The following is a 70,309-nucleotide window of genomic DNA, read 5'->3' as shown; positions in this document are numbered from 1 at the left end:
AAGATCAGTATTCCGCCCTGAGTTCATGAATCGTATAGATGAGTACATTGTTTTCAAGCCTCTTGAGAGAGAACAGATCAACAGCATCGTCAAATTACAGGTAAATTTTTGTACTTCTGCAGGGATCAATTTTACGACCTTTCAGAACATTTTGCATTTACAAACACCTTTGCGAGAATAAATAAGAAGTAAAATAACCTTATTCGAAGATTGATGGTACCATATGAGATGTCAATGACAATTTATACTTTCTGCTGATCATATGTTTTCTTAACCTTCTTTTCTTCTTCTTATGATTCAGCTGGCAAGAGTACAAAAGAGGATTGCAGATCGCAAGATCAAGCTTGAAGTCTCACCTGCAGCAATCGAATTCCTAGGAAGCCTTGGGTATGACCCGAACTACGGTGCAAGGCCAGTGAAGCGGGTGATTCAACAGTACGTGGAGAACGAACTTGCAAAAGGCATCCTCAGAGGTGATTTCAAGGACGAGGACAGCATCGTGGTAGACACCCAGGTCACAGTGCCATCTAATGGCCAGCTTCCGCAGCAAAAGCTTGTTTTCCGGAAGGTCAGTGAGGAATCAAAAGCAGCTGCTGAAGGCGAGAAGTTCTTGCCGGCCGTCTGATGGAGTATGATTTCAGTTCACAGATTGTTAGCAATAAAATGTACATATAAGGGTGACAAATTGTAGAGTTTTCCTTCTGGGCATAGAAGAGTAAGAATTCCTATTTGTCGTTCTACAGCACACTAAGTGAAAATTTATGCTGAGCAGCGAATTTTGTTATGGTTCTGCCAAGCTATTTCCCCAGTGATAGTGAAGTATATTCACTAGTCTGCGCTTTCTAGTGCACTCAATTTCTGCGCTCTCTCCGTGGCTTCTGCTCCACTATTGCGTGCGGTTTTCTTTTCTCTACATGAAAAAGTTTAATCTTTTTCGGTACTTTTTTCTTATACCGAAGCAGTTCGGAGTTCACAGGACGGAAATGGGAGTGGGTGGGCGGAATTAGTAGTCACCTAGGTAAAGCATGGGGGCAGCCATAGAAACGGCACCTCTTCTGCAGCCACAGCCCAGAGCCGCATGGGGGCAGAATCTCGGTCTGGTCGATGTTTAGTTCACTGGGTATGAAACGAGTTTGCGTTGTGAACCAATGGATTTTTATTCTCGATTTTTATAGTTCTAGCATGGAAATAAAACTGTAGTCCATTGGCTCTCTTGCCACAGATGCTGTAAAATAGCTCTCCTTCTTTTTCTTTGACTAATACCTAGCCAGGTTTTAGTTCATACAATACAATTTGACACCATATAATTTATATTTAAGAAAACCTCAATATGATATCAATTCATGGTCATGAACATTGTATTATATATTAATGGTGAAGATATGGCACTGCAGGCTGTACTGGATCAAACCTTGCTTTATAGTTGTCTATATAGAAAAAGAAAAAAAAGATGAGGACTATATAGTACTCCCTCAACTTTATTTACAAGACGTATTTTGTTTCATTAGGACAAATACTAATATATCATTTATCTTATAAAAGATATATTTTTGAGGAAGTGTATGAATCTAATGACTTCAAATTTGTGTTACAAAGTTATATGTAAATAAAGTTGTTGGCCAAAGACTTGTTTTAAAAAAGGAAATAAGACGTAGTTTTAAATGGAAGCAGTAGTAAAATAGTGTCTGCAAGCTGCAACGGCCAGTGGCGGACGCAGGTTTTTCATATTGGGTGTACATACTGTCAAAGAATCGTTCTAATCTAAAGGAAAACTAAGAAAGCAGCAGAGAAAAAATTAAAATTGCTTTGAAGTTTGATTTGCCCGGTTTGTACTTTTGGTATGGAGGTGATAGTTTTTTTATAAAAGAAAACATCGGTTCTATTATACTGGTACGTCATGTTAGATTGTTAGTAACCTTGCTTTAGTTGACTGAGGTACTAAAACTGGACAAATTTTCTTTGCCGCTGGCCAATTGCCACCAACTACGTAGCATATGCATCATATACACAAATTAAAGACAAAAGAACCAGAATGATTAAATTAAAAGTCGCACAAACATTTTTGTGGTGGTGAAATGAAGAATAGCGCTGTGACCAGAGGCCCATCCATCTCCCTCCATGTCGCCGCTCGCCGGAACTACGCTGCCATGGTCCGCGTAGCCTCCTGCCCTCTTCACACCTGCGGACGGCATGGGCACAGAGTCGAGAAGAATGGTGAACGTCTCTTCATTGGTCGTTGTTCTTACTTTTGGGCCAGCTGACAACGGGAAGATAAAAGGCCGACCCAAAACCAGAAGGTTTGTTGATGGACAGCAGGACTATTTGACCAAATAAACAGCATGTACTGGACTAGCTGCGATTTTTCTACCAAAATTATTGGGTGTACATCTGTGCACCCATGCCCCTTAACTGCGTCCGCCCCTGGCAACGGCAAAGGGTCCGAAAATCAAAGAGAGGATATTACATGAATGACACATAAATCATGATGCTGCAATCGACAGTAAATTCTGCTTTTTTTTTAAACGAACGCTTATGAGATTATGTAAATTTCATTGATAAAGAAGAAAAATTACAATTCGGCCAGCCGAAGCTATTCTCGTGCTATTAAATTCTGCTTGTGGTCTTACATTTTTTTAGATAAAGATATTGCGTGCGGGCACAATCAAATTCCATAAATGTAGACAACTTTTATTTTTTTTTCTTTATCGTAATTTGTAAACGGCGATTTGGGCCTGGCGGTCTGATCTTATTTCCTCTCTCTCGAGTCTTGACAAGGTGCCTGGAACTGGAATCAGAACAGCTCCAGCTCTATGAGGAGACCCTTCTTGAATTCCACGTACTGGTGCAGCATGGGAACGTCCTCTCCATCCATCCTCCACCTACATGCGTATACTTGTCGAATGAGTAAATAATAAAGAAAGAACGAACGAAAAGAAAGAAAATCTTACTAAATTGGTTGAGCCCCTGTTGCCAAGTCGGACAGATATGATGGATCAATCAGATTAAGACCCCTCCCTTTCTCTCTATTCCTGTCGTACGTGCAGCAAACTAAAAAGAAGAAAGATACGGAACAACACAGATAGACGTGATGCGAAGGGTCCAGAATAGGCAGGACCTTCCAACCAGCCGGGATATGATCACGTACCCTGCCAATCATGAACAGGAAGCAGGTCAAATCAAAGCCCCTATGTTTTTCTAGTGTGCTTCCAAAGGGCATTTATTCTCTATCCCAATGTATTCAATATAACTCCTGTGGATTGAATGATGCCAAATCAAATCCCATGTTTTTCCTGTACCTCTATTTTTTCTGTATCACGTTTCAGAGGAGGGCCTAGCCATATAATTTGTAGGTGGAACCGAAACTAAGAAACAATAAGAGACCTCTACTGATTTGTTTAGCCGCCTGAATTTTGAATTACATAATGATTCCTACATATATGTCCATTGAAGATCTTTCTGGGAAAAAAAGATTTAGCTTTGGAACGTTCGTATCCAACTGAAACATCATACAAGCTAACTTAATAGGAGTATATGTTGTACTCCCCCGTTCTAAATTGTTTCGTAGGTTTTAGCTTTGCCTTAAGTCAAACTTCTCTAAATTTATCAAAGTTCATAGAAAATATATTAACATCTGCAATACCAAATAAATATGCATATTTATGAAGATATATTCACTAATTTGAGGTTGTAGAAGTCGGCACATTTTATGTAAACTTGGTTAAAATTAGAGAAGCTGTACTCATAAAACAAAACTAAAACCTCTTAAATTTTGGAATGGAGGGAGTAAATAATATGTTTTCGCTGCTAGTAAAAATTCATATTGGAGATCATATTGACATCAAATTGTGACTTATACCCTGGATGGGAGACAGTATCACCTACTGACAAGTAGGAAATAAACAAGGAAAATAAAATATTGTTAATAGTTGGCACTCAGCTATCATGGCATTGTGCACGGACAAAACCAAATATAATAGTTATGTTAGTTGCGTAAAGATCAATGGTTCGAAGAGCCGCCAAAATTAAAAGAAATACACATGAATAATCATTGAATGAAAAAACTAAAAAATGTCAACTTGCTTGTACTACCTCGGCTCAATAATCATATACGTTTGGTGATAGGGTTTATACTGTTGAAACGTAGGCAAGAGAGGATAACCACTGGTTCAATAATATACGCCTTGAATTCAGATTGAAAATCTTCGCTTACTCTAAGCAACTACTATATATAAATGAGTTGTTTGTCTATCCAAAAGTGTAATCTAGGAAAAAGTCCATTTTACTCCCCTCAGCTATCCACTTTATCCGCTTAATCCCCTGAACAAAATTTTAGCTTACTTTACTCCCCTGAACTATTCCAATCTACCCCTAATTAGATTTCTCTTTTTTTTCTCTGTATAAGCTAAATTTTGAGTTCAAATTTTGTGAGCAGATACAAAACTTGATGCTTTATATTAAAAAAATATACTATGAATTTTTTATGGTTATTTTCATAGGTTAGGAATATTTAATACGAAATTGATGTTAGATATATAAAATTGTCTAATATATTTTTCTAATATAGAGCATTATGTTATAAGTCAAATGACAAAATCTGAAATTAAAACTCAACTTGTACATGAAGAAACAGAAAAGAGAAACCTAATTAGATTGAACCAAATGAAATAGTTCGGGGAAGTAAAGTGAGCCTAAATTTTGTTCAGGGGTTAAACGGACAAAGTAAATAGGTGAGAGGAGTAAAATAGATTTTTTTCCATCAATAAATGAACTAACTAAAATCACTTAATCTCAAGCACTCGGCAAGGCATTCAGAGCCAAATCGAAATGCAACTGTCCCTGGACTCATGGCCTCACCTTCTCGCCCTGCTCCTACCCCTCATCATCTCCCTGCTGTACCTGAAGAAGAAGCAGCCTACTCGCGCAGGTGACTTCAAGGCCTACCCACTCCTCGGCAGGTTCCCTCACTTTGTCAGGAACCAGCACCGCCTGGTCGAATGGTCGGTCGACGTCGCGAAGCGAAGCCCAACGCATACCACGCCTTTCAAAGCCCCCGGCCTGCCCGGCGTCGTCATCACCGCCAACCCGGACAACGTCGAGCACATAGCCAAGACGAGCTTCGCCAACTACCCCAAGGGCGACCACATGGCGGCCACGATCAGGGACTTCCTCGGCCACGGCATCTTCAACTCCAACGGCGAGCAGTGGCTGTGGCAGCGCAAGGCCGCCAGCTACGAGTTCAGCAAGCGCTCGCTAAGGAAGTTCATCGTCGAAACCGTCCGGTCCGAGGTCGACGAGCGGCTCCTGCCGCTGCTCGAGGAGGCCGCCGCCGGGCGGCGCGCCCTGGACATGCAGCACGTGCTCGAGAGCTTCGCGTTCGACAACATCTGCCACGTGACCTTCGGCGACGACCCGGGGTGCCTCGCCAAGGAGGGCAGGGCGGCGCCCCAGGCCGTCGAGTTCGCGCGCGCCTACGACTACGTCGAGAACGCCGTCCTGCTCCGGTTCAGGCCGCCGGAGATCTTCCTGTGGCGCATCAAGAGGATGCTCAACGTGCAAGTGACGAAGCGGCAGGGACCAGAAGACAGTCTAGGCTAGTGTGATAGTACTATTGATCATATTGCAATACTTGTAATCCTGTCGCACTTTACCATTTCCCATTGTCGCGTATGCTTAATTTGAATGTCATCTTCACGGCCTCAGGTGACGTCTTCGGTTGTTTTGAATTGAGCTTGAGATCACCAAACTTGTCTTGTACGAGCAAACAGGTAACCGTTCTCTAAAAATTCGATTGATCTGTCACCAAACTTTCTAAGGCCTTGTTTAGTTGGCCAAATTGGGAGATGCAAAATTACTGTGCTGGCATTGTAGCACACTGTAGCGTTTCGTTTGTATTTGTGAATTATTGTCCAAATATTGACTAATTAGGCTCAAAAGATTCGTCTCGCAAAGTACAACAAAACTGTGCAATTAGTTTTTAATTTCATCTACATTTAGTACTTCATGCATGTACCGTAAGTTTGATGTGATGGGGAATCTTCTTTTTGCATAGTGGCAAAGTTGGGAGTTGGGGGTGAAGTAAACAAGGGCTAAGTAGATCGGTCACCACTGTTCATCTATATTCTGTACTGGGTTACAGCGGCACAATAGGACGGGCCAGGTTGAATAATTAGGTAATTTTTTGAAAAAGAATTGCAGTCTTGAATTCAAAATATAAAACACGACTAATAAAAAACTAGCATGTAATAATCAAACATATTAGACAGAAAAAACACCATCATCATGATCTCAAAAACATAATTATTAGACAGTGGATCAGGACACAGCGCACACACTAAGCGTTTGCAAATGAGGAAGTCCTGCATGGTGCATATGTGTTGATGTTGCTGAAGAGTAGTCGCAATAGCCAGCGGTAGAGATACAGAATGATGCAACGGTCGACGTAGAGGGAAGACGAATCGTGGTGATGTGCTGTGCGGAGCGTCTCTCAAAAACCTTATTCGTCCTATCCCAGTATATGTTGTAAAGTTTGCAAGCCTTTCAGAATTTAATACCCAATTCGCGTGCCTTCCAAAATTCTCTCCCATTTTCTTCATTTTTCTTTTCCTTTTCCTTTTTCCAAGACAGCTTTGCCACCTAATATCTTTCACCACAATGGATCGAGCGTCCGGTCGTGCATCTCTTTCTTTCGCGTGAAGAATAGCGTCACCGCCGCCGGTGCCGAGACTCGCCGCTGCTCAAGACTCGCTGGGACAGATGGAGCTGATCAAGGTTGTCCGCGCCTCACCCAAAATCATGACGTCGGCTTGAAGAACGGAAGCAACCAAGCTCGGCCGCTCCGCCCGCAAAAACCGTTCTGCTATGCCGGCAGAGAAGTGACTTGCATTGCCTGGAGCCTACCGCTAGGCATCGCTGCAGGGCAAAGGTGCTCCCTCCGGACGCCTACCATCCCACCCGCTAGCACCGGCGCATGCCCTTCCCCTGCTCACTGCTGTGTCGCGCGTGGGCCGGAGTTGGCCGCTTGCCTGTATGCTCGCGTGAGGATGCAGTGCTTGAAGTGCAGCTGCTTCCCTGCTTTTGGTTGCTGCTTTGCTAATTGCGTGAGGATGGATGGAGCAGGGAAAAGTATTAATGGGAGTTGAGCTTGGCTTTTGGTGCTAGCTCGGTGAAGAAAGGAGCAGCGGGCAGCGGAGGGGCTTTGGATTTTCCTAGGCCAACATACACGCACCGCTGGGCTGCTCCGCTGTCGAGGGCTCGCAGTGCGGGCGAAGCAGTCCATCTCTCGTGCGCGACCAGCCGGCCACAGCAGCCCACTGGACCTTTGCCGGGGCGGCACAGTGGAGGAGAAGAAGCATCTAAGGATAAGATAGGGGCATTATCAACTTTTTGCATGGGCTGGAAATTAAACAGAATAGAGAAAAGATCAAAAGAAGGAAAATGAAGAAAATGGGAGAGAAACACCTAAACTGAAACAATTCGCAAGCCCAACGTCAAATTTTGAAAGGCATACGAATTGGATGTTAAATTCTAAAAGGTCTGCGAATTGAGACCCAAATACTGAAATCTCTCTCGCAAAGGTGAACGGTTGTGGAGAGCTGCTAACCCATTCATCAGCGCACATTGCTCGACATAGGGTAGACTACAGAGGCGGTACCGCAGTGAGAAGAGGCAAAATCCTAACTCAAATAATAGTGATATTTCTGATGACCGCCAACAAGTCACGTATACATCCAAAGTTTACTAATGAACTATAATGTTTAGTGCAATGAATAAACCCATGTATCCACCCAAAGTTTGTGCTGGCGTGGAAGTAGATAGAGAGGCGACTTCAGAAGTAGCAGCGACGCTAGGTGTTTGCCCAGATTAGCCTACGCTGACGAGGGAGGGTTACTGAGGCCGTCAATTCTTCCATAGGACAGAACCATGGAGATATGGGACACCGTCTTACTATATATTACTAATTAATACTTATATATTAGACTGTTCACGTTAATAGTCATTAAAATTCTCCTACTTATTTATTTTATTATGTGGATGATAACAATCAATCAATATACACTTTTGTGTATTCAACTATATTTACATAAAAAAGTTATATATTAGACTGTTCACATTAATTCTCGTATCAGATGTGCTACAAAGTACTTCCTCAGTTCCAAAATGTAAGGTTCGTTATAGAGAAGTTTGACTTGTATCAATAGTTATTAAGATTCTCCTACTTATTTATTATATTATGTGGATGACAACAATCAATCAATATACACTTTTTTATGTTAACACAATCATTTATAGTTTATTTATTTCCATTGCTTGTACAAACGCTATCATCACTATAAAAGGGGAGAAGCCCATCGCCAGTAGAATAGACTCTATTGGAGCCTTAAAAAAGTGAAGAAAGTGGAAATACAAAGAGCACAGAAAAGAAGGACGTAGGGTCTTTCACCTTCCGGCAGCCCGAAGCTGCCCGGCCTAAACCAGCGTCTCTAAAGCCTGATGCAGCAACGGTTAAGTTCACTATTACTTCCTATCAATCGTCGATGCGAACGGGCATAAGGAGGAGGGAGGTGGTGATGGTGGTGCCGACAGAGGAGGAAGAAAATAGAAATGGAGGTGGTCGTAGAGACATTATTAGTGCCGAGTTATTTTGAAAGATGACACCAATAGTTAGCATGCGGGCTAGTCCTTATTAGTCCCATATCCGTCATCACCCCAACATGTGCTAATACATGTTAATGGGTCGGTGCGGTTCTCCTCGATACTAATACACTAGTGCATATTGGACAGGCATATATAGGTATATGGATGATGTATTATGTACTAGTGAAGGCAATTATGACTTCACCCATCTATCTCAAAATCTAACGGGCTAGTCTCTTAAAGATGTTCATAGAGGTAGGTGTACGTGCATGCACTTATATAGCTAAATATGTGCACGTACGAGCCTCAGCGTAATGTGAAAAAGAAAATGACAGCTCAGAAGCAGGTACGGTTGATTTCCTTAGTGACACGTTTAAACAAGCACTTGAGTTAGTGTGATCGCGAAATAATGGAACAGAGGCAAACATTTCAGATTTAATTTACTGACACCAACAATTGTACAAGTGAGATATTTATCTGATGCTGGCACACGCAACCCCGGACCGTTAAGGCGTTAACCAAGCGGGCCGCGCTAAAAGTTGTCAGTTGTCACGCGGCTCGAAACGCTTGACCAGGTCCAGCAGGTTGGCGTGCGACGACCCGCCCTCCTGCACGGCCGCCCTCGCCTTCGCGGCGAGCGCGCGCACCCGCCGCCGCCTCCGCTCCGCCTCCTCCCCGCCGCCCATAACGCTCCTCACGGCCGCCTCCACCACGTCCCGCCCAACCACTATCTCCTTCTTCACGGCCTGGTAGGTCAAGGGCTCCTTCACCCCGACGCTGACCCCGATCCCGAGCACCTCCACGGCCATCTTCTCGTTCAGGAACTGGTCCGCGAAGTGCGGCCACGTCACCACCGGCAGCCCGGCCACGATCGCCTCCAGCATCGAGTTCCACCCGCAGTGCGTCACGAAGCCGCCCGCCGCGGCGTGGGACAGGATCGCCAACTGGGGCGCCCACCCCCTCACGATCAGGCCGCGCCCGGCGACGCGCGCCTCGAGCTCGTCCAGGAAGCCGCGCACCGCCTCGTCGTACCCGCCGGCGTTCCTGACCACCCAGACGAACGGGTGCCCCGACGCCTCCAGCCCGAGGCCGAGCTCGACGACCTGCTTCGGCTCCGGCTGCGCGATGCTCCCGAAGCAGACGTACAGGACGGAGCCGGGGTCCCTGCCGTCGAGCCACCGGAGGCACCCCGCGGCGTCGACGGCGGGGGTGTCGTTGTTCCCCTTCCCCCTCGACGCTAGCGTAGCGGCGGCGCCGGCCTGCTGGTGGTACAGCGACACCGGGCCGACTGTCCAGACCTTCATCCCCCTCGCCGCCGCGTAGCCGGCGGCGTACTCCGGCTCCAGCTCCAGGAACGTGTTGAAGATGACGCCGTCGGCCTCGGCCCGCGCGCGCTCAATGTAGTCCGCCAGCACCTCCCACTCCGGGATCGGGATGCCCCGGAGGAAGCCCGGCGCCTGCGCCCTCGTCACCACGACCCTCCTCGTCTCCAGGCCCGGCACGACGACCGGCTCGTTGCTGTCCTCCACGCCGGCGAACGCGTGGAACCTCTCGAGGTTGTGCTGGCAGAGGATGGAGAAAGCGCACATGCAGAAGAAGCTGAGCCGGGGGACGCCGAGGCCGGCGGCGAGCTCCGTGGTCCAGGGGTTGAAGAAGTCGGAGACGACGCAGGTCGGGTACGGCGCACGCGCGCGGAGGTAGCGCTCGATGGGCGCGCGAAGGAGCGCCACGGCGCGGTAGTAGCTCATCATGTACCTTGGCTCGATGCGGTCGGCGTGGTCCGCCCCCTCCGGCAGGCCGGCCGCGGCGTAGTCGAGGGGGAACTCGACGAGCCGGACCGGCAGCCCGGAGTGCCGGGCGGCGTCGACGGTGTGGCGCACCCGCGCAGCCGTGGACGGGGGCGCGACGATGGTGCAGAGCGCGCCGTGGGTGGCCAGCAGCAGCGCGGTGTCGACGGCCGGGATCAGGTGGCCTTGCTCGTTAAGCGGGACGAACACGAAGTGCGCCGCCGCCTTCGTGCTGCCGGCGTCTCCCCGGCCGAGGGTGGCAGGTTGTTCTTGGCTAGTCATCCTGACGTCGTCGAGAGGCCAATCTCTGCTAGCGTAAGGACAGGGGAGCTAATAACGTTCTTGGGTTGCAGTAGCTGTGCGCGTGTCGTCTTTTATAGGTGGTGGGGCGCTACCCGACAGAACAATACTGATACCCCTCTCCACGATTAGGATCCTGTACGGGAGTGTTTGGCGTATAGTGAGCTTAAACATACTGTATGACGTTATGGCAAGCAATACTTAGTTTAAAAATAAAGTAATTTTCGGTTTTCACCACATCGAAGATTTTCGTAAATAGAAAGATATTGCTTTTCTTTTGACGGAGGGAAAAGTGATCCAATGTTGTTTTTGTAGACGCTACTATATGCTAAAAACAGCATACCTTTAAGATCCCAAGGTACTATACTACTCCACGGCAAAAAAAAAAATATTAACCAACGACTGGGATTCTAGCTCAAGATCGGGAAAGAGCTTCATTAGTTCCGTGATTCCGTCGGCCAAGGCTAGAGTCACTAGCCTCCTCTTCTTTTTGCGAGAGCAACCCTAGGTTCGTTCCTAAGAGGCTAAAACTACACTCAGAGCTTTCTCTATTCATGTTTCGGCAGAGGGGACAAAGCCTTGGTGCAGCAGTAAACCTCGTATGCGCGAGGCTCATCATAAGATCTTAGCTTGATGTCCTACCCAAAGACTTCAAAAGTCGTCACACGATAATCTTTCCTAGTTCTAACTTCCAAACCTTGGTTTGCTTGCCTGCTTCCTAAGCGGCCTATCAATCAACGAAATGTTCTAGTTCCGCAGTAGCTTAATTTGCTGCCGCTCTGAGATAGTAGATTTATCGTTTCCTTTCCTTGTAGGTAACTGCTACTAGTGGCAGTTCGGGGCTCCCTACTCTAATATTATAGATAATCTGCATTCAACTATGAACGGTTCAAGCTTTCTTCACATTATTAAATAGAAGAAAATCACTCCGCATCATAGAATTAAAAGGGCGGGTTGCAGATATGGGATTCTTAGATGAAGGGTTTGGTCTACGGGCGCTGAGTATGCATTTGTGAGTAGTACGTAGCTTACAAGTAGCAGTTGGTAGCTTGACAAGGGATAGGCATCAGATATTTTACAATACGGAGAAAGAATTCGCCTTTGAATTGATTGCAAAATGGTAGCTGCTGCTAGCACGAGTGTGAGCCGGCAGCGATTGGCTTGACTTTCCTTTGCTTAATCTCCCACCCGATGAAGGAATTGAAAGATTACCCCGGGCCACGTAGACTATTCCCTTCCACGGACATTCTTTTCTACTCCCTCCGTTCCAATCCAATTTTCTTGAAGAGTCAAACCATTTTATATTTGATCAAAATTATAGAGAGGATTATAAAGGTTTGTAGTACCGAATAGATATACTATGAAAATATGTTTAACGACGAAACTAATGGTACTTATTTAGTATCATATATATTAGTATTTTATTGTATAAATTTGGTCATACTATGCTTTAACTCTCTAAAAAATTGAAATGACTTATAATTGGAACAGAGGGAGTAGTCTATAAGGTAACTAGCAAGCCGCTGTCGCAATCTATACTCGACGGCACTAATGATCTCAGTCTCTTGATTCCAAATTAATCAATACAGAAAGCAATGGAGTAGATGATTGAAAGGCGTGATGTACTTAATTAGTTAACGAAGCAAGAAAGATGTTAGTCGGCACGCGTGAAGCACGCGGCGTGATCAGCCATGCGAAATGAAGCTGATCGATGCACCTCAGCAGTTCAGCGTCTCGGAATCTCTTACCACTTTCAAGAAGAAATCCACGCATCACTGGAAAAATTTAGCACAGTGGAGTTTAACAATGAAAGCTTCCACGACATCTCCCTACAATTCAGGTTGTTAAGGCAAGAGCGGCACTACATATCTTGTGGTAACGCACCCTCCCCACGTGCTTCTAATAAGCAATTAACAGTATAACGGCCAAGAACTACAATAGCCTCGATCACAAACGATAGAGCTCATGTGTCTAATCTAATACAAGCTGTTGTTAGATCCTTAGCTTCAAGAAGCTATAAAACTTGAACAATAACCAGACCTGGTGATAAATTCTCACTTGCTTGATTCACAATTAAATTAAATTGTCAGTCATATGTATGCTTGGTGAATATACAATTTGTGCGGGCAGAAATACTAGATGTCTCCATGGCATCAACATAGTGTGCATCCCCTTTGCATATTCTCTTCCCCTAATTTAGGACTAATAACATCTTAATAGGTAACCTGTATTCTGATACTACCATATCACCTTATCCGTGCCGGCGCGAAAACCTCATTCGTACCAGGGTGCCGGTGATCTGACCGGCACCATGAAGCTGATGCGAATCGGGATGATTGGGATTATGCCTGCCGGTGGGAAATGACACCGACAAGGATAATGCATTATTCGAATCGGTGCTACTCTGTCGGCAAGGATAGTTAGAATAGGAATTTGTAAATGAAAATAAAAAAAATTAGACCTAGAGGGCCACGTTTATTCACAAGTTAGAATAACGGATTATCCTTGCTGGCTCAAACTTTAGTCAAACTTGAGCTTGCACGAGCCGGTGCAATTTCGAGCCAGCGCGCATAATGAATTATCTGCGTGGGCTAAAAATTGCACGTGACAAATGTCTGTGATTTTATATTGTCCAGCGTCCATCAGTGAAGTGGCGATAATATTAAACTTGCCAAAACTCTTAAAGTTTAACTTACTAGCAGAAAGACTTTGTGAAAGCAACATGTGATAGTGTATCATTTTACGAGCCGTCTAGAATGCTTTGACTAATATTTGATATCTCAATGTGTATTACACCATCATATCTTCTGCTACGTTTCATATCTTACCAAATGATTAGTCAGAGGACTATGCCCACTTTATCTCCAGTACAATGGTTGAAATCGAGAATGCAGTTCCAGAAGACACAGCAAAGGAGAAATGTTGATACCATCAGAGATATTGTAGCGTTCAACTCTCCTTAGTCACTTTGCATTTTTCATAAATTTTATTTCCTTGCATGCATTTGTTTAATTTTGTGTTCAAATAAATCTATTTGTGGTTCTATCTTACTCAACTAGCTTATTTGTGTGATGAAGTTAAGAACTATAATATTAACTGAAATAATTGCCAATATTAAAGGTTTTCTACCATATATGTTTGCTAGTTCATTATCTAAATTGTGATCAGATAAACTGCCATAGTAATGTGGAGCAGTTTTGCAGATTATAGGTGCTAAAAAATCTTGCATGCATAACCAAATATAATTGATTGATATGGCTTCAAATTTTATTAAAAAAATCCAAAGACAGAGTTGAAAAATGTAAATCAAGTAAGTCCACTGCTTTCTCATAACAGATTTAGTTATGCCGTATTCCTCATCTAGCAAATTTCATTACGTTGACTCTAGAACAAAACCTTAGAAAGAAAAGTGTTTACTTATTGTGACAAAACACTTAAAAAGAAATTACATTGCATTTTTTCTTACCATGCTTTAATCTGTTTTTAGCAGATCAATGAAGTATGCAAGGGTTTGTTATTGAAATACGTGTGAGAGATAACAAATGCATTCCTTCTTTAGAGGAGCGTCTAAATACTATTTGACCTCAATACCATCTACACTGCTTATTCGTGTGATTAACCTTGCACAAACGATGGAGACAACGTACAAGAACATTGATGGATACACGGATTCAAAATAATTAAAAAAATGGATACACATGCTGCTCCATGAACCAATTCTCTTCTAACTAGCTAGGGTGCAATCTTAAGAAATTAGTCAGCTAGCCTTGAACAACAGTGAAATTTGTTATCTGGTTCAAGTGTCAACCCTTAGTAAATACTAGCTAATTTCACTATTCTTCAAGTCTTACGGCTGTTGTTAAGGCTTGATGCTATGGCTATGGTTCTTGCTCTTAGATTTGTGTGCTAGTTGTTACAATATGTAAAACAGTTATGTATTAATGTACATCCTAACAATCAACTCTATTCTCTATTTGACAGTAAGACAATTGAGGGTGATTGTCAAATGTGCTGCTTGTCCTTCTCAACAAATACTATTTTATCACTAAGAGTACTTTTAAAAAGAAATGGTTGAAGATCGCTTTGATTCAAATTTAGAGATGAATGTTTTGATGGAGGCTGCTGATGACGGCGGGGTGGTTCCATGGACTTGGCGCACTTGATGATGTAAGCGTGGAGAAGCAGGGCCAACCAGCTGTCTAGAAAGGTAGCTAGCGTGTGCATCTTTAAACCCAACATGCGGCCCATGTACGTTTGTTAGCTTCCAACATTTTAAAATTTTGATTCAACAATCCATGAACGCTAATTCAACATTCTAGATAAACTGGTTCAACATTTGATATGAAGATGTTGAACTAGTTCGGTCAAAATGTTGAACTAGTTAATGTTAATTTTTAAAATAACAATAAAATATATTCATATTTGGTCTCATTACGCTGGACTAATTCGGCCTGTACTGGCCAGGGTACAACAGGCTGTATCGGTCGGATACAAGCAAAACATGTACAGCTGAACCTGAAGGTCACTTGCAAGCTACACACAGGCACGGGCGCACGGCCATAGCAGCAGCTATCTCTGTTCCATGCTGGTGCTGCGACCTCAAGCTGGGCGCACGTTGCAACACAATGGTCTACTACAACAGGCCTCTGTATGTGATGTCAATTTGAGCACAATCACATGTTCAGAGCAACACAGGCTGTATTGAACACAAGCAGAAAACTGTACATTTCTAGCCATATACCTGAACAAATACCGGTAACAACATGTAGGTGCATTGCAAAGCTACCTGTAATGGGGTATTCATTCATAAATAAAGCAAACACCACACAGCTACCTCTTCCTTTCTACTACTACAAAGCAACTAGGAGAACACCAGTGGCACTGCAGTTAAATACCATGGCGACAATGGGCCATGTCCTTTGTCGCTACTCATTACGCCCTAGCCAAAAGCATGGGATTCGGCACAGCAAACCTTGTCAGAAAAAAGAACCACAATTTAACATAGTTCAGTATCATGGAAAAATCTCATTCTAGATAAATACTCATATATATTAAAAAAAAACATATGTCTGTTCCAGTGGGCACTTTGCCAAGTTATATTAATCATTGCCAATAAGGATTATTTTGGTCTGAAGTGAAATTACAGCTACTTCTCTTGATTCTACAGGTTATTTTCTCTCAGCAGTCCACTTGACCCACGGCACTGATCATCTAATTAAATATTGTGCAAAGCATAAACACAGTTCTCCAATGCATGAACAACCACAATGAGGTATTGCAATAAACCATCTCAAATCATCATATTCCATAAGAACCTAAGAGGCTACGACTAACTGACAAACCCTTCGGTAGTAACTAGTGTGTTAACCCATTCAACCTGAGATTCTAAAGCAGAATTGAAGACGCTCAATGTGATCCACCATCAGATAAAATTCCCATAAATGTTGAGTACACTGGTAAAGAATAACTCGTTTAATTTGTTTATGGTTTGTGACACCTGTCAGATATTTCTCTTTCCTTTCTCTTAGCAGTGATTAGTTTCAACTAAAACCGGTATCTTCTCTATACTAACCTGAGTTCAAAAGAAGGCATTAGGGAGAGTCACACAATCCCATTTTTATCAAATCTGTTTAATCCAACGATAAATCAAACCTACCAAGAAGTTCTAAGGAATATTAAAATTTGAAACATCTAGGATGTGCGAAAGATACAATAACATTAAACTAGCAAAAAGCCAGCCATGTTTACGCACATGACACTACTTGACATTCCTAAGCATTTCACTTAATTACTATAACCAAACCCAAATTTATATGATAAGAACCCAAAACATATATGAGTGCAACCACTGTGATGCCAGTGCGATGCAACACATTATATTTACAACAGAAAGTATCAAAATGTGAGCATTTGATATACCTTTTACTGTACAACAGTAACTGGTAGATTTGGCCATTATATTCAGCATGGTGAAAGTAAGGGCAGAGTATAACACAAGGAACTAAAGATTGTCAATGTAACACCAGAAATTAACAACAAGGGATCAAGTCCTGACACAACACCTACTGCTAATCTATCTTTTTTAGATGATTACTGGCTAGTTTAACAGGGACTGAACAGTTCAAAGCACAAATGGCTGGTCACTGAAGGAAAGCTTGAGTGTCACTAATCTCCTAATAGAAACTTCAGAATCAAAAGTTTCAAGTACAAATTGTGAATAGAAAGGATAGTGCATGAATATTACAATCACAGACACCTGAAAAGAAAGCACTCTATCTGTCTGTCATGCATAGCAATAATTTCAGTGTGCCTCAGATGCTTTAATGAATATACTCAGGACAATATTTGACTCATTAGTTTAATCTATTAAACCATGAATATGTAAGGACAATATTATAACCTATAAGTATCTGCAAGTTTTATATATTGGTTTGCTTGAAGGTGAACTGACTTTGACCACATGAAATGTTTGATTGAAATTAATATCCTCTCAAATTACTTATCTATACACTAAAGGCATTTTTAGGCTCTACTATCCAGATTAACCAAAACTGACACCAACCTGGAGAGAATTACATATGTAGACAACAACTGAAATAATAAAACATGCACAAATCCTCAGAAACTAAAGGCATTTTAGGCACTACTATCCATATTAACTACTCCCTCCGTCCCGAATTATAGGTCGTTTTGGCTTTTTTAGATTCATGGATTTTGTTGTGCACTTAGATATACGCATGTCTAGATGCATAGCAATTTTATGAATCTAGAAAAGTCAAAACGACCATAATTTGGAACAGAGGGAGTAATACTGACACCAAGTCAACTGTGGCATTGGGCGTGTTCATAAAACGATGTTGGCTCCATAACGGGCAGAACAAAACTTGGGAGAGAATTAGGCCCCCTTTGGCAAGGCTTCACCGACAGCTTCTCCATGAGCTTCTGGTGAAGCCCTACCAAACGGTTCAAAGAGAAATGGCTTCTGTGGGGAAGCCGGAAGAAGCCCCCGCAAAATCCGTTCACAAATCTGGAGACGGAGCCGGAGCCCGAAAAACCAGCTCCCCGCGGCTCCCTCCCTGCCTATGCATGTGCTCGTACAAAATTACCCCTCAAGTTAGCGGAAACTACACCTGAAATTGCCACTCGACTCCACCGGCACCGGCGTGAGTGCACCACCCAGCGTCGCTCGGTCGTGGCCGCCAGCGTCTGAATCGGCGCCCCCGCCCTCACCTGGTGCATTGCGCCGTCCGCTTTCGTTCCCCACGATAGCCGCAGTCGTATACCGCGACGGCCCGGTGGAGATGCGGCGCGGCGGGCGCAAAGCAGCGCGCGGCACCGGAGCGGGACAGCACGCGAGGTCAGAGCGGTGCACATGGTCAGAGTGGTGGTGCGCAGGGCCGGCGCAAAGCAGTGTGGTGTGGCCGGATCAGGTGACATGCGCCCAAAGGAAAGAGACAGGAAGCCAGTGTGGATAAGGAATGAACGGGAAGGAAAGAGACGTTGTAAAGAAAGATAACTGAACCCGGTAATAACGAAGAAAAAAAATACTACGGTAAAAAAAGCAATGGAAACGAATGATGCGGGGAAAAAAGAAAAAAAAAGTAATGCGTGTGGTTAACCTATAATTCTTATTGGTCAAACAATAATCTAATTTCTATTCATTAATTTTTTTTCTTTTCATATGACAAATCACATTATAATTGAGGGCACATAGCCAAGGGTATATAGGACATTTGACCTCTTACATTCATTCATAAAAATATAGGAGAAGACATTTTGCTTTAGCTCCATCAGAGAAGCTGCTCCACCAGAGGAGCCACAGCCGGAGCCGTTTCAGCCACAGCCCTTATATCGGTTGACTACAGACTACAACTGAAAAAAGAAACATGAACATGTGTCCTAAAGAAAAGAAAGTATAAGAATGCAAATACCTGATCCAAGTCTTGATCACTCTTCCTTTGTATCCTCAGAATCTGAGTAGGGCATCAGAGTGCATGAACCAATGATGTGCCCATTAAGGCACACATAGTACTCAACAGAATCATCATCCGCATCCAACCTCACGGAAGCACTGCTTGGTATCATATTTGGTTGCATCAGGTGCCATAGCTTTGTTTTACAATAAGGACACACCTCATTCGGATGGAATGTTGCCTGCCTCTCAATCAACATCTTCTTCATATTCGACCCAGCAAACGACTTGAAGATACCCCGGAAGAGGCCCAAGTCACCTTCCTCGCCCTGGTCAAGATGTTCACAAGAATCCGAGACATACAAAACATCTGACTTGCACTGTGGCGGCACTAAGCTCTTCCCCAACGTCCTAGAAAAACGGGTCCTGTAGACAAAGTGCCCTGGGATTGGGACATGGATGTTACTGAACAGGTCTCCCCTAGGGCACGCAGAGCAATAGATAAGAAGCTTCCCTAGGGCCTTCCAGTTGCCATCAACAATATGGCTTCCATCAGAGTGCAAATCCGTCATCATCTTTGGTGCCCTGGCATGGCAGAATTCCTTCCAGAGCACCCTCTTCGCAAATTCATCAAACCATTTACATACGCTGGAGAAGATAGCAATCATCTTCGGGTTCCATTTCATGTGTTCAAACACGAGATACATTGCATCCTCACTGATGTGGCCCTTGAGGCAAACACAGGTCGCAGAGTGTGTACAGCGGTACCGCTTAACCACCAACTCCATTTCAGGCGATCAGGTCACTTGTGCCCAACTCTATGTAGCCCTTCAATCCTGCTCCTGCAGCATTTCAGTGCCACAATTTGATACTATTCATCATGGATTAACAAAACGTTGAAATTAACCATCACCCAGATAATTAAACTAGTATAAGTCAACTAGAGTGCCAAAATATTGGTTTCGGTGTTGTTCACTGTGCTGCCTACATTACGAGGCGAATTTTTCGAAACATAAAGAAATTCAGCAATATACGAGTAAAATTCCTGCCTCAAGCATCCACTCATTAATACCATCAGTAAACGAGGCAAAACAAAAAAGAAGTAATATCAGAACGGCAGAAGACAGACTAGTCCATGCTGATCCTCAACGCAGCCAACAAAGAAAATCCCCACCTCCCCCTAAATGCAGACAGGAAGGACCCCCCAAATACCAGAGGAAACACCAGAAACGCATCGAAAGATGCACATTTCCAGCCTGAATCGAGCCAAGAAAGCTACCTGACAGCTCGGACGACGCCAAGATCGCTGTTTCCTACCTCCCCGCCGCCGCCCCCAAACCTCCCGCCGGTGCTGCCGAAGCCGGACGCGAGAAATTAGATAAGCACCTCCGGGTGCTGGGCCCCCTGCGGTCTGCGCCGGCTGAAGTGGAGGAGGAGGGCAGTTTGGGTAGGAAGAGGGGCAGTTGGTTGATGGCTCGCTTGATTGACGATGACGCCACTCGCCTTCTTCCTGGCTCTCAGTTCTCAGAGGTCTCCCCTCCGCGGAAGGAAGAGAGGCTGAGAGGGGAGAGTGGAAAGCACGCGGAGATTTTTTTTTTTCTTTTTTGGGTTTTATATAGAGTAAGGCTATGTCTCGACTTGTTTTCGTCTATTCGTGCAATTTATTGTTTGAACTTGGAAGTAATTTTCTAGAGAGATATCTTAAAAAAGAAAAGAAACTATGAGAGCAAACTCTGTATTTATCATAGAAAAGGATATGATGTCAGCTATTAATCACATATAGAAGAGGTTCAACTCTTATCATCTGTCGTCGCATATTAACCTTTTTTACATGTGTGTTCGTTTGAAATCTCTCGTTATGTTCTTAATCAAAATATAAATGCACCATTATGTTTGTTTCAATAAAAGGTCCAAATTAAGGTTCCGTTTGGTAGAACTCCTAGAGCTAATTCTCCGTTGAATCCAACCGGAGCTCTGCCAAACAATTTTTCAGAGAGAACTAATTCTGTGAAGTGATTCCCTGAAATGAACTAAGAGGCTGGAGCTGAAAAAAATAGCTTCTCCTGATTCTGTGAAGTGATTCTCCATTCTAATTTCAAGAGTTACTAGAGAATAAAAGAGAATCACTTCCGGCCACAAAATCACATCTCTCAGAGAATCAGTTCTCATAGAGAATTAAAATCGGATGGACTAAGAACCCAATTGAGTACGTGAAGTTGGAGACTATGAGAAAAGTGGATCACCAATAGATCGATGAACAAAGAACTTACCTATACAAAGGTGTTCTTTCTCTAGCATTACATTATATGGAGTTTTTTTTCCAAAAAATGTTGCCTTGAATGGATCCGATTGTATTTCTTTTATAAAGTTCTCAATAAAAGCAAAAGAAAGAAAATACAGATTTAAAGGCTTGCAACTTGACAAAGCAGATGATGGAGTGAACCAATACCACTTGCTATATGGCCATGACTAGTGTGGAAATGTCCAACTAGGATGGAAGTATACTCTACCTTGTCAAGGGAGAATTTCAACCTCTATTGGGAGTAGAGAGGACAAGAACCAGAACCCTTGAAACTAACTAAAGCTCAGCGTAGAGAGTAGCGCACTAGCACGTGCCAAGTTGTTACTTTATATCTAGATGGTGTAACTGTCAAGGGCTAGCAATGAGTGTACAACGTTTTGAATGGCCCTCGGCGACGGCGTTAGCGACGTGGACGTGCTCGCACGGGGTATACAATGGGAGCTGTTGGATCCAAAACCAACGCTCACGATTTTCCTCTGAATGTCGCCCATGTCGCTCCATGGTTCCTTTTGCTTTCAGCCTTGCGTCGTCCTATAGTCCATTCATGGACGTCAAGATCACCAAGTTGCGAGCCGAGGATGACCAGCGAGATGCCAAAGTCGATGGCACGCTTGTGGATTGGGTTGCAGATGATGAGAGTATATTTGGGAAGATACCCATGCCGGCCAAGTTGGCTTGCTCACTTGCTGGTTGCTGATATCATCTTCTCGCTTAGGCAGCCAAGCCACCAACCACTTGGCTCACCGCTTGCCAAGTTGCTCCTACGCCTCTAATCTAATAATGTCGCAGAGAAAAATCCTTGGATTGTTTTCATGGACACTTGCAGTGCTGGCAGCCTGGCACTCTGCTCCTTGCACCCTCTTGTCCTATGACTGATGTTCACGTTTGCAGGGATGAAGCACACTGCCTAGGTACTGTAGTTCACATTTTCTTTTCTTCAATTTCCTGTCTTTTTCAGAATGCAATTCTGTTCACCATTTGCTGCCAAAAACCTAGTAGTGAGTCCGATTGATTCGGCAGCTTGCCAAAAAATAAATATAGGAAAGCCTCGATTCCTGAAGTATTTTCAGATACCCCCACGCTACTACTGATTCCCAATATGATTTTGAACCATCAGCTTCGGAGCACTATAATTGCGCAACGAAACAGATGTCAACAGAATTAGAGCACACTGATGGTTTGCAATGCAACAGAGGGGCCTTTCCATGCAAACTTGAGGCAAACACATGACATGTAGTCAGCCAAAACTTGGCGATAACATTCACACTTACAACACATACTACGCAGTTCAGTTACACAGCTCCAACAGCAGCATTGAGATTTCACCTAAAGGAAATCTCAAGCAAATATTTCTCTAACAAGCCAGTCTAGGCTTGGATAGGCAAAATACAGTATCAAAAACGAGGGAAGCGCAAACAACACAGTGATAAGGATGTACAATAACAAGACCGCTGCGCTGGCAGGGATCGCATACAGCACTATGAGGAGGAACATGAACACCAGGGGAAACTTGGCAGTCAGGTGAACCAGGAATGAAAGCGACTTGCGCAGCGAAGCTTGGACCCTCTCAGAGTTCAAAAGAGGTATCCCATGGTTAGCATGATTTGCATTGGATGTGTCAGCCTGTGGTGGGAGGGACCGTCTAGTGGGGTTTGAGTAACCTGCATTTCCATTTGCTCTGCTGCTGCTTGGGAGCAATGGAGTATGTTGCTCAGTATAAATACCAGAGCGTGATCGTGCACGCTCACCATTCATGCCCTCAACCATCCAAAGGAGAAAGTAGTTCTTGCGCGGGAATATGAGGTTCCCTTTGTAAAATATGCGGAGTGACAGGAGGTTGCACCAGGGACAGCAGATGAAGAACGGTAGCTGGATTGGCACCGTGGGAACTTTGATGACAGCCCATTGAAGGCCTAGGATGCAGTTCTTGCACATGGTGTGGCCACACCAAAGCACATAAGGCACGTTCTCCACTATGTTGAAAGACTCCCAACATATTGGGCATTCCAGGCCTTCTTCCCTGCTTGTGCACGAGGATGCCTCGTCATCAGAACAAGCAGCACTGGAAGAGGCACAATTTGGAGGACTCCTCTTCCCCAGCCCAGACGTCCAAGCATTTGATGCAAAACCCCACATTTCAGTAAGCTACCTTAAAGACCTGATTTCACTTGCATAAGAATTTCACTTGGGGGTTGACCTGTAGATCAAGTGAATCATGTATGAGAACAATTGTAATTGAAAATAGAACCAAATACCAAAAGAAAAAAACAATATATATAGCTGACGTTAGCATTTTACTAAGTGGGGAGATGGAAAGCTGTCAGAACTCAGGAAAATGCAAGTAAATGGAAGATTGAAGCAGATTGCCATGTACTCCCTCCATCCCAAATTATAGTTCGTTTTGACTTTTTAAGATTCATAGCTTTTGCTATATATCTAGACATAGTGTATATCTATATACATAGTTAAATTTATGAATCTAGAAAAGCCAAAACGACCTATAATTTGGGATGGAGGGAGTATATCATTATCAACAAGGAAACTGATGCCAAATAGCTAACTAGCCCATTTACCCTAACACCTCACCCCCTCATCATTCAAAGAGAGTAGAGCAACAAATCACTATTCAGAGATACAAACATACACGGTCATAGGAAAACTCAAATGCATAGCAGAAGCACATTTTCAGGAGATAACAAACATCTAACTAGTCAGGGTCACAGGGATCAGCATAAAGTCAGAGACACAGGGGGTCAATGCTTGCCTTGTGTTACTACGTAGGGAAAAAGTAGCCCGCATGAGCAGATGCTGATGGAAGCATGCTAGCAGCACTAGTTTGTTTCTTTTGCTTTGAAGTCACAAAATAGATACTAAAACAAGTACTTGGAAAACTTTGTGGTTTTTGTATCTAACCAACACATTGCCAGACAAGACAAGATGAGCAGCTGCTCGCAAAGGAATGGCATGACCAAGTTCGCCTGCTCATCAGTAAGCAGTTTTACTAAAACAAAAGCATGACTGCACAGGATAATATCGACCATACATACTAGTATTGAAGAAACCTTCTGCCCTTCATAGATACATGAACTTAATGAACAACGTGATTGTAAAACCGGAACTTTATAAGACAGTAGGTTAATATATGGGATCACTTTTTTTTTTCCTCATGTCATATTAAAGAAAACCAAAGAAGCAAGTGGAAAGCATTCAAACCACATAGCCACATACGATAGGGAAACGGTTTAAACACCTGATTCTTGTTTTGCTTGAAAGCTAATATGAGTTAGACATGGATGGCAGTTATGCTCCGTTTCATATCACTTATATATGTATCCTTGTTACAAGATTTTTGTGTAAGATGAAGATTGTGCAGCTACTTGAAACTCAGGTTACAACTTCAACTAGTGCACAGCATACGGAATGATTGTATAGCTATACCAAAATCATTCACAGGCAACCTAAAATAAACAGGGACCCAGGATGATCTGTAGTGAAACGTTGCATGCAAACAGCATCTTTATTTATCAGGGAATATTGGCACTCTGCTTCATTTCTGATAATTTGAAATTGAGTAGCATAATTACAGAACAACATTTCTAACAGGTCAATAAAATTGACATATGTAACATAACTACCTCCATTTTGCGAACGAAAAGATTTCTATCCAACTAAAAGTTCTTAAATATCAAGACCAACTTTAGGAACTTATTCTACCAAGCCTATGATACGCAATTCAGAAATCCACTATTACTATAGCATATGTCTTGCTTGACAATTAGCAGGGGCTGATAAGCGGCAGACCTTAACAAACACGAGAACTTATGAAGCCATATGCAAAACAGAGCCCTTTTTTTTTAAATCAGGAGTGCGATGTTTTATGTTTTTTTTCCTAAAATGAAGGCATAATTCATGTTACGGAACAAAATATGTTGTGAGTTGTAACACACTTGAAAGTAAAATACTTTAAACAAAAATTAGAGTGCAGACGTTTTATCTGATTAGTAGAGAAAAGTAACAATGGCTGCGGTTCTCTGGAATTCTTCCTGAAACACTTTATGCAAGAGCTCTAACCTTATGGACCGTGCAGTAATTTTGACTGTCAACAAAATAAGATCACGCTTGCATGCAAAGCAGGTTCCTTTGTTGACAGTGGCAGCTATAACTGCGTACTGTGCAGCAACAATGTGGAGGAAACTATCTATCACCTATTCTTCACCTGCAGCTTCGGTTCAGCCTGCTGGAACAAAATTGGCCTTCAATGGCACCTCAACCTTCCATTCTACAGGATGTTGAAGACTGCAAAAGACATGTCCCATAACCCTTTCTTCATGGAGATCTTTATTATAGCTGCTTGGCACATCTGGAAGCAAAGGAATGCTCTAATTTTTGAAGGAAAACGTCCATCCCTAAATTCCTGGGTCTCACACTTTGTGGATGAGGCCAGACTCCAAGCCCACAGAATTAAAGAAAGCAACAGACAATCTTTCCTCAACTGGGTCGATTTAATTTAGCCTAGCTTGTTTAGCTCTTTTTATGATGTTTTTTCCCTTTTAGGGTACTCTGATACTCCTTTTTGCTGTTGTCCTGTACAGTTTCGTCTATTTTTTTAATATATCATTTCACAGTGGGAACCTCCCCCGCTGTACAGTTTCAAAAAAAAAAAAGAAGCAAGAAAAGCGTGGTGCGCAAATGCCAGCCACATCCTCCCCTAGAATTTCTTTCTTTGAAGCAACCTAGTATTAGCAAGCAAAAAACAACAAAACAGTTTAGTTGTCATGCCATAACCTATATTCGTTTATTAGTAATAAATAAGAAATATAAAGCCACATAACTACGTAGAGAACCAATCTTTAATTCTTTATAGATTCTTTAAGGATGCAGTTGGAGAACATGTTCAGACCTGGACACTCTATGCAACGGCGCCCAGATACAGACACCAAGGTAAGCTTAGTTACTTGGCTAAACTGTTATGCTTCAGGACACTTGATTAAACTGTTAGCATCTGGATGAAGGTATCTAACTCCCTAATGCATATTTCCTGGATACAGTGTAACTGATTGTTGCATGGGAAAACTTTTGACATTCAGCGGAAACCATACCAAGCCCAATTTGAAAAGTTGTTAGTCTGACCACAGCTAGTCCATATGTTTTAAATTGATCAAATCCAAGCAACCAAACAACATGTTGGACATGATGACAATCATTACACTTTAGTAGAAATATATGTGAAGTAAGTTCCTAATGCATGTGGCTACAAAAAGAAATTCAGCTTACAGATGCTACTTGGCAGAGCATCCCATGTTGGACACAGTGCTAATGTATGTCAGACAACTTTTTCTTCATGAAAATTAGCAATTTGATCCCCTCCCCCACTTATGTGATATCTGATTCCTTCTTAACTACTAATAAAGAAGGAATTCAGTGCCAACACCACTTATGCAGAACATGCTTATTGATCCCCATCCGTGCTTATGTGTGTGGCCACATTCTAACTCTCTCAACGACATCCAACACTCAGGTTGCCTAAGAACACCTGACCATTGCAGCATGGACACCTATTTTTTTTTCCCAACATCTTTCTTTTCTATACATCTTTCTACTACAAAACAAAGCTTCGCATACTCCAATTGGAAAAAAATCTATCCAGCAGTACACAACCAAATCCCCGTTCTTCATATATTGGAAGCGCAACCGCTCGGCATCAGATCGAATAGCCGAATCACATTTGGCGCAGCAACAATCAGACGACACATGCACGCATGGAAAGTAAGGAAGAAAGCAGAAAAGGACGACCACAAGGTTTTCTTCCAGGTTAGCAAGCGCCCACATCCGCGGCGCCTAAACTGAACCGCTAATTCCATACAGACTCGGAGCGAGAGACGGGCGGGCGCAGGAAGCGTACCTGTTTCAGCAAGCCACGCAGCGCGGACGGCCTCTCGACCTTGGCACCGGCGACGGCGCCGCTGCTGGCCGGAGAAGAAGCGTTCGACCCAATCTGCTCGTCAGAAGCAAAGGAGAGCAGGGACAAAAACGTTGTAAGGGGAAGCGCTCGAATCACAGGGAGGGGAGAGCTCGCGCGTTGAGACTCACCTGCGGCGGGGGGACGGAGGGAGGGAGAGGGAGACGCCGCGGCCGCCGTCGTCGCAGCTCGGCTCGCGGAGGGGGAGGAAGCGAATTGGGGATCTGCGGTCGCTGGCGAGGGGCCGGGGCTGTGGATGGTCAGTGGCAAATGGAAGAGGGCTGGGTTTGGAGGGTTGGGCGGCCGCCATGTGGATGCGGTCCACAGGTCTGCCTGGGTGTGGGGCCTCCATGTCGCGGCCCACGTGTCCGTGACGTGGGTGCCACTTTGATTTTTTTTTACGACCTACCCATGTCATTCACTGGCTCTATAAATAAATTTTCACGTTAGTCAGAGATCAGACCATCTGTTCAATGTGGAACCACTAGTAACTTATAGCAGTGCAGTTTCATTTTCATAGAGCCACCAGTCCACCGGAGAAAAGAAAAATACACTCAAAGCTCAAGGACTCCTTTCTTGCTCAAGCAGAATTCAGAGACTCCATCCTCTCTCACGCACGACCTCCATATGCATGGATCAGTCTCCGCTCTCAATGACTAAGTAAGCATAGGATTCAATAATTATTAAACAATATTGGTTCTTTAAATTCTTTGAGAAAATACCTTATTTGACACTAGAAGATCACTAAATTCCTTTCTTGACATTGAAAATTTTTCCGTCCCTTATATAACACCAAGTTCTATCTATTATTCCTTATTTGACATTTTCGTCATTTTTGTCACATAAATCAAACAAAACAACAATAAAATCACCTTCAAAAATTATGAAACTTTTTTTTATCATAGAATAAATGAAGATGATTCCATTTTGCTTAAAAACTCACATGTACCTTTGCCATTTTCAAATTAAATTTCAGAAAATCTGACTACTTTTGAAGCATGGAGAAACAATAAAGATAAATCTTACTATACTATTTGTTCAACTTACCCCATAATGCAATTTGTCATTTTTGTTTCTCCATACACAGGTTGAATTTTGATTTGAGACTTTGCAGGGTGGTAGTGGACATCATAATTTATATTAAAATATTTTATGGATTTTTATCATTAGTTTTTATATAATGTTGTATCTCAAAGATAAATTTTATGATTAAATATCCTACGCTATCAAAATAAGGATAAAAAATTCATGGTATATTTTTTAACATGTCTTATTATGTCTTCTATCATCTTGCAAAATTTAAACTTAAGACTCCCCTTGTGCATGGAAAAACAATAAAGATAAATTGTATTAAGGGGAAAATTGAACTAAATGGCATAGTTTAGGGGTAAATTGAATCAAGAAATAATTTAGGAGGTTATCCAAACTTTGTGTAACACCAATGGTGTTTACAAAAACTAAACCTCACTTAAGCACTAATGAGTAGAAATATAAAGAAAAAGAGAAAGGAAGAACATCAAGACATGGTCAAACAAGGTCAAATTGGAGGGTTGACCAAGTCAACTATGATGAACTCAAGTCAAAGAGGTGGATTTGGATCAAAGTGACAATTTAAAATGACCTAGTTCAAATCCAGCTCAAAAATTTCAGATTTGAACTGAATTGTGAAAAGTGCAAAATGTGGTCTAGTACCCATGTTTGAACCCTGTTTTAAAAGTATTTCGTATAACAACTTTGGAAAATGATCTTCTGAAAGTTGAAATAGAATGTGTATAGAGCACTTTGGACTAGATTTGGTTCACAGAAAATGGTGTTGGATATTTTAAATTGGAGCCAAAAAAGAGAACTGTGTGCTGTTTTGGACTGTCAGACTTGCACTCCATTTCTGAGACTGAAGTCATATTTGACAGGTGTTTAGCCGGGTTTTAGAGCCATCTATCTTTCATACTGTGAATCTTTTGGGCAAAGTTTCTATGTAACAGTTGGAGCTCTATGATCCACCTACAACTTTGGTTAAAGGATCTCAGTGAGTTTGTGTGTGATTTTGTTCAAGAAACATCAAAGAAGAGCCTATATTTTTGTGCACCTTGGAGCTCTGAAACTGAGACTTGATGTGTTCAGTTCATGGCTGAAAGTTCAAAGTCCTCTATCTCTTAATCTGTGAGTCCTTTGAGGAAAGTTTATATATATCACTTGTAGCTCTCAGAATCAGCTGCAACTTTGGTTATTGGATCTTGGAGAGTTGTGTTTGAATTTGGACAGGAATCGTCCAAGAAGGGGGCAGCATTTTGATGTCTGGGAGCAGCAACCGATGGCAAGCAGCACGCCTGCATCACCAGCGCCGCTGCCCACCCCGCCTAAGCTGCCGCGGTAAAATTCGTGCTGCCACTCGCCGCCGTGCTCTGCAGCCACGAGCAAGCAAGCAAGCAGGAGCTGGCCGAGCGAATCGCGGTGATAATTTGAAGTTTGACTGCGCCGCCGTCGTCATCCTCTTCCTCCCTCTGTTCCCACCCAAGTTCCAGCCGCCAGGGCTCGCCGCCGATTTCGTCGCCAGTCGCTTCCTTCTGCACACCGCACTGCAACAACCTCCCAAGCAACCCCCGCCACTTCTCGTCCAAGGAGGACAGCCACAGCGCCGCCGCTGCCGCTCCCTGTTCCGCCGGCCGCCGTTGACACCCCCACGGTGAGGACCCCCTTCCCAACCCTCTCCGCTCGAGCTAGCTACGGAAATGAGTTCGCCGGAGCTTGTAGATGGCTATGCGCGCGCGTGTTGGAGCCGATACTGGCTAGGGTGGCCGGAACGCCCAACCCTAGCCAGAGCGCGCCGCCGCCATGGCCGCCTTGGAGTTGAGCCGCCGTGAGCCTTGCGTCAGGGATAAGAGCAAGCTGGAGAGATGAGAGAGCTCGCGTAGATGCTCTAAGGCTAGTTTTTGTCCAGGTGTTGGCCGCCGTTTCGCCGGAGCCGCCGCGCCACCGCCGTGCCGCGCGTCGCGCCGCCGCGGCGCCGGCTAGCCGCCATACGTCGCCGTCCCGCGTATTTGACGCCACCAGTGGATGCGCGGTGCCAAGTTGAGCGGGTCTGGGTACTCGCTGCCGCGGGGGAGGCTCACCGCCGGCGAGGGCGCCGCCGGTCAACCCCGCGGGGTCTCGGTCACGGCCGGGAACCCCTTTTCGTGAAGCTCAGGGACCACGGGCAGGAATATATTGAACGCCAGGGGGTTTTGTGCAAAGTTTTGGCTGTTTTTATTTCAAAATTCATTTCAATAGGTTTAAACTTCCATAATTCATAACTATTTGTAGAAAACTCCAAAATTGGTGAAACCAATTTTGTTGAGTTCATATTCTTATGTGTGATGTGATAAAAATCATAAATGGCATAGGAAAATATATTGTTTTTCCTTTATTTAAACCTCTTTAAAAATTAGGATATATTTTCTTTAATTACCTCCTTAAATAGATAAAAATTTAGGGAAGATTCAAAATAAGGATTAAAAGCTATTTTGTAGTTAATAAAAATAAGTGACCATTTAGAATTTATAAAAGTGGTTTATTAGATTTAAAATGCTTTAAAATGCTTTTATTTTATTAAAAATTAGGATTAATCCTATTTAATTGATTTCTAATTATTCCTTGTTTATTTAATTAACTCTTGTTCTAGGAAAAATATAAGGAGCTCTCATTTTCTTAAGTTAGCATTTATAAAATTAAGAAGTTGGTTATTTTATGTTGCTTATCATTCATTTGCATCATTTCCGTGTAGACTCGGAGGCGCTGGAGGTGGAGTACGTGGAGATCCTGTCTGAGATAGCTCAGAAAGGTGAGGACGTGATCGTGGTGGAGCAAGGTCTCGAAGCTGCCCGGAGCCGTTGTCGAGACCGCCGACCCCGAGGAGCAGCAAGGCAAGCCCCAATGCATTAATCCTATTTAACCCTGCTAATTTGAGTCCAAATTCCTTTATTTCATGATTGTGCATTAAGTCTAGGAGTGGAGTCCTTTTATGCATTCCTACCTTCCTTGTTTAAGGCATCTTTGCCACCTGTTTAAAAGTAGAAGGTTAAGTCTAATCTACTAGTGCCGTAAAAGTCAAGTAATTCCTCGTTACTTGCATAAGGATAACATCTAAAATTTGTTAGAGTGAAAAACAACTTGTTTAATGAAGAGCCGGGCACGACATTGGTTTCATGTTAAAAGATATTGATGAATGTTGTAGAAGAAGTTGGATGTTGATGATAAAAAGTTGGAAGTTTTGGTCCTATCCGGATAATGGATCTAAGGCTCATTTGATTGGTGACCCTTTAGGTCAAGCTTTGAACGCACTAATCACATATCGGTATGTGGGACCCGGTAAACTAATGTAGTTATGAAGTGCCGAAGTTTGAACTTTGACTCGTCGTGCTTGACGTGGACCGATAGGCGGGGTCGTGGCCAGTAACTCATGGGACCTTTGACCGGACAATGATGTACATGAGGACACGACCTTGGGCTATGCGAGCTCAGTTCAGGCAACGGAAGCCGAAGAAGGAAAAGTTGCCACGTGCGATCCGACGGTGTCGTTGTCAGGATTAGCGGATCAAGACTTAGACTAGTAAATTTCTTTTATGCGCGTAAGGCTTCGAATGGTGGCGTCCAGTATCGGGAGCTGCTCGTGTTACCCACGCGGGGTCTGTAGTAGGGGTTACAGGAGGGCAAGAGAGGGAGTTGGTCCCAAGTCTCTTGGATGTGCACTGATGCTCTAAAGGAGAGTGTGAGGGTTCTGTTGGCTTGAGCGAGTCAGTCCCCTGTCTCAGGGCCCCCGGTTCTCCCTTTATAGTGCAAGGAGGCCATCGGGGCTACAAGTGAGACCGAGTGTGAGGAGAAGTAAAAGAGATAAACTAAGTCAAGTAAGATACAACACAAGGGGAGGGACCAAGTCCCTAGGCCGTCGGCATCCTCTCCGGCCTTCGGCTCCTGCTGACGCGTCCGCCGGAAGAGGGCGGCCGCCGTCGAGTCCTGTCGACGGCCTCCTTGGTGGCTGTTGCTGCCAGGCGTGATGATGGTGTTTCGTCATGGTGCTTGTGTCCGTCGGGGAAGGCGGCTGATCCTGCCATCTTGCTAACGGCCCGCGGAAGCCGGACGTCGCGTCCTTGTTGTCGGATGCGCGGGGCGCGAGAACGGGCGCGGCTTCCTCCTACTCCGGGCGGCGCAGGCCATGAGTGCCCTGTAGCGAATCGGAGGAAGCCGCAGCCACTGTAGCCTGTACCGTGCGGTCGCGCATGGGTACTTATGGCGGGTTGCGTTGGGGGCACGAGCGCCTTTCTGCGTGTCAGAACTGCGGCGCATTTATGGCGAGATCGACAGGGGGACCCACGAGACCCGCGCCCGAGGCGGATACTTGTCTGGTGGGCCCGGGTGAGTCCGACCCCCTATGCCCTGGGTCGGGCGAGGCGGAGTCTTGCGGCGGGGGGTCGGGCGCTCCCGATCCCAGGCCCGCGGGTCGGGCGAGGCGGAGGTTGGTCTTCAAGGGGTCGGGAACGTCCGACCCCGGGGCACTGGGTCGGGCGAGGCGGAGCGTGGCTCTCTCCTCCCGTGTTGGGCCAACGGCAGTCTTTATTGCCTTAGGCAGGCTTGGGCCTTTATGATTTGTTGTTTTCATGAGCTTTAGGAGGTCGTTAATATTTCCCCCCAACAGACGGGTTGCGCACGTGTCGTGTGATTAGCTCCATCTCCTGCAGGATGTAAATCAGTTCGAATCCCTGGACTTCTTGGATATGAATTAGGCTTGATCTCTGACCATCATCATAAAGTTGCTTGCTGATGATCTTTATAAATGCTTTATGATGTGAGCATGCTTGTATTAGCTTGAAGTCCAAACTTTGAAATATAACCAGTCTAGCAACTAACGGGAAATAAAAGATGTTATAAGGATCAATCATAGTAAGCTTTTTTTCGCTTAACTTGAGTTAGCAAGAAACCTAAAGAAAGCCTTGCATATTCTTGAGTCTTTTCCGGTTGACGTGTTAGTCTTGCTAAGTACTTTTACTTAGGGTTTGTGTAACGTTTGTTGCCATTGAAGAAGGTCAGTAGTTGGCCTATGCTTTGAAGGAAGGAGCTCCCGGTTTGTGTAACCTTTGTTGCCATTGAAGAAGGTCAGTGGTTGGCCTATGCTTTGAAGGAAGGAGCTCCTGAAGATAAGAAATACGTTGTGGGCAGGACGTGTTTCTTTTACTCATGTTGGTTTAAATAAGCTGTTATAATGTTACCGTACCTGACTATAAACGAAGTGGTTTGTTTTAAACACTCTTAGGCTGGTACTGTATGTTTTTAAACAACTCTCTTATGGTTTGTAATAATCCGCTGCTATAAATTATTTGCTTAAAGTTGTAATATCTGTGACGAGCTCATGCGTGTACGATCTAGAATGTATGGATGTATCAGTTGGAAGTAGAATCTTTAGTGAATTGAGGACACCCGACAGACCACCAGGTTTACACTGATACAATTACGCGGCGTGTTAGACGCCTTAAGCCTAACCAGCGTACTTGAGTCACTTTAAACTGGACGGTTCTGCCACACTTTGATTATATTTGAGGGGGTAATTTGGACGTTTTTCTTTGTTTTAAGTGTTTTTCCTTTGACATCCAATCTAACTTTAGGGTGGAAGTTTTGTGGAGATTTTATTGTAGCGAAAATATAAAAGTTTAATAATAACTATTGTAACATGTGTGACATCCTTCATAACATCAGGTTGAAAGTTTAAAATAACTATTTCACAAGCCTCTGAAACGTAGAGGGAACGAAAAAAAGAAGCATGGTTTGAGTCGTATGAACTTGCAATGCTACTAATGCATGAAAAAAATCCTAAAAGAAACAAATATAGCCTTTGATGATGCATAAGAAATACACGGGGATTCAATAGTGAGATTTTTTTTGAACATAATAGTGACACACACGAGAAGGAAAACTTACCTTAAGATCCAACCTCATGTTATTTTCTTCCAAATTTCTTATATGTATATGCATCACCATAAGAATCCAAAGAAATTTCATATAGTGTAATCCTTTCGGGGCACATAGGAAATGTTCATGTAGGTTGAAATCGAACAAAATTCCCATGGTTTTTCTTGTTCAAAGGAGGCCTTAATTCCCAGCATGGCCTTTTGAGAGAGGAGTGATGTTAGGAGATGGTGTGCAGGTCCTATTCAATGTTTTCCGCTCTCTCTCATATGTGATCAAAAAGTTATACAAATGCTCTTCATTTTGTGTCTTAGTTCTAGGTTTTCTAATTGTATAACTTTCTACGAAAAAAATATTGGAATAATTCTTTGGAAAGAAGTTCAATTTATAAAGTCAATTTGACTCTCTAAACTATCATATTATCCTTGTGATTGTTATGGCACCATAGGACGGCTGATGTGGTACCACGACCTACGTAGCAAGGTTGGCCTGGCGCCACATAGGCCAAAACCCAAGCTATCCAAGGTGGGAAAAAGTTTTAAAAGTTGAGAGGAACCAGCATCTGGTTTTAATTTATAGATCAAAGCAGGAGAAAAAGGACTTCATAATCAACTCGCATTTGATGTGGATCACAAATTCACAATAAAAAATCATCCAAAAAAATCCCTCCAGTTTCCACTGTATGTCCAGAACGCTGACAAGACGCTCATGAAGATCACTATCGTGAGCGGGTCGCTGCGGGCTGCAGCCATTCACGACGGACCGGTAGGCGATGGAGGACACCATCCGCAAAGATAATGTCTTGCTTTGTTGATACTCTCTCCGTCCCATAATATAGCTACATTTATATTTTTTAAAGTCAAGTCTTTTAAATTTTGACTACAAATAGCGAAATAATCATAGAAATTAATAACATAAAAATGATGTTAGTAGATTTATCTAGAAACCAACTATTATATTTTGTAGCCTTTGCTATTTGAAATAAATTATTCTTAGAGATATTAATAATCAAAGTTAGAAAGGTTTGACTTTGGAAAAAGCTAAACGTAGCTATATTCATGGATGGAGGGAGTACGTGTCAAGCAAGATGACTAACCCCCTCTCAGCCTCTCGGGTCCGACCGATACTCGGCTCTCTCTAGCATAGTTTCTACAGAACCGGATGGATACACTTGTACGGGCGGGCCGTAAAAACAGTCGTATGCCTTAGATCTGTACATGCCTCTCACAAAACACATTGATCCCTCAAAACACTCTCCCGCGCGCAACCCTTTCGAGTTTGAGTTTGCTGAGGCGTCCTTGACAGTTCATTTCTATTCGTAAGATTTCCTTCTTCGCGCGTTTCGATTCATTCGGTTAGGAAGATTTCCTTCTTCGCACATTTTTTTATTCAATTCGTTTATTTAGGGTTTGGTTCATTTGCTCGCGTCGCCGCCATGGCCGTCTCCACCATTGCCGTCGCGGCTGCACCGCCACTTCTCCTCACCCCGACCCCAACCACAAGCAATTTGCCTACATTGCTCCCTGCACCCTACCGCCTCATCCCCTCTTTAGCTTCCCCCTCACCGCCGACCCGCCACTTCGCCCCGTCGCCCGCGTACGTCGTGCCGCCGCTCCGCTGCCTCCTACCTAAACCTGATTGCCCCACGCCGTTGGCCGCCCACTTCACCCCCTCGTCCACTCCCGCCGCGCCTTCCGCATCCAAGAGGTCGGATCGCGCTTCCTCTAGTGAAAGCTAGGTCCGCGATAAAGCAGCCTACGCCAGTCTTGCGCTGTCGTCCTTGCCAGGGAGAACCCTTGGGTTCAAGGTCCGCGGCTCTATGCCTGTGAATTTGCCAGTGAATAGAGGTTGTGGCAAGTGGAAATTGACGCCCTATGGTGACAACAACAGCAAAAAGGGAAGGTATGAAGTTCTCACCTTTACTGGATTCAGAGACAGATTTCTATGCCGGTGCAGCATTTTTAAACGCCCCTCTAGCTAGTACACTTCCGATTCTGAGATCGCTAATGCCTTTTCGTAGCCGCAACAAGTTTGTATCTTTAGCTCTAAAGATTTTTGCCTTTTAGATTACTGTCTTAGTTTAGTAAATTGCAATGATTTTTGTTTTAATGATGTTTATTTACTTAAATTTTAGTCTTTTTAGATCACTGTCTTAGTTTGGTATAAATCGCTATAATTTTTATTTTATGTTGTTTAATTACTTATCGCTATTTTGTTTTTGTATTATATGTTTTCATTACTACTTTAGGTTAGCTAGTAACTCCACCTATGTTGTTTCAATCTCAAGCCTGGGTAAAGGAGGAGGGTATAGATTTGTACTACTAGTTCACAGTACTATCTTTCAATTCGTTTGTTGATAACCATATATCTTGTGAAACTAATAGTCTATTACACAATCTTTTTAAAGAGTGCATACTAATCTTGACTTTGAATTATAGTAGTGTGTTTAATTACTTATCGCTATTTTGTTTCTGTATTACATGTTTTCATTACTACTTTAGGTTAGCTAGTAACTCCACCTATGTGTTTCAATCTCAAGCCTGGGTAAAGGAGGAGGGTATAGATTTGTACGACTAGTTCACAGTACTATCTTTCAATTCGTTTGTTGATAACCATATATCTTGTGAAACTAATCGTCTATTACACAATTTTTTTAAAGAGTGCATACTAATCTTGACTGACAATCTTTTTAAAGAGTGTATACTAATCTTGACTTTGAATTATAGTAGTTTGTAGCAACTTTTAAGTGAGGAGACATTATGTTATTTTACACCTTTGGGAGATAACTAATGAGAATCTTGTCATTCATGGAAAACTACACAGCCTATTTGGGAGTATTTTGTACATTTGTAACTACACAACCTATTTGGGAGTATCATATACATTTGTATATTAGCTACCGTTGCAATTTTCATGTTTTAGCCAGCAAAACTTATAACATCCATATAGTCATAAGACATCATAAACTGTAGTCTTGATGCTTCTATTAGAAAAGATCAAGTATGAGTTACTATTAAAAATAATTGCCTCCGGATAAAGCTCGAGGTTTGGTTGGACGCTTCTACATCGTTTATTGGTTAATCATTAAGGAAATGCATTGATAGCAATTCATGCAGTCTACGATGAAATTATAGAAACCTATGGATGCTGAAAAACATTAATACCTATATAAGATGGAAGGTGCAGTACAGGTCAGGAACTTCAGGCCAATTAATGTAATATGTATATTTTGCTAAATTGGTGACAAAGTGTTGGCTAATTGCTTGGCTGGTCGGCTGAATGATATGGTTGGGAAGTATCAATGTTTTTCTTATCAAAGGGAGATGTATTCAGATAAGTTCATGTTGGTGCATCAGACTACAAGTTTTTTGCACCACGTATTCTTTAAAATTGGACATCTAGAAGCATTTGACTCTTTCTCGGTTGTGCAATGTGAGTTTTGGACCCATTTGGAGGGGGTAATATATGGTCTATTGGTCCCTTCATCCACTAAAAGTTTACTCAACGATATTCCAAAGAAGGAAATTCAGCATCGGCTTGGACTTAGATAGTTGATCCCTTATCCCCTGTACTATTTGTGATCGTTATGGATGTTTAAATGGCCTACTGCAACCTTTATCTCACCTACCGCTTTACCATCGCATGTCTCATGTCTCTGTACTGATGCGATTCTATTTTTAAGACCTGTGGCTTCTGATTTGGAATTAACCTGCAGCTGTTTGATGGAAGCTTCGGGACTCAAAACCAGCATTTTTTTTTGAAGATGTGGCAGTTTTCCAGCAGCATCTTCTATGCGACATAATGATTTTGCTTGTAAATATCTTGGTGTAAATAAGATAGGAATTGTATTCGAAACCGTATGTATACGTAGTACAAGTATAGTGTACTACTACTACTATACCCTGGCTGCCCCTCCCCTTCAACTTCAACAACCCGCAAACCCCGAAGTCCAGGGCTCTCTCGAGTCTCGCGACCCCCCCGCAACACGCGATTCCCCAAGCCGAAGCAGCGGCAGCAGCAGCCCGAGCCGCCGCCGCCGATGGCGTCTCCGTCGCCGGCTTCGGCGCGGCCGCAGCGCTCGCCCGACGAGGTGGAGGACATCATCCTCCGCAAGATCCTGCTCGTTGCCCTCACGCCCCCGGCCAACCCCAGCCCCGCCGTCGCCTACCTCGAGCTCACCGCCGCCGAGCTCCTCTCCGAGTCGCGCCCGCTCCTCGCCCTGCGCGACGCCGCCGAGCGCCTTCTCATCGACCGCCTCTCGCTGCCGGACCTGCCCGCCGCCTCCCCGCCCCCCTTCAACTTCCTCGCCGCCGCCTTCGGCCGCGCCGCCGACGAGGCCCGCAAGATCTCCACCATCCGCGACGCCGGGCTCCGGGCGAGGCTCGCGGCCTCCATCGCGCACCTCCGGGGCCTCATCCTCTCCTACGCGCGCATCGTCGCCGGGAACCCCGACACCTTCCCCACGCCGCCAGGCGCGCCCCACCCCGCCGCCGAGCTCCTCGTCTTCCTACTCGCCGAGGCCGCCGACCCGCTCGACCCCACCCCGGCGCCCGGCGCCCCGCCGCCCCCGGGCTTCATCGACGAGTTCTTCGGCGGTGCGGACTACGAGTCCATCGAGCCGGCCATGGGGGAGCTGTACGAGCGCCTCAGGCAGAGCGTTGAGAAGGTCTCGGCGCTCGGCGATTTCCAGCGCCCGCTGCGGGTGCTTAGGCGCCTCGTGGGGATCCCCAACTGCGCCAAGGCTCTGGTGAACCATCCCAAGTGGATACCCAAAAATCAGATCATGCTCATCGGGGAAGGAAGGGTTATGGAGCTCTCCAGCGTGCTTGGGGCCTTCTTGCACGTTAGCGCCATCCGTGACCGAGAGTTTGCCAGCAAGCCCGACGTCGGGTGAGTACTCTTGTTTTCTTTGGCGAACATCAAAGAAAAAACTTGCTCTTCACTTGATCAGTTATTTTGGGTATGTCATTATGTTATTTAGATGTGTAAAGCTTGCATTTTGGATACTACACCTTGGTGTTTTGCTGATCATGACTAGAACTCAACTGCTGATATGCCCTTGTACATACCAAAGTTCAAATTTTGGCTATTGCTTGTGTAGATCGACTTTGATTCTGAATTTTTGAAGTATGCGCTTCCAGACAACCTTTGTACTATCCTTCAGTTAAGCTGTGAACTAGTACTGCATTGTTGATAGACGCAAACTAGCTTTGGCATTTGGAAAACTTTGAGGCTAAGAGAGTTGGCCAAGAATGTTGAGCTTTCTTCTTGCTACTTAGGTATTAAAGTTAGAATTTTATTATTGAGCACTGATATGGAAGCTCAGATTGGCATCTTGTGTGTAGTTGATAATCTTTTGAGTTTTGACATCCTTTATTCTGGCTTAGGACTTAGGAACAACAATCTTCAATTAGAAAATATCATATGAAGCGTGCTTTCAATTAAAGATTTGCGCGTGTCAGTTAAGGAATAATTCTTTATCTGCCATGACTATGTGGGTTCATCGGAGGGCATGGCAAACATTGGCTTTTAGATAAGGAATTTCCCTATCAATCAACCTTCATCACTAAAAGATTAAGGCTATCAATGGAAGTTTTTATGTACTATTTGGATTCATTAGCAAAATTTGTCCTTTGCTCATGGGCTCGTGTGGGTCCTTTTTTGCTGCAAAGACATTTCTTGAGCAAAAGATATTTCATTGTTTCCCTTTATGTTTGGTCCCAAGTAGGTATGCACTAAATTGGATCTTTCATAATCTAAATTTTAATTTACCATGTCAAGGTTTTCTAATCTCCTACTACTTAAAGACTAGCTGTTTTTGATGCAAACCCACTAGGCCACTACTTAGTTTTTGTGCAGCTAATATATTGCCTTATGTTTTTCTTTTTCATTTCTTTTAAACTTTTGGTCAGGCAACAGTGTTTCTCGGAGGCATCTTCACGGCGGCCAGCTGATTTGTTGTCATCTTTCACAACAATCAAGAGTGTTATGAATGGCTTGTATGACGGCCTTAAGGATGTTCTTCTAATCCTCCTAAAAAATTTGGATACTCGAGAAAAGGTTCTTGAGTATATAGCAGAAGTGATAAATAAAAATGCATCCAGATCTGGCATGCAGGTAATCAACCAAAGTTGTTCCTTTAGAATAATTTTCCTTATGCTGTGCCATATTTCATTTAAATCAGAGGCTGTGAAGCATTCAACACTAAATGTTTGTGTGATTAAATTTGGCTCACTGTAGTGGATTAAACTGTTTATCGCTAAGGACCAGTTTGTGGTTGATGTACCAGGTGTGTTGCAAAGTGGAATCTAGCTAGGAAAATTTTAACTAATCCTTGCATGATTTTACTGTTATAGCTCCATAAAAGATGCTTTCAATTTGCCACTAAATACAAACTAGAAATAAATAATAAAAAATTGCTCTGTGTGATAAAGTGCTCTATACAAGTCTCCTTAATGCAAAACAGAGTATTGACATGGTACAATCTTCACCTTATTGATTCTGTGTATAGCATTGTTTCACCTAACATGGGGAAATGATACCTTTATATGTTTCGAATCTTCAAAAAATTTCAATACATGCAAATCATGTAATGCATGGCAACCTATAAAGCATAATGTCCTTTGTTCTGGGGATCAACTGTACCTAACATTGTAAAATGCTATAGTAAACTCTTCCTGTGTCATGCAACAGGTAGACCCTTTAAAATGTGCGAGTTCAGGTATGTTTGTGAATCTTAGTGCTGTGATGCTCCGCCTATGTGAACCTTTTTTGGATAACATGGAGTCAAAGAAGGACAAAATTGATGTCAATTACCTCTTCTGCAACAATAGAATTGATTTCAAGTGAGTTTCTTCGGAACAATGTGACTTTTGATGTACCGAGTATATTGCATATTCTGCATTATTTTACTAACTGATACATTGCATCGTTATTGTAGAGATTTGACAGCTATAAATGCTTCATCAGATGAAGTCTCATCTTGGATAGAGAGTGTAAACAGTGAGTGTGATCAAAATAATTCCAGTGGAGAGGCTCGTTTTGTGGAATCACAGGAAGCCACAAGCTCTGGCAAAAATAGCACAGCTTTAGTTAGGTGCTCAAAGAAGGAGAATTTCTCATTTATTTGCGAATGTTTCTTCATGACTGCAAGGGTACTTAATCTGGGGTTGATGAAAGCTATATCGGACTTTAAACATATTTCTCAGGTTTGGAGATATCTTATTTCATTTCACATCTGTTTCTTCTTACTTAATTACACCTGTCCTTTTTTTATCTTTAATTTTAAATCACATTTTATTTTTGAAAGATAATTTTAAATAACATATTCTGGATGCTGTCTGTAGAAAAATATAGGGCACATATTTTGAATATCCTTGTCCATAAATGCAGGACACATTTCATATTCCAGCGCAAAATGTTTACTTGGACATCCAGTTCTTTGCTCTGTATTGCTCACTTGCATGTGTTTAATATAGCCCTTAGAGATGATCATAAGGGGTAATGTAGTCATTTTGAATGTCTCCTTGCTCTATATGCTAGATAAAATGTGCTATATATATTCTTGGGTAGAGGGTACACGACAATAAACGCATCTCTAGTTCTGTTAGGGTCAACACATTCATTGCAAATTACATGTATTCAACTCTCTACTGAACACATACCATGTATGTTACAAATCCAGCAACTTTCAAGGTTTGAAGATGACTTGGAATCAAATAGAGCAATGAGAGATCAAGGAGGGGGCTCACCGCAGCTGGAGCAAGATATAAATCGCCTGGAGAAGATCGTCGAGATTCTAACACAGGACAAATTTTGTTATGAAGCTCAGATACTACGAGTATGATCACAATCCTAGATCTGTTTTCTCGGCCTATTAATGCAAATCTTCTTTGATCAAAATTTGGGACTGTATAACTTATTTCTAGTACTTTTCCTGTTATATCATGAGCACTTAAGAGGGTTTGTTCAACTATGCAATATGCACCCCTTTACTCTTTTTAGTTACTATTTACAATTATCTCTTGATCAAGGTCAGTATCATTACAAGAAATTTTATTCTGTTCTTTGTGCCAAAAACGAAATTTATTCTGTTCTCTATCTCTTTATATATCACAACTATCGGCAAATGTACATTTTACTTGGTTTTGTTACTTGTTTATCATATTTGTCTCTTTTTTGTGGTGCTTAATGTTTCTTATCTAAGCAGAGGCTTTGTGCCAATTCCTGATTGCATACATGATTACTCGTGAAGATGTCAATACGCCTCTTGTGGAATATTTCTTAAGATATTTTTTCTCAGAAGTCTTGTAGATTTCCTTGGGTTATCACAGTTTACTGTTATGAAGTGCCTTTATTATCTTTCTTTAGCTTTGATTTGTTTTGTTTAAAACTGTGCGATTTGCTAATGGTTTATCTTTTATCAGGATGGTGCATTCCTTCAACGTGCATTATCTTTCTACAGATTGATGATACTGTGGTCAGTAGACCTAGTTGGCGGATTCAAGATGCCTTTGCCATCACAATGCCCCAAGGAATTTTCTTGCATTCCAGAGCATTTTCTTGATGATGCAATGGATTTACTTGTTCTGACCTCTAGAATTCCAAAAGCGTTGGAAAGCTTTGTATTGGTGAGTATCCTCCTTGTCCATTGTGCAATGCCTTAATCTTTGCCTGATTTTGTGATTGCCAGACCTTAGTTATATAGCTGCTTATGATATTTCTTGCAATGTTCATTTTTTTTTTGACAGGATGACTTTCTCAGTTTCATCATTATGTTTATGGGAAGCACATCTTACATTAAGAATCCTTACCTAAGAGCAAAGATGGTTGAAGTTTTGAATTGCTGGATGCCACAAAGAAGGTTCATAATTTTTGCACACTTCATTATAAATTTATAATCTACTCCCTCCGTTTCAAATTGTAGGTCGTTTTGACTTTTCTAAGTTCATAGATATTATTATGCATCTAGACATACACTATATCTAGGTGCATAGCAAAAACTATGCACCTAGAAAAGCCAAAATGACCTACAATTTGGGACAGGAGGGAGTATGATTTATGACCGTAAGGTTGTGTACTGAGTTTCTGCAACGTCATTCGTGCAGTGGCTTGAGTTCTACAGCCTCGCTATTTGAGGGGCACCAACTATGTCTTGATTACCTTGTCAGAAATCTTCTAAAGCTTTATGTGGATATTGAGTTCACTGGCTCCCATACGCAAGTGAGTGGCATGACTAGTTTGACAGTTTCCATTGATTAATCTATGCCTTATGCTAATCTTTTCAAATCTTGTCAGACTCATGTGATTACATTGCTTTCTATTTTTGCAGTTTTTTGACAAGTTTAACATTCGACATAATATTGCCGAGCTTTTGGAGTACTTATGGGATGTTCCCAGTCATCGGAATGCATGGAGACAAGTGAGTGATTTCTCCTGCACACATTTATACTGCAATCAGTCCGTACTAAAACATTTCCCATATTTTTATGTGACAGATAGCTAAAGAGGAGGAGAAGGGTGTATACTTAAATTTTCTGAACTTCCTTATCAATGATAGCATCTATCTTCTTGATGAGAGCTTGAACAAAATTCTCGAACTGAAAGAAATAGAGGCTGAAATGGCTAACACCGTTGAGTGGGACCGCAGGCCTGCTCAAGAAAGAGAGGAGCGGCTGCGTGTTTTTCATCAGTGGGAGAATGTTAGTCTTGTTTACCAGCATTTACAATTCACGTGTCTACTTGAACCGTTTTTTAATTGACTTTCTGACCTACCATGTATTTTTCACTTTCCAGATTGTTCGCTTTGACATGAAACTGGCCAATGAGGATGTAGGGATGCTTGCGTTCACTTCAGAACAAATTCCAGCACCTTTCCTTCTCCCTGAAATGGTAATAAGGATATCTTTGTTTCCATTAGTATGTTATGATGCCCTGTGTTAACTTTGAACTTTGTTATAGCACTGCTTAAGCTTTGGATTTTTTGTATTAATTACTATTATTTATCACCAGCACAAAATATTACTTGTAATGTCCAAATGGAGTCATGTTAGGCTATCCATTTATGTTAAATAGTTTGATAACCCTTTATTCTTATTCAGGTCGAAAGGGTTGCGAGCATGCTTAATTACTTCCTCTTGCAACTTGCTGGTCCCCAGAGGAAATCTTTGACTGTAAAGGATCCAGAGAAGTATGAGTTCAAGCCGAAGCAGCTATTGAAACAGGTCCCATGAAGCTATATATCTTTTCATGAGGCACTTTTTTGTTCATCTGTTGTTGGCTTGTTGGACAGTTCCTTTTCATCTTCTTACTGTCTTTCTATTGTAGATTGCCACCATCTATGTCCATATCTCAAGGGGGGATAAGGAAGCTGTCTTCCCAGCTGCAATCTCAAAAGATGGTAGAGCATACAATGACCAGGTATTTTTTTTTAATCCAGTTTGAGTTTGTTCCTGTGCTTGTAGTCTGACATTTGTCCTATCCATTGCAGTTGTTTGCTAGCGCAGCTAATATTCTGTGGAGGATTGGAGGTGATCCCCAAATTATAAATGAGTTTATGCAACTTGCTGGTAAGGCAAAAGCTGCTGCTTCTGAGGCTATGGATGCTGAGGCCATCCTTGGGGACATACCAGATGAATTTCTCGATCCGATTCAGGTACTGCATTTTATACTATAATAGAAGGTTCTTTAATTTGCTACTAATTGCTGATGAACTCCTGACTTAGAATGACAGTTACCTGCCACTAAATTTTTTCCCACTCTTAACCACACTATTTTTGTCTGGGCCATTCTGAATTTGCTCAAGTTCATCATGATATTTGTTGTCCATAAGATCTTGTATGCATTGGCATCATCAGAGCCATCTGAAACATCAGAAATTAGCTACTTCTGCTAAACATGTGTGATTTCGTCATGCAGTATACTCTGATGAAAGATCCTGTGATACTGCCATCATCAAAGGTCACAATAGATCGGCCCGTTATTATCAGGCATCTGCTGAGTGATTCTGTAAGTACTGGTTTCCTGAAATCATTGGTCTCCCACAACTGTTGATGCAAGGCATTGGCCTGACATGCATGCTATTTTTATGCAGACGGATCCATTTAACCGATCCCACCTCACTCAAGACATGCTGATACCAAATACAGAGCTGAAGTTGCAGATCGAAGAGTTTGTCCGGTCCCAGCAGTCGAGAAAGCGAACAGCTGCTGAATCGGAGATTGGCGAAGCGGATGGCGCTGCTGATATGGTTGAATGAAGTTTGCCAGGAGCAGGGGATGGACATTTTTTTTGTGGGGAAAAGGAGGGTGATTAATTTACACGATATTTCATCGGTCCACATCTAGTTGATTTGCCAGCTTGTGCCCCCATTGTCTCGATTCTTTGTAAATGTTGTAAGTGCACACTGCAAGTCTAAGTTGATCCATACAGATCTAATTATACAGCGAGCCCGCTCTCCAAAATTGTACACTATCTCCAGATGGTATGGGCATGGCCTTTCATAACGCTGCTAGAATAGATCGATGTTGATTTTTCGTCTGATTATTTCAACAAGGACCTGCCCGGTATGCGGCATTACCACCTGTTATCGTTGGGTAACGGCAAATATTAGACACATGAGCAAGTGAGGTCCTGTCACCTCGTGGGGTTACTCCACATTCCAGCTCCGGCAGCGCACGACCAAGGTGTCGTTGAAATCTTGGAATGTACCCCATATGAGTGATTATGCCGCTTCACAGGGAATCCATAGCCCGTGTTCTTGCCTTGTTCCATCATTGCATTGATTCTCTGTGCATCGTTTATGCTACAAGTCAAACTTGCATCTGAAACGTCAAATGAAGGTGAGTGGAGATAGTTGGAGCAAGGCAAATCAGCAGTAGCGAACACTACGCTCAGCTCAGCTGTTGCCATAGAGACAGAGAGTTCTTTTTTCGCAGCTAGTGGCTGATTGGCCATGCTTCTCCTTGCTTACATCATCAAGCGCACTGAGACCCTATCAAAGAGAGAAAGAGAAAAAAAAACGTGCGCCGAGTCCAACATCCTGCCAGATCCATGGAACCACCCTGCCGTCGCCAGCAGTCTCCATCAAACCATCACCTCCAAATTTGAATCAAAGCTATCTTCAAGTATTTCTTTTTAAAAAAATACACTTAGTGATAAAACGGTATTTGTTCAGAAGGACAAGCGGCGCATTTGATAATCACCCTCAATTTTCTTACTGTCACATAGATGATTGTCAGGATGCACAATGAGAATAATAGGGACAACATTAATACATAACTGTTTTACATTGTGTAACAACTAACACACAAATGTACAAACAAGAACCATAGCATCAGCCTTAACAACATCTGTAAGCCTTGAACAACAGTGACATTAGCATAGCATCAGCCTTAACAACATCTGTAAGCCTTGAACAACAGTGACATTAGCTAGTACTCCAACTACTCCAGAAAAATCAAAACGACTTACAATTTGGAACGGAGGGAGTATTTACTATGGATTGAAACTTAAACCAAATAACAAATTTCACTGTTGTTCAAGGCTAACTAGCTAATTTCTTAAGATGACACCCTAGCTAGCTAGAAGAGAATTGGTTCATCAAGCAGCATGTGTATCCATTTTTTTAGTATTTTTGAATCCGTGTATCCATCAATGTTCTTGTACATTGTCTCCATCATTCGTGCAAGGTTTAATTAAGGTCAGTTATTATGACGTGTTGTAGTGCTTTGACATACTAATCTGTTACTGGGGTTATTTCCCAAACTGAATCTGTTACATTGGTACTGTCCCTCTCAAAGTCTCACCTGTGGAGCTCTGCTGAATGTATCCATCCCCTTAGAAACCCGCATGATTTGTGTATAGTGTGTAGGTGTAGCGTACAAGCAAATTAATGTGAGTGCAGTGTGTGTGGTGTGAGCAGTACGCCTGTTCAACGCCGGTTTAGTACGGTTTAATTAGGTGGTTTTCCAAAGCCAACCCGTATCATACTATCATGGCGGATCAGCTGGTGGTTTGTTTGGTTTAGAGACGACAGGCTGCATGATATGCTTCGGATCTAATTAAGTCGTCATCGCTGGTGGCGAATCAAGATCGCAGAAGTTGTCGCCAGCAGTGGCAGCGAATCGAAATCGTGGGATCGTCTCATCGTCGGATCAACGGCGTGTTCAAGACGGCCCGGCCCTCTGCTAGATGTTTAACTATGCAAATCCAGACACAGATCAACGAATTAAGATATTCTTAGCTTGATCCCATGATTCTCTGGCTGGATGTATCTTCTTATTGCGTGCCGTTCTTGATATCCACAGCAAGCAGGATTTGGATTGTGGTACGTCGACATACCTCATGGGGATGGGGCAGCGTAGGGTTTGATGAAGTAATCTCCCGAGACGCTGGGCTGGTAGTCCACCGCGTGCCGTTCCTCGTCAATCACCCTGTAACCCTGGGCGATCACCCTGCAGCTCCTATATATGGCTCTCTCCCTCTCCCCCAGCCATTCTCGCTCGCTCGCTCGTCTACGGATGCACGCACGCTGTCGATGGGTGCTTCTCTCCAAGGTAGCTGCGTCTTATATAAGTGTTTTTTTTTCCTTCTAAAAAACAAAGCAACGTTACGAGTGTTGGAAGAGACAGTTAACGAGACACTGTACGTGTGCGCGTATATAAAACGCGTGCATGAAGTAATAACATTCAGTTGTTGGATTATTCGTAGAGACCGATGAATTGAAGAAGACCAACGCCGAGTGTCAAGAGTCTTGAAGTAAACAAGTGACGATCCTGCGCAGATTTATTAATAAGAGATACACCTTTTAGTTTTGGACCAGAGGACCTCGTGGTCTAGCTTTTTATCGGAAGCCAATTTTTTGGTCCTAGTTTGCATTTCAGCTTGCATGAGAGATGTGAATGAGAGATGTGAGACTCCAAGCTAAGGGCTCTCCGGCGACTACAAATCAAAGCATCAAAACTTGAACTAGCAGCTCCCAAACAAAGTTTGAACTTTCACTCCAACTTGAACTAGCATCTCCCAACAGAGTTTATAATCTTTCACTCCCTCTCCTACTACAGACCAAGATAAACCACTGGACACCCCTACACAACAAAAGGAAAATGAACCCATTCCTCGCTTCTTCCGAGTTGCTTCCTCCAATGCCAAAGTTAGTAATGTTAGGCTGTAACGGTTAGTAGAGGTAGTTGATCAGTTATTGATTACTAAATTGACTGGATCATACAGATGGTCAATCGGTAGAGGTAGTTGAGTTAATTAGTAAATTGACTGGATCGGTCAATCGGTTTAATGGCTAACTAGTTTATTTGACCGATTAGCATACGGGAGGACTCAGGATACGGGGAAAATTGAGGTATGGGAACATTATATCTTTTCATGCAGGATCAACCAAAATACAGAGGATAAGGAACGTATACGTGATCTCTTCACCAGAGCTTAGCTGGGTCCACCTAGAGCAAGATTGAGCTTATCTTTTTCGTTTACTTTCTTGTTTTTCCTATACCATGTTTTTGTTTCTTGCCGAGCCTTAGCAGCGTTGATCTTTGCCGTTTGCGCTGAAAAACATCCAGCCCTCCTCCATGAAAGTGAGGAATCTCTTTGCTAATTTGCGTGGAAACTAGTCGCTCGTCGTTGTGAAAATACAATAGTTATCGTGGTACCGCGTGGATCGATTTTGTGTGAGGAAACATGTCACAAATAACCTCCACTTATTCAATATGCAACCAGCTGCATCCAGGAAATTATCCTCAAACTTCTGGATACTCATGTATATCTGGGACACCCCACGCTATCTCTGAATGTAGAGAAATGCATCTATATGAAGCTCCGCCCCTGCTCTAGATCATTGCAAATCTTATGTAGGTTGGGGTATATGTAACTTTCAGCACAAGCTCCCCAATCCAAGCAATTCTATCTTTTTTATTTAATTTAATCTGGTAACAATTTCAAAGGCAGGTTCATTTTGAAAAAAGAAGGGCAATGATGCAAAGTGAAAACAATAAGGGCAAACAAGGAGTTAGACTTGAAAATATTACGAGATTCATTTATGTAGAACAAATCAGCAGTGGAGATGCAAAAGTACATTCAGTCGGTGCAGCATGAAGTAAAATTTATAGCTAAAAAGTAAAAGATGAATACATGTCCAGCTCGAAGGACAAGCTGAAGGATATCTTAAAGGTTAACTTCAAGGAAGATCATTGGATATGCCATGATTATCCTGAAATTGCTAAAGAACACCAGAAAATGGATCAATCAATTAAATGAATACTTGATAGAACAAGCCCATAAACAGCATTGCATACAACAGGGAAAAATGTTTCAAAGGCGATTCTGATCACTATAATCCAGTTAGTGGAGTCACGGATATTTTTATCGATGGAATTACTTGCAATGGCACATTAATGACTGCACTTCAGATCAATATATTTTATGGTGAACATAGATGAATATAAATATATGATGAGCGTTGCTTCTTTCAATGTGTCAGTAAAATGGAGGACATGGTTCCATTAACTGTATATTACATACAATTAGGCCAGTACGAATGGAACAATGATGCAGAGTAAGATCTAAATGTACCCTCAAATACTTTAAATAAAGTATCAGCTACTATATACAGTTGATCATTTCCCACTATGGACAAAACTATACAGAACCACATACAGACTATGACTAACTTCTCAGTCACAATTGATTTGGAAGTTGCATGTAAGTGCTTGAATTGGGTAGGCACCCTCCAACAATCATCCGACCATAGGCAGCATATGCATTCTCAGTATTACCAGAAACACTGTAACCCCTGATAAGGGCATTATATGTGAAAACGCTAGGTTTCCATCCTTTCATCAGTAGTTCTTCATACATCTGACCAGCTTCAGCAGCCTTCCCTGCTTTCCCTAAGTGGAGAATCAGTGAATTGTATGTATACAAGTTCGCAGCAATTCCTTTTGTCTTCATCTCATTGAAGAGAGAAATTGCTTCCTCTATTCTTCCAGATTTGCCAAGGCCATCAATTAGCAAATTATAGGTGATAAGATCAGGCTCAAGTCCTAATTCCACTAATTGTCTAAAATAAGACAAACCATCATTTAATCTTCCTGCTGTACAGAGGGCGTCAATAAGAACTGTATAGGATTTTATATCTGGGTTTATTCCCTGCTCGACCATCTTATCAAAGAGCTGACAAACATTTTCTGTGTTACCAGCTATTCGATGTCCATTCAGTAGAATATTGTAGATGGTGCAATTAGGTTTGCAACCATACTCTAGCATCTCATTGAAAAGATTTTCTGCCTCTTCTATCTTCCCAGCTTTTAACAACCCATCAAGAAGAGGACCATATGTACATGGTGTTGGGGAGAAGCCTTCGCTCACCAGATTGTAGTATAAGTCTATAGCCTGGTCCAACCTCTTTGATTTTACAAGACCTGAAATGATTGTATTATAAGTAACATAAGTTGATTCAAATCCCTTACGATGCATCTCCTCTTGGACTTTTAACATCTCCTCAATCCGTGCCGACTTTCCCATGGCATCAAGAATCAAATTGTAAGTGAACTCATCTGGGCCACATCCTAGTCTTTTCATTTCAGCAAACAAGCCTTCAGCGACATCAATCAGGTTTTCATCCACAAGGCCACGAATAAGAGAATTGTATGAGCTAGTTTTTAGTGAAACTCCAAGACTCTTAAACTTTTGGGAGAGTTCATGTGCTTCAAGAGCTTTCTTGTTCTTACAGAGATGCCTAATCAATGGGCATAAAAAGAAATCATTCAGGAGAATTCCCCTTGATGCTATATTTTCAGCAAACTCAATTGACTTTTCCACGCCAGCCTTCTTCAGTATCCCTTCCATAAGTGAATGGAATGAAGACTTATCCATATTAGAATCAGCCTTAAAAATGTATTCCTTAAAAGTATGCAGAGCTTCCTTCATCAATCCATTTTTCACAAAACTTGGGAGGAGAGTACACAATGTTGCATAATCTGGAGCAAGAACCTTCTTCATTTGACAAAACATTCCGAACGCCTCTTCAAATCTGTCCTCATTAACAAGGCCATACATGACAGTGTTATAAGATGAAAGGTCAGGTGTGCAACCTTTCGCAGTCATACTGTACAACATATCTATTGCATAGTTCACCTCCCCATTTTTGCAGAGACAATCTAGAACTGTGTTGTATGTAATTAAATTAGGCGGATAAATACTAGAGCTCATTTCTTCGAACATATGCATTACCTCCTTAACTTTGCCTTCTCTTCCTAATCCTGACAAAAGTGTGTTGTACGTAACATCAGTGGGCTCAATTTTCATTTCTTTTAATTGATGGAAAAGTTGCCATGCTTCATTTCCCCTGCCTCCCTTGTAGAGTGTATCAATCAAAGAATTCACTGTGAGAACATCAGGAACACATCCATTTTCTACCATCTCAGAAAAAATCTTCACAGCTTCATCAGCTTTTGATGCCTTGCTGCAACATTTGATCATCATGGTGTAAGTGATAGTGTCTGGAGAAACTCCCATGGCTTTTAATTCATAGAAGACCCTTTTTGCCATTCCAAGTCTGCCAGATCTAGCAAGGCTATACAAAACAGCATTGCCAGCAACAACATCTGGAACAATCCCTTTACTTTTCATGTGCTCGTATCTTTGAATTGCTTTCAGAGATTGACCAGATTTTCCATAGTAATTAATGAAAAGCACATGTGTGTAGCCATTTGGACTAGGGCCATGAACATTCATATGGTTCAAGAGCTCCAGAGCACGATCAAACATATCAGCTTTCAGAAACCCAGATATTAAGGAGTTATATGAATACTGTTCAGGCGATATACCCTTTTGCTTCATCTCCTCAAAAACAGCAAAAGCCTCATCAACCCTCCCAACTTGGCATAATGCATCTACAACTGCAGTATAAGCAACAATATTGTCATTATACCCATCAATTTCCATTGCATTCCAAATTTCTATCACCGATTGGGGGTCGCCAGAGTCACCACACTTGTCTAAGAGAGTAATGTAAGTGACACGATCAGGTTTCTGATCACTTGCTTTCATCTTCCAAAACACATCCTTGGCATCACTGAGCCGACCAGCATCACAGAGAATCTGTATTAGCACGGTATGCGTAACAACATCCGGTTTGCACCCTGCATCCTCCATCTTCCTAAGAATCCGATATGCCTCCTCAAACCTTGCAGCCTGCCCAAGAACCCGAATGCAGATGGTGTAGCTATACACATTTGGCTTAATGCCGCGAGTCTCCATCTCACTCAACAGCCAGAGAACCGTGTCAACGTCCCTCTTCTTCCCGAATGCCAACATCAGCACCGAGTAGGTCCTCACGCTTGGCACGATGCCGTCCTCCACCATCGCCTTATAAACCTCCATGGCCTCTCTGTCGCAGCCGGACTTGACGAGGAAGTAAATCAGGCCGTTGTACGAGTAGGCGTTCAGGGACATCCCCGCCTCCCTCATCACCGGCAGGGCCGCCGGCGCGCTCCGGAGCCCGCCCTCGACGCCGACGCCGCTGAAGATGGTGGCGAAGGTGCCGACGTTGGTCTTGACGATCTGCCGCTGCATTAGGTCGAACACCTGCGCCATGTCCCCGACGCGGCCGTGGGCGCGCATCAGCTCCAGCATGTAGTTGCAGGACTCCGTGGTGTGGACCGCCGTGGGCTGCCGCGCCGCCGCCGTGAAGAGCTCCAGGGCCTCGGCGGGGCCGGGCGCCGACCGGAGCATGTGGACGACGCTCTCCGTGCCGGCGGCCCGCCGCTCGTCCCTGAGCGGCGCGGGCGGGGCCGACTGGCGGCAGCCGGCGCGGCCGCCCCGCCGCCGGTTCGGTGGGGCCACCAGGAGCCCGGTGGACGGAGCCCCCATGTTCCCGGGCCTTGGTTTCCTCGGTGGCGGCGCCGCTCGCGTGGCGGCGCCGCCGGCGCCGCTGAGGACGCCCGAGCAGCAGAGCTCCATGGGCGTTCAAGACGGCGGCAAATGGCGAGCAGAGCAACACCTGAAAATTTTCCAAGAAACGTGAGAGGGCGAGGAGCTCAGCTGCGAAATCCGGAATCGATTAGCTGCTCCTGCTTCGTCATTAGCCCACCTCACTCACTCTCGCCGCCGGTGGTGGCTGAAGGAAACGGAGAACGGGGATATGCGTTGTTGGGTTTCTCGTGGGGATAATGTGGAGATACTTCTCGGCCCTGAGCCAGCCAGTGAACCCTTGGCTAGGATCAGGGGGTTTATGTCATCCGGGAAATATCTTTTTCGACGACCGCTACCACATTCAGATGATTGGGCAAAACCATTCAAAAAAATTTAGAAAGAAATTGATTTGAGTGTTGGAAATAGCCGAAAAGTTTGAATCAACCTTACAATCGGACACGGTGTTTTCACATAAAAGAGCTATCGCGAAAAATAACTATAATAAGATTCAGCATTCCGATTTTGAGTGGTTAGATCAACTCTACGTGTCGACGTGGATTTTCCATGTGGAAGCCAGAAATTTAGAGAGGAAGTCATAAATTTAGAGAGGAAGCCAGCCTCGTAGGGACAAGTAAAAAAGTGACGACGTTGATCAAGGTGTCACACAAGATGGCAAATGCGATGTTTAGTGTTGGAAACGGATAACCATAGCCATTATGCAGCTAGTGGCGGATCCAAAAAATAAAGTAAGGGTGTGTTTGGCAAAGCTTCATCTGATTCTGATTCTCTATGAGAGTTGATTCTACGAGAGAAGTGATTTCGTGGCTGAAAGTAATTCTATTTGATTCTTTAGCATAAACTCTTAAAATCAGGATGGAGAATCACTTCAAAGAATCAGTAGAAGCTACTTTTTTCAACTTCAACCTCTTAGTTCATTTCAGAGAATCATTTCACAAAATCAGCAGAGAATCACTTCTTTCTGAAAAACTGTTTGGCATATCTCCTGCTGGATTAAGAAGAGAATCAGCTCTGGGAGCTCTGCCAAACGCAGGGGGATGAGTGCTTAGTGACTTAAGTGAGCTCGCTTAATACTAAGTCCAACTTAGATATTTAGAAGCTTTACACATGCCTACGACAGGAAACTCGGAGCTGAGAGCAGTGTCAAGGTATCGAGACGACAAGCAATGCAAGAAGGCGACTCGTTGTTTAGGGGCTTCTAATGCATAGCCACTGACTACAAGGGAATTAGGGGTAAGACCTGCCGACGTTTAGTAGCGTCAACTAGTGAAGATTTGCCGCGTGAATCCTCGGATGGGTTAGCTTGCGAGACACGACAGATTTATACTGGTTCAAGCAACTTGCCCTACATCCAGTTTGTGGTGCAGGTCCTTTATTCCCAGGCTCGAAAGCTCAAGTTTATAGTAGGGGGTTACAAACAGTGCGTATGTGTGTGAATGTGTTCCACTTGTTGTTGAATCCCTTCTCTCATCCCTCCCATGTCCTTATATACACGGCTCATGGGGAGGGTTACACTATAGGTCGTCATGGGAAACCCGTTCCGTTGGGCATTCTCCTCCGATTGGTAATCGTGGGGCCCGTCCTTCAGTTGAGCCTCTTTCTGCTTGATATCCACCGAGATCTTCGTCCAGAACCCACTCTTCTGATCGCCTTGGTTGTTGAACCTGGCCCCTACACGTATTCGAGGGTGTTGCCTACCTCCGGTCACTTCACCTGGTGCCGTCATGATAGTGGATTAGGCATGCTTAACTAGGTACGATCCAGAACAGTGCCACAACGCCGTTCCCAACTGGGAATTCTTGTCCTGAGGCGGTTGTCCTACCTTTCAAGGCACCTACAACAGTGCATCCGACTGGTCGGCCGCGTTCCCTTGCTCCAGCCCGTGTGGACCTGATTGCGGCCGTCACATCGAGCAGGTCTAGCTATGTCTCAGGGGCATGATAGGCCTGGCCCATCATTATGCCTCGGTCCTTGCATGACATCTTGGGCTAGCCTAGTGGTTTGTTCCTCTCGATTCCTGGGCCTCAACCTCGGGCACCGTCAGCTGGTCGGGCGATGATGGTAGCGGTTTTCCGCCCAGCCCAATCAACTTCATTTCTTGATCCTTTCTTTGTCCGGGCTTACCGATGGTTTAGGGTATCCCTAATCTGGGTACCCGTCAGTAGCCCCCGAGTCCTTCATGGGCTGGAAGTCGGGAAGGGACTATTCCCCGACGGCAGTCTTCTGATCGCCTTAGCCATCGGTCCAACGCATGTCGCCCCAGGACTAGAATATGTTATTTTTTTATTGATGCTGGATTGCGATGGGACAATTTCCTACCCCGTGTTTTGTCAGAGCGACCTATCTTCGTCATGGCCAGCCATCGCTCCTGCCCAGAAGGTTAAAGGGTCCACCGTCTTTACGTAGGTGCCTCGGGGTTCATGTTTATGAGGAGATCCTCCTCTTATCCACATGTGATCGCGGTCAGTTTATAAATAGCGGCGTCCTCCTTTTTCTCATCCATCCGCGGCGTTCCAAGGAAGATGTCGCCCTGCCTTCCTCCTAATGGAGGGAGGCCTCCTGAGGAAGTCTTCATTCATGTGTTATGCACGCGGCTCGATCCCAGGTGCTAGGAGAATGTCAGCGAGCGGAGGGGTGTGACGAAGGTGTGTGGAGGTAGCGGGGTGGCCAGTGTTAGGACAGCTTCCATGCTGCCCATGATACTATTGGCCATTTCATCAGTGAGATGGTTGGTAGTGCTGATGTTCAGGGTCGGTCCATGGTTGTTTGGTCAGCCATGAGCGTTGTCCTAGCGGATGCCGGTGTTCCCGACACTTCCCACTGGGGGGCCGGTTGAGCGATGGGCCCTTATCCTAGATCTTCTTCTAGCCTTCCTCTGCCTCCTCCGTGGCGACTAGGTTAAATGCTTTCCTTCGAGTCTGTTCGAAGTAAGCCTTCCCGACGCCTTTACGCGGGTTGTTGATGCTAGCAGAAGATCAGCGAGGCTCTTTGCTGCCTCGTTCCGCCACAGTTGTAGCACCAGCACCTGCTTTCCTACCTCGTCGGCCCAACGAGCGGTGATGGCCATATTTGTATATGTAAACGGCTTCGGCCTTTGATGGAATGAATGCATCTTTAAGGTGTCTTTATTTTCTGTCATATGGATGATTCGGGTTTTACCCTTTGCTTTGTTTTTAATCAACCCACGCTTCCCTCGGTGGGGGCAAATTTTTTCGAGCTCGAATGGCAAATTCCTCGATGATCGCATGCCACGCCCGCTTTGAACCTGAACAGGTTTGTTCAGGCGAGATCCAGTTTTCCTTCGGTAGGAAGCCTAGCCTAGCTCATCTTGGAGCATCTCACGCCACCTCGGTCCCCTTCTGTTTCGGCTCCCGAGTCATTCAACCAACTCGAGGGACTCTACTGTCCTCCCTTTGTGGGGTCAGCCGACGGATAGGGTCTTAACCGTGGCCTTCGAACACACTCGGGGATCCTCTTCAGCTGGGGGCTGTTCCTGACTCATTTGGGCCATCCTGGGGCCTATCCCTTACTACCCCGCGCTTGTTTGGTGGGTGGCGGCCTTGGAGCCCACTTTGAGGCTAGCCTTCGAACCGCACACTTGTTTCGTGGGCCGGTGGCTTCTTTCCCTCATCCGGCTCAATGGGCCGATGACCCAACGACTGGGTGGTGCCTCATCACGCGACGCGCTGGCGCCGCCCGTATCGATATTTTGTCAAAAGTTGAAGGGTCACCCCGCGACTTCATGTCACAAGGGCCCACCCCATCCTTGTTGCAGGCGAATCTGCTTCCCACGCCCTGGCATGGGTAGTAGTGGGCCCTATTGCGCCTGCGCGCGTCCTATCGGTTCCTCTCCCTCTCTTTATAAATCGTCTAGGGGGCGATAAGGCTTGCTCTTTCTTCTTCCTTGCTTCGCATCTATCTGCACATCTCCTCGCGTAGCCATGCTCGTGTCAGGTACGCCACTTCATCGTCCCCGCCGTCACCACTGTCACAACGTCATGGGTCCTAGCATCGCTCAGAGATCTCCGGCGCTCGCATTCGCAAGCTTGTGAACAAGGGATTCCTCCCTCCGCAGGAGAAATCCAGATAGCGCCTTCCGCAGGGGGAGTCCTTCCCCGATCCTCGGTTGGATAAGATGGTGGTCTTCGCCCCATTCTACAAGCGGGACTTCGGGCTACCGGCGCATCTGTTCCTCCAGGCGCTCCTACACTATTATCAGCTGGAGCTGGAGCATCTCAACCCCAATGAGCTTTTCCACATCGTGGCCTTCATCACCTTGTACGAGTGCTTCCTTAGCGTGCAGGTGAACTTCCTGCTATGGACGTACTTCTTGACCGTGTGGATCGAGTCTTGCCCTAGGCTGCGTGGCGGAGGTGGCGCCCCTATCGGTGGAGTGGGGATCTAGCTGCGAAGCGGGAAGGGGAAGGACTACCTCGATCTCCTCTCCATCACTTCCAACAAGGGATGGCACGGGGAATGGTTTTACATCAGCAACCCTTCCCCGAGTCTTCCTCCGTTCACTGGCAGCGTCCCTATCATGTAGGACTCGTGGACTTGGGGCATGCCGGCGGCGGACAAGAAGAAGCTAGACTAGATTCTTCCTATCTTCCGCAAGCGCGCTTCACAGGGGATCACCAGGGCTAGACTGCTGAGGGAGTTTGTTAGTCAGCGTATCCAGCCCGTGAAGCAACAGCCCAACAGGATGTTCCAGTACTTGGGCCCCTAGGACCCGACTAGGGAGAGTCCTAAGGAGCTCCTCGATTTGGAGGTCCGCGCGTGTGTCCGGTCCTGCCTAGCGAGTGGTGCTGATGCCATACCTAGGGACCACCCTAGGACCTATCATGCGGGCAACCCTTCTAATCTAGTTAGTCACCCGACTGAGTTCTTTTACCTTCGCGATTTCTCTTTTCCCCGTCCGCTTCCATCCCTGACGTTCCTTAGTGACTGATGCCGTCTTCCTTTTACCGTAGGGGCTACTAAACCTTACGCTTGAGTGGTGACTTCCAAAGGACCAGGACAAGAGGCCACGAAGGCGAAATGGAAGAAGGACGCCAAGAAGAAGAAGAAGAGTGATTTTGAAGCATCGCGCTGGAGGTGTCAGGCCACAGGCGAGTAAGAGTTGGAGGAGCCTGATATCTCTTCCGACGACCAGTCGTTGCTACCCCCGAGAGGCACGGCCGACAGCACTCACTTCCCCTCTGACGCCTCTGTTCTGAAGCATGGCCTGGGGATCGTAATCGACAATCGACGACGACGCCTCCAAGCGTGCAGGGTAGATGGCCTGTCGGCGGGCACTGTCTCTGGCGTCGCTGCTCCTCCTGAAGGTTCTGCCCCTACCCCGACCAGAGCTCTTGGGGTCCCGTACATGTTATCGCCCAGGTTCATCCCTGGTCCCGCATTCCCGGCTGTTGCTAGGAAGTTGGGCTTGTAAATGTTGTGTTGTAATCCTGCTCCTCGTGTGACAGGGGTCCGGCCTAGCCGTTATCCAAGAGGGGCGAGGCTGCTGCCCCGATTGTGCATGTGGCTTCCTCGAGGGCTCCATCCGCGTCCACCACTCCTTCAGGCGGGGCAGTTCCTCATGAAGTTGGCGGCTTCGTTCCCCGAGGTGAGCCTGTTGTGGTTCAGCAGGTGCAGGTGGTGGTGTCATCGGGTCCCCGACCTAAAATTGTGGCGAGCAAGGACTCCCTAGACGTTGCTACCGTTGGTGATGTCTCCTCGAGTCATCGGATCCCGCTACTCGAGGGGGGCCGACTACCCCTCCCATGGAGCGCTCGATGGCCGTAGAGACACCACCATCTCCTCCTCCGTTGGTGATCAAGGCGTTTAGCTTCCCACTTTCCCTGTTGCTTCATGACGCAGACGAGACATCTTCCTCCTCAGCCGCAACCGTTCCACCGGTGGCTGCCTTTTCTCTCGTCGTTGCTTGTCAAGAGGTACCGTCGGTGAGTCGGGTCACGACTAAAGATGGTGCGAGGACTACTCCACCGTCTTTTGTGGCGTCGTGGGCAGGCCCTGTCATGGCGGCAGTCAACAATAGCTCATCATCGGTTCGTCCAACTGCGACACCGCTCGTGTGGGCTGACCGCCAGTTCCCTGACAGGGAGGTGTTCTGTCTGGATGACATGGCAGAGCAGCGGGAGTGGGAGTAGTCAAGGTGCGTCACGTCCCGGGTGGAGCTTGAGCAGGAGAACATCCTCCGCCTTCTGTGCGGCAATCTCCTTCCATGTGGAGAGGTAACTTCTTTCTCGTGTTTTTTGATTGCTTCTCGTTGGTGCTGGCCGCTCAGTCTTTTCTTGCCTTCAACGGATATTTGCTCACTCCCAAGACAAGATCAACTTCCTTTGTCGCATGGTCCTTCCTTCGGGGGCCATGGAGGAGGAGCGTCATTGTCATGAGAAGGTCGAGTCTCAGCTGGTTGCGACGCGGGAGGAGCTCGAGCGCCTGTCCATCCAGAACCAGTAGCTTCAGGAGGACATGTCCAGCTCAGAGTCGAGGATGTCAGACTTGGTGGAGACCACGAAGAAGGATGTTGTGGCTTGGTAGACATCTCTTCTCCAGGCGCAGTCGGCTCGTGACGAGGCGTTGTCGGAGGTCCAAAGCCTTCATATGGAGAGGGATGCTGCTCGTGCTGAAGTTGAGCGTGTTCAAGGTTAGTTGCTCTTTTTACTTTTGGTCAACTGATTTCGCCGCTCGGCCTTCCTTTTGTTATCCCTATCCTCCTTCTTTTTGGTAGGGCTGGTCGCTGTGGTGGAGGAGAAGACTCGCGTGGTGGAGGACTGGTGCGGTCGCCTGGAGCAGCGCGTGAAGGTGCAGGAGGAGGCGTGGGATGACAAGTGAGCCAATTAGGAGTCAGTGGAGAGGGCCAAGGAGTGCTTGGAGCAAGATCTCGAGCACAGGGTCGTGGCGGATCATCGTGAGTGGCTTGTACTTGCCGTCTCATCGGTAGGCTTCTCCATGATCCTTGTTCTAAGTGTCTTTCTCGTCCTGCAGATGGTCAACTGGTGGCGGTGATGCTACAGTCGGATAGGGATCATGTGCGTGAGGACCTTGCGGCAGCAGTAGGGGAGTTGGAGCAGTTTTGCAACACTACCATGGTGGTGTGCGAGGCACTTCAGCCCCCGAGTGGAAGTAGTGACATCCTCAGCCGCCTCGCCAGCCTTCTCGATCGTGTTTGGTCAGCAATCCGTTCCACTTACTTCTTCGGGGTGCATACGACTCTCTTCGTGGCTGCTTCTCACTATGGTGAGCTGGATCTGGCTGCCCTGGGGGTGGTTTTGCTCCTCTTCCTGAGGTGGAGCTGCAGTAGATTGAGTCGGATGTGACCCCTTGCGCCGAGCTTTAACCAAGAAAATCCCACCAGAGCTTGCGCTGGGAAAAGAGCTGAGGAGGGATTAGTCGTGATGCTACTGTGGTTTGATCATGGCCCGTGTGTGGGCGTGTATGAACAATTATGCGTGTTTTCTTTCTTGTTCTATGAACTCTATGGCGGTGAACCCCTTTTGATCATTTTCCGTTTATCTGTCGCACTCCGGTTTTTTCCCTTTTTGAGTTGATAAAATCTTTTTGCTATGGCCCTTGAAAACCTGGGTCGTCCCGTTGTGGTTTTTAGACGCCTGGCTATTTTATCTTATCGATCTTGAGGGCGAGTCGGGTCTTAGCGATAAGTTTCAAATGATCTGAAGGGGTAAGACCAATCCTTTCGAAGGGTTTAGTTGTTACATATTTGGTAGCCCCCGAGCGACCCATGGCTACCGACTGGTGGGTTGGCACGGGTGGCTTAGTTGGGAACACCGCACGGCTTTTACATCAAGTGATTGGTTTTAAGTCGAGTACATCTCAGGGGTAAAAAGACATAGTTGTTCTATGTTCCATGCGTTGGTGATGGTGTTGCCTGCGGCGTCTTCAAGGCGATACATGCCTGGCCATAGCACTTCTGCGATGATGAACGGCCCTTCCCAAGGCGGTGATAGTTTGTGCTTGTCCTTAGAGGATTGCACCATTCGAAGGACGAGGTCGCCAACATTGAAGGACCATGCTTTGATGTTTGTTGTGGTACAGTCGCAGGTTTTGTTGGTACTTTGCCGACTAGATTAGGGCGACATCTCGAGCCTCATCTAGCATGTCGTTACCATCTTGCTATGCTTGCTCTGATTGCTCTTTCCTGTATGTGCGAACCCTTGGCAACCCATAGTCTAGCTCAGTAGGGAGCACTACCTCGGCGCCATAGGTCCTAAAGAAGGGAGTGAAGCTTGTTAGCCTATTGGCCGTCATTCTCAGGCTCCAAAGCATGGAGGGGAGTTCGGCCACCCATCATCCGACGAATTTCTTAAGCTTGTCGTAGATGCGAGGCTTGAGATCATGTAAGATCATACTATTAGACCGTTCTACCTAGACATTGGTTCACGGGTGGGCCATAGGCACCCAGTCGACCCGGATGCCATAACTATCACAGAACTTCAGAAATTTTTTCCCGGTGAAGTTGCTGCCATTGTCAGTGATGATACAATTGTGGACCCGAATCGATGGACGATGTCCAACATGAACTCGACTGCCTGCTCGGACTTGAGTGATGTTATCGCCTTAGCTTTTATCCACTTGGTGAACTTATCAACTATGACCAAGAGGTGATTGTAGCCCCGGGTGCTTTCTTAAGAGGTCCTACCATGTCAAGCCCCCAGAGCGCGAAGGGCCACGTGATGAGGATCGTTTGCAACTCTTGCACTGGAAGGTGTGTTTGTCTCGCGTAGAACTAGCACCCCTAGCAGGTATGTACCAAGTGTTCGGCGTCTGCCACAGCAGTCGGTGTGGCGGAACCGCCCAAATTAACCTGGCTAAAGTGCACTTAAGTCGCCTAACACGCGATCATGCACCTTAACAAGTCAACTTAGTCATCCGTCGGATTTCATCCGATAAACCACATACTCAGGATCGAGAAGCATTGCTCACACGAAGGTGAGTGGGTACAGAGGCTACAACATTCCCATCACATTTACATATCTCAACAATTTATTACATCAGAGTTTTCGAAATTCAAACAGGATTTGCAAGGTTGTAAACAACAAGAAGTAAAACAAGCGAAAGCTAAACGTCGACACACGATATCATGACGAAGCCGATCATGACATCAATGACCCTTGTCCTCGCCGTCCGAGGAGGGATCCCACTTGACCGTCCAACCTGGAGGGAGCTGGGTAGGCCAAGTCAGGCTGGCAACCATTTCCTCATGCTCAGCACTCCCTGAAAACATAGCCACAACAAGGCTAAGCAACTAATACTCAGCAAGACTGACCCGACGCGTGATAACTACTTTCACCAACTCCTAGACATGCAAGGCTTGTTGGCTTTGGGTTTGTTTTGCCAAAAGCATCTATAGTTGGTCCTTACTTTCAATATTTTAGCTCAAGTTCTAAGTTTGTTAACCAGTCTAGATTAGCAACTTAATTATACTGAGCAAGCATAGTTTTCCAAGCAATTAAAGAACAAGCATCAAGATTTATGTCCTCATGTTCCATCTTTACTCAGTGCAGAATAGCGATCAAGCAGTCCCAAACTGTGAGAGGCAGACAAATCGATTCAAATTTATTAACCATGCATGGTGGACCTAATCTCACGACATCCGTGCACCACGATGGGTCGCTTCATTTGTCAGCCATCCCCATCGATCCCCAGGCACGTGTCAGGGCCAAACTTCCCTTGGCATGCAATGCTCCACACTCCCGGCCTCTTGCCGTACTGTGACCACACTTGCACCCACATGATGCACCATGGGAACCTCGTTCCAGGGACAGCAGGAGTATAAGCCACGCCCTAGTTCAATCAGGTACTAGGCTTCCCTATCCCATACTAGGTATGAGATTAGTACTTTCAAACACTTGATCACGAACGCCGACATGTTTCGACCTTAGCAAGTTCATTACTAGATAGACGGGGCAAACCACCATATCAGAACCATTCCTGATCCCGTCCGTCATCCTTATGGTTGTAGCATAAGTAAACAAATAGCTCCTATAACTCGCGATTGACAGACAATCACTCGACTTTTACCAAGTCCTATTTAGCATTGCATCTACGTGACTTATCATGCTAGTGTTCAGATCATAAGGGTACTAAGTTCATGCATCTAAGGTGTCATTCAACTCCTATAAACGTAAATGCACAATCATAAGCATCAACATATTGCATAATTTAAAAACAGGGAAGCATGCACCGGGGCTTGCCTGGAATCCACACTAGGTTAGTGTTTGTTAGACGACACTCGCTTGACGAGCATCTCCCATCTCGGCACTTGCTTAGTCCTTCCATCTTCGGGATAGGTCCACCATACACCGTCTTCGGGTTCGGTTCCATCATCACGTCCTTCACGTGGTTTATCTAGCGTATCTAGATGAGATGCAAGATGCAAAAGCATGAATACGAAGAACGGTAAAATAAGATGCATCAGACAAAAGCACTCAAGGCAAACATAAGATCATGCAAGACATAGGCACCTAGAGTTATTTAACTATACACCACACAACCTATTATAGAGGGATAGCAAGCACACTAGGCATGGCACACAAGTGAAGTTAAGTCAAGCTATTGCAAGCAATTAACAATCAAGAGCTAATTAAGCATAGCATCACACAAGAACTAGGGTGATGGTGCTTAACAACATGGCATACATAAGTGCATCATACAACCAGCAAGTTGAAGGTGATCAGAGTATATTACATTTGTTTTTAAACCACTCATGCACAAGCAAGTCACACACCAATATCACTAAGGTTCTAGCAAGCTATGCAGCGAGGTTATTTGGTAGCAACATGTATACATGACCATTTATTCGTTAAGTGCTTGACCAACATTATATAACACATTTATAAGATCCTTAGGTAGATCAAGTTAACTCTAATAGTGATATGAGCTAACTAACAAACACACAAGGCAACGTCAAGTTAAAGCTAATAACATTAAGCACATACATCGAATCCGGACAGCAGCACAGTAGTCATTTGTTTTAGCTATAACTAGAGATATAAGCATCCGACAAGGGTGACCCTAAACTTTATTTAAAGTTAATGAAATTATCTAAAACTTTATTATTCACATCAAAAGCTAATTCAACAAATAACAAGGTGAAGACACACCAATGAGTAGATCTGTACAAACAAGGACATAAAACTGACATGCAACTTTAGACAGAAATAAGTTGAGTTCTAGCTTTCACAACAAGGTAGTTCTAGACTTTTTAAAAAGCTTAATAAACCATGCACAACTTTGTTATAAACACCACAAGATAAAACTAAAGTTAACCAGGTCAAACATCACAAAGAAGACATCTCTGTCCAGATTAGGATAGATTCTGTCGTTCCACTTCACAAGCTCATAACTGGAGATTTAGACCACCAAAAGGGGTGATATTTAACAATTTGGAAAGCTCATGAAAAACTCTACACTTATTATATTATCTCCAATACATGATTCAAAGCTTAGCTAAGTCAAACAACACAATCATTCAGACCTATACAGAGAGCACGCAGGAGCTTAGCTAAGTCAAACAACACAATCATTCAGACCTATACAAAGAGCACGCAAAACCTGACGATGAACTTGTAAAATCTATAGCTCATAAACCATCAGGATTATGATCATGAAAATTTAAAACAAGGTATATTATGAAGTTACCTACAAATTTTGTATTCACCATAATTACAGAAAATATCATTTGCATCACGAAAATATTGCCACAACATAACTGCTATAGCATCCATTTCAGCACACATACAACAAGGTTCTTCATTTAGTTCTTTAACAAGATAACATATGCATAAGTTAAACACATAGCTCACAAATACCATGAACATAGTTAATTAGCATTAGTTTTAGGTAACATGGTACATCCTAAACACCTTAAGCAAAAATTAAAGCAAGGATGAAGAACTTATGTAAGCAACATAATCATTAGTTGTTATGTTAACATGAGAGCATACATATAAGTTATATTCAAAGCTTAACCACTGCTTATCACAACTTAGCATCATATGTACCCCTTAAAAACAACTATTAAAAGCATCACATGACTTGAGTATATGCATCTACTAGCAAACTTTCATTATCCAATTATATAGTAAACATATATATTAATTATAGGTGATGTGGCAAACATCTCATTTGGAGATGAGAGTTTTATGGATGATAGATGCTATTAAAACATGTCTACTGCACAAATCTCACATGTTCAAGTTTTATAATTTAATTGCTATGAAAAAGACAAATTGCTCTTGCAAGAAAGCATGTAAAAGCAAGATAAATCTAAGATCATCATTTTCTATAAACACATAGCCATATAATATGTTATTATGGTAGAACAACACCATACAAAGGTAGCGGAACCACATTTCCCTTTTTTACACCTACATAAAATTTATAACTTATTTAAAACCATTTAAGTTATAACTTATTTAAAACCGTTTATGAAGCAATAAAAAGTTAAATCAATAACTCAATAATACATGGACCAAGCAATATGAAATTTTTACCACAGCACAAGAGAATCATTTATAGTCTACCATAAAAATTTCACAGAAATTGGAGCACCACAACTTTAGATATGAAAATGACAAGTAGAACAAGCTAAAAATTACCTATTTATAAAGATTAAATGAAAACATGATAAAAACAGTACCCAACTAGCATGTCCAATATTTTTCCTAGCTAGAGAGTGTCATCATAAGACTAACACGACTAGAATCACAATTTTTGGACTTCTAGAACTCAAGATATGCATCCGACCAACTTAAAAGGATTTCTGAAAGCACTTAGCAAGGATAAATAAAAACATCTGAAACTTTATACTAACACATATCATACTATAACTCTACTGTGTAATTCTTCTCACAAGGATTTCAAAACATATTCATTTGCTATTTTACGATGTTTCTACAATTTATTACGAATTTCCAAAGTTGCAGCCTTTTTAGGTCTAGGAAATAAAGAAAACCGAGACAAACTTTCAATCTAGCCCCCAGGTCTACGGGTTAATTGTGCAAAAGTCCCTGAAACTTCCCCATAACCCCCTACACTTCCTTCTTCTTCTCCAATGAGGCCCTCCACACAACAGATCACAGGCACGGGACACAAACACGTCTAGACCGGCCATGGCCTTAGGTCGAAGGTGGGGGAAAGAGAAGGGGTGGCTTAGGGAGGGAGAGGGGCGGCGCACGGGGCTAGGAGGCTCACCAGAAGAGGGTCAAGCGCTTGGAGGAGGGCTGCGCACAGGGAGGAATGGCACAGGAAGGGGGTGCTGGAGGAGCTCCTGTGGAGAGAGTCGCCCGGCGAGGGAGGACGACCGAGAAGTAGCAAAATGGATGCGGGACGACGTGGGGAGGCTCTAGCTGCAAGGAATCGGGCGGGGACCTTCCGACGGTGGTGGATTTCGCTGGCAGAGAAAGGGGAAAACTTGGAGCTTGGTTACTGGCAATGGTGGTTTGGGAGAGGGAAGTGGTTCTGGAGGGGCTAGCGCTACTTATAAGAGCGAGGGGGAACGGATAGGAACGACACGGCGACGCTGGGTGGCTATTGGCGGCAAGGGCGAGCGCTAGGCATGGCAGCCTCATGGAGGTGCTCTGTCCGTGTGGCACCTATGCCGTGCGGGCGGAGCTCTGCCCAACAGGGCACAAGGAGTGGCATAGGATGGGTCAGGGGTCACGTGGGAGATGCTCGGGCGACCAATGGGTGGATGGGGACCTTGCTGTCATGGCCGAAGGTAGCCAACGGCCATCCTTGGTGTCTGCACGGCCAATGGCTTGCGTGCAAGTGCTTGCACAGATTCGGTATCCAAAAATTACCCAAAAATCCAATGCAGCAAGAATCAACTCAAAAGCTTTTATGGTTTGCACATAATCGTCAAAATAAAACAGCTAAAATTGAACTTTAAATGAATTTTTTACCTAAGAAAATATCCCTGAAAAATTTGGTAAAAATATTGTAAAATCACTAAATGGTGTCTAGTATTTGAATAAAATATTTGTGAGCACTGTTGTATGGAATTAATTGCGATTCCTTCAAAAATTTGATTTTCCACCGATAAATAACAAATTCGAAGCACTTAACAATGAATGGCCAAAACACTCATGTATGCACAAATGATGCTTATAAAAGCCAACGATGCACAAAAAGATGTTCATGATGCTTAAATATGCATGATGCTGCTCGTGATGCGTGTCGTGGCGAAGGTGTTGGGTTTAACACGTATTCTCACACCAAGTTCGAACTATGCGGTTTAACTTCCAAAAGTGAAGGTTCGGGAACAAGGTATGTGCTATGACTTTTATAAAGATCAACAAGGAAAAGCACAACAAAGTTGGAGATAGGATGGTAGGACCTTTGGTGGAACGTCGGTCAAAGCTATTTTGGAATTGGATTTGAAATTTGACCGATCGTCTACTTGATTTTGGAACATCCTCTGCTCAAAATCAAAAGAAGTGCTAGGAATGGAAGGTGTTCAACTTGAAAAGTTCTACCACTAGTATATTGGTCAAGGTATAAGTTCTTATACAAAATTTATTTTTATCAGCCTCAAAAGTTATTCTCAACAGGAGAAGTTTTTAACATCTAGCCAAAAATTTAAGATGTTTTTGGGTTCTTAACTCTTAGTAACTTAGAGTTAGCTCTCACTTATTTCTTATTCCTTTGTTGATTCTTTGATTTAGTTTCTTAATCACTTTGATGATTCTCTAATTTAGTTGCTTAATTACTAGGGCTGTCACAATCGGCCAGTAGAAACCTTATCAAAAGACTTTGCCGACGAGTGTTCTTGGGGCTATGTGGTGCCGCGGACCCCTGCGTGGGTGTCACATAGGATTTGCTTGCCCTGTTCACAAGGGATGCTGCGCATACGGATTCCACTCGAGCTTCACTTGTAAAGCTCACTCCCGATTATTACAAATGTCTTTGATCACTGGGAGAGGCGTCTCGCTTCCGTGTTATCAAGGGGGGGAAGCGTGTCTCGTAACAGATAGTTGAGGAAAGGGATTCTCCAGTCGGGTTCCCCGGGCTCAACCTCGCCTGTTGTGAGCACTACTTCAGTCGCGGTGGGTCGGCTATCATCACCTGCCAGGGGCATGGTGGGCTCTTGCATTTTATCTTCCGGGGCGTCGACTGGTGTCCCTTTGTCCGCCTGCTCAAGTCGAATGGATGGCTCATGGAGGTTGTTGACAAAAACACCGTTGGGGATGAGTCCTCTACTTGACACAAGTTTGGTCAGGTTGTCAGCCGCCTGATTGTCTTTTCGGAGGATGTTGTGGAGCTCGAGCCCCTCGAATTCGTCCTCCAATTTTCTAACCTCTTGGAAGTACGCCTCCATCTTTGGGTTTTGGCAAGCGGCGTCTTTCATGACCTGATCGACGACCAGCGTGGAATCTCCCGATATGTAGAGTCACTGCACACCCAGTTCGGAAGCGATCTAGAGTTCGTTGACCAGCCCATCATACTCCGCAACATTATTTGATGCTTTGAAGTGTAATATGACCGCGTATCGGAGTGTGTTTCCTTGCGGCGAGACTAGCACTACATCAGTGCCCGCGCCTTCCTTCAGGACTGGCCCATCGAAATACACGGTCCAGCATTCATGCACTCGGGAATCAGTCAGGGTCTGAACTTCGGTCCATTCGGCGACAAAGTCGTCCAGGACCTGGGACTTGATCGTTGTTCATGGAACGTATTAGATTTCGCATCCCATGAGCTAAATCGCCCACTTTGTACTTTGTGATTGTTGACGGCTGTTAGCATGCCAATTTGTGAACCGCAAGCATACGGATCAGCTATAGCTTTTCCCTCAGAGTATTCCCCTAAGGTTTATCAATCCGTGGAACTTATAGCACAAGATCTACTTTAACTAGAATTGTTAGTATTAACTTTGTGTTTATGAGAGATTCAGATCCAATCTACTAAGCATATACAGACAGATAACAGATAGAGCAAAGGTAACCAATCCAGAGCAACCTAGACTATGCATATGTTGTAATTCTGACCATGGATAGAAAAGCAACACATATATAATCTTAGTAAAAAGCATCTTTAAATCTACACCTCCAGTCCGGATCCTAAAACTCCCCCACCTTACACAAGAAATATCATCTCACGATCACCTCTATCAGCGCAAGCAGGTTAAGGGCATGATCATAAGAACATGTCATACTCATCGGTAGATCAGGCATGCAAATCTGGTCACCACGACCACAAGAACACCCTAGGGAATCTATCATCAATTCATAGATTGAAAAGCAAGCAAACCCAATAAAGCATAAAATCATCAAAGGAGATACTTAGATCGCTAAGAACATGATCACATCTATTACTTCACCATGAATGATTGTACATCACAAGATCACCACCGGGATCCTACCTTGATCTTGATGACTTCTAGCTCCAGAACTCCAGGATGATCTTTCTCATAGGGTGATCACACCGGCAAAGGTTCACCTACGTTAGCCACCGTCAACTGCATGATCGTCAGCTCTCCGGAGAGGTGTCCCTCAAGCTCCTTCTGCTTCTCTGCTGCTTCACATCAAGTACCTTGTCTTGGATATGGGGCTCGGTGGATTTTTTGAGGTATTTATAGTCCAGAGAGTGCGTGCAAAATTTGGAAGGCGAGGGGGCGAACGAAACACCTAGGCCGATCGGCCTGGGCCTTCCTTTTGGCCCCTCACGTCCTACTTCATCTCCAAGTCTCCTCAGGTGCTCTGGAATCTTCTTTTCACTTGCATGTGGGTCTGGCACGTCGGTAGCTTCAGGATGAGATTGATCTTCAATGATTTTCCAAATCTCCGCTTGATCTTCTCCGATCCCTCTTTGATCCCAAGCTGGTCCTTGCCATATCTTCATAAACATAGCCCTTAAGTCATCTCGAAGGATTGCTTGCGAAAGATGGGCATCGGAAGGCTCCAAAAGACCCTAGGCCGATCAGCCTGGGCTCCTCTAGGCTGATCAGCCTAGGCCCTTCCTGTGCTCGTTGGCCTCTATCTTGATCTTGTTCGATGCTCGTTCAGTACTTTATCCAAAAATATACCTTTAGGTCCAATTCCCTGCAAAAATAGAACATTCTCCAAAATATGTTGCATATGTGAAAATGACTGTAGGTGTAATTAATAGTTTATGTATTAAATTATTATTATTCTTAAATATGAACAAGGGCAAAAGTGTGTCAATAGTGAGCGTCAACAATCCACCCATGCTTAAACCTTACTCGTCCTCGAGTAAGACTTCAATAGAAATCAGTGTTGACTTTTGGTGTTCAATCCTGCACTTGATCACACACAAGAAAACATAATGCTCACATAGAATTTTTCAATTAATATTCAAGTTGCAAAAAGGCTTCTCTAATATGGAGAGTAGATATCATTTAAGCATATCCCACAATAAATTTATTTTTTTACTCTCAATTTAAAAAAACCTCAGAAGATTTTCAATAAAACTTTTTCAAAAAAAATAAACCGAGATCAATAATTTAAACTTCATTGCAATTGCTCATGTTCTCTCAACTCATCAAGTCTCTCAAACCT

The 70,309-nt window shown here is 44.2% G+C and overlaps 8 protein-coding genes across 10 annotated transcripts in view; 3 read left to right on the top strand and 5 right to left on the bottom strand.

The window, feature by feature from the left end:
- Positions 1–784, top strand: part of LOC117841008 (chaperone protein ClpB2, chloroplastic) — a 6,254-nt gene extending 5,470 nt beyond the window's left edge. Inside the window, exons 9-10 of the mRNA XM_034721572.2 lie at positions 1–100; positions 302–784. The exon at positions 1–100 is cut by the window's left edge and continues 827 nt beyond it. Coding sequence (XP_034577463.1) covers positions 1–100; positions 302–625 — 424 coding nt within the window. The 3' untranslated portion in view covers positions 626–784. The remainder of the gene's footprint in view (positions 101–301) is intronic.
- A 4,040-nt stretch (positions 785–4,824) lies between these two features.
- LOC117835657 (cytochrome P450 CYP94D108) lies at positions 4,825–5,595 on the top strand. Its single transcript, XM_034715006.1, has one exon. The coding sequence runs from the start codon at positions 4,825–4,827 to the stop codon at positions 5,593–5,595; it is 771 nt and encodes a 256-aa protein (XP_034570897.1).
- A 3,449-nt stretch (positions 5,596–9,044) lies between these two features.
- On the bottom strand, positions 9,045–10,756 carry LOC117840184 (UDP-glycosyltransferase 73C5). Its single transcript, XM_034720643.2, has one exon. The coding sequence runs from the start codon at positions 10,701–10,703 to the stop codon at positions 9,177–9,179; it is 1,527 nt and encodes a 508-aa protein (XP_034576534.1). The 5' UTR covers positions 10,704–10,756; the 3' UTR covers positions 9,045–9,176.
- A 4,645-nt stretch (positions 10,757–15,401) lies between these two features.
- LOC117839089 (EID1-like F-box protein 1) lies at positions 15,402–20,223 on the bottom strand. 2 transcript variants are annotated; one of them, XM_034719336.2, is made up of 3 exons: positions 19,913–20,223; positions 18,653–19,475; positions 15,402–15,693 (listed from the first exon to the last, which is right to left on the bottom strand). In XM_034719336.2, exon 2 carries the CDS (start codon positions 19,419–19,421, stop codon positions 18,669–18,671), a length of 753 nt encoding a protein of 250 aa, XP_034575227.1. In that variant the 5' UTR covers positions 19,422–19,475; positions 19,913–20,223; the 3' UTR covers positions 15,402–15,693; positions 18,653–18,668. The 2 variants fall into 2 exon arrangements, with proteins under 2 accessions (XP_034575227.1, XP_034575228.1); XM_034719337.2 differs by having other exon boundaries at positions 18,653–19,469.
- Positions 20,224–22,148: 1,925 nt separating this feature from the next.
- Positions 22,149–27,184, bottom strand: LOC117839847 (uncharacterized). 2 transcript variants are annotated; one of them, XM_034720275.2, is made up of 3 exons: positions 27,026–27,184; positions 26,838–26,930; positions 22,149–23,132 (listed from the first exon to the last, which is right to left on the bottom strand). In XM_034720275.2, the coding sequence occupies exon 3, from the start codon at positions 23,069–23,071 to the stop codon at positions 22,274–22,276; it is 798 nt and encodes a 265-aa protein (XP_034576166.1). In that variant the 5' UTR covers positions 23,072–23,132; positions 26,838–26,930; positions 27,026–27,184; the 3' UTR covers positions 22,149–22,273. The 2 variants fall into 2 exon arrangements, with proteins under 2 accessions (XP_034576166.1, XP_034576167.1); XM_034720276.2 differs by lacking the exons at positions 26,838–26,930; positions 27,026–27,184 and adding an exon at positions 25,007–25,607.
- Positions 27,185–37,768: 10,584 nt separating this feature from the next.
- LOC117838336 (probable ubiquitin conjugation factor E4) lies at positions 37,769–45,299 on the top strand. The gene is made up of 16 exons (XM_034718327.2): positions 37,769–38,717; positions 39,740–39,944; positions 40,521–40,672; positions 40,768–41,035; positions 41,512–41,667; positions 42,254–42,457; positions 42,578–42,690; positions 42,935–43,049; positions 43,159–43,248; positions 43,325–43,528; positions 43,623–43,718; positions 43,928–44,050; positions 44,154–44,246; positions 44,317–44,481; positions 44,745–44,834; positions 44,920–45,299. The coding sequence occupies exons 1-16, from the start codon at positions 37,867–37,869 to the stop codon at positions 45,082–45,084; spliced, it is 3,090 nt and encodes a 1,029-aa protein (XP_034574218.1). The 5' UTR covers positions 37,769–37,866; the 3' UTR covers positions 45,085–45,299.
- Positions 45,300–49,255: 3,956 nt separating this feature from the next.
- On the bottom strand, positions 49,256–53,053 carry LOC117838694 (uncharacterized). The gene is made up of 2 exons (XM_034718823.2): positions 52,930–53,053; positions 49,256–52,839 (listed from the first exon to the last, which is right to left on the bottom strand). The coding sequence occupies exon 2, from the start codon at positions 52,797–52,799 to the stop codon at positions 49,515–49,517; it is 3,285 nt and encodes a 1,094-aa protein (XP_034574714.1). The 5' UTR covers positions 52,800–52,839; positions 52,930–53,053; the 3' UTR covers positions 49,256–49,514.
- Positions 53,054–67,704: 14,651 nt separating this feature from the next.
- On the bottom strand, positions 67,705–68,112 carry LOC117835656 (uncharacterized). Its single transcript, XM_034715005.1, has one exon. The coding sequence runs from the start codon at positions 68,110–68,112 to the stop codon at positions 67,705–67,707; it is 408 nt and encodes a 135-aa protein (XP_034570896.1).
- Between the last annotated feature and the right edge of the window lie 2,197 nt (positions 68,113–70,309).

The sequence above is a fragment of the Setaria viridis genome, chromosome 9 (assembly GCF_005286985.2).
Source record: "Setaria viridis chromosome 9, Setaria_viridis_v4.0, whole genome shotgun sequence".
Classification (NCBI taxonomy): domain Eukaryota; kingdom Viridiplantae; phylum Streptophyta; class Magnoliopsida; order Poales; family Poaceae; genus Setaria; species Setaria viridis.
Note: the sequence above shows the minus strand (reverse complement) of the source record. Positions and strands in the feature narration are given on the sequence as shown.

What these genes read in the sequence shown, in the direction of transcription:
- LOC117835657 (XM_034715006.1), top strand. Translation starts at nt 4,825, where the DNA reads ATGCAACTGTCCCTGGACTCATGGCCTCACCTTCTCGCCCTGCTCCTA.
- LOC117840184 (XM_034720643.2), bottom strand. Translation starts at nt 10,703, where the DNA reads ATGACTAGCCAAGAACAACCTGCCACCCTCGGCCGGGGAGACGCCGGC.
- LOC117839089 (XM_034719336.2), bottom strand. Translation starts at nt 19,421, where the DNA reads ATGGAGTTGGTGGTTAAGCGGTACCGCTGTACACACTCTGCGACCTGT.
- LOC117839847 (XM_034720275.2), bottom strand. Translation starts at nt 23,071, where the DNA reads ATGTGGGGTTTTGCATCAAATGCTTGGACGTCTGGGCTGGGGAAGAGG.
- LOC117838336 (XM_034718327.2), top strand. Translation starts at nt 37,867, where the DNA reads ATGGCGTCTCCGTCGCCGGCTTCGGCGCGGCCGCAGCGCTCGCCCGAC. An exon ending in CGTTGGAAAGCTTTGTATTG is followed by an intron (nt 42,458 to 42,577) that starts GTGAGTATCCTC and finishes TTTTTTTGACAG; the next exon opens with GATGACTTTCTCAGTTTCAT. An exon ending in TCACTGGCTCCCATACGCAA is followed by an intron (nt 43,050 to 43,158) that starts GTGAGTGGCATG and finishes CTATTTTTGCAG; the next exon opens with TTTTTTGACAAGTTTAACAT.
- LOC117838694 (XM_034718823.2), bottom strand. Translation starts at nt 52,799, where the DNA reads ATGGAGCTCTGCTGCTCGGGCGTCCTCAGCGGCGCCGGCGGCGCCGCC.
- LOC117835656 (XM_034715005.1), bottom strand. Translation starts at nt 68,112, where the DNA reads ATGGAGGCGTACTTCCAAGAGGTTAGAAAATTGGAGGACGAATTCGAG.